The 72,089-nt window shown below is 39.7% G+C and overlaps 3 protein-coding genes across 4 annotated transcripts in view; all 3 read right to left on the reverse strand.

The window, feature by feature from the left end:
• The window catches only part of LOC307133935 (zinc-alpha-2-glycoprotein-like), a 15,459-nt gene extending 12,135 nt beyond the window's left edge, over window positions 1-3,324 (reverse strand). Inside the window, exon 1 of the mRNA XM_079829325.1 lies at window positions 3,206-3,324. Within this exon, the coding sequence (XP_079685451.1) occupies window positions 3,206-3,311 (106 nt within the window). The 5' untranslated portion in view covers window positions 3,312-3,324. The remainder of the gene's footprint in view (window positions 1-3,205) is intronic.
• Window positions 3,325-12,287: 8,963 nt separating this feature from the next.
• On the reverse strand, window positions 12,288-37,780 carry LOC307133939 (class I histocompatibility antigen, F10 alpha chain-like). Of its 2 annotated transcripts, XR_013817503.1 has the most exons (8): window positions 37,440-37,780; window positions 31,536-31,769; window positions 31,186-31,452; window positions 28,626-28,904; window positions 15,537-15,695; window positions 15,266-15,304; window positions 14,380-15,070; window positions 12,288-13,823 (listed from the first exon to the last, which is right to left on the reverse strand). XR_013817503.1 is itself a non-coding variant. In XM_079829328.1 (5 exons), exons 1-5 carry the CDS (start codon window positions 37,579-37,581, stop codon window positions 26,349-26,351), a joined length of 1,212 nt encoding a protein of 403 aa, XP_079685454.1. In that variant the 5' UTR covers window positions 37,582-37,591; the 3' UTR covers window positions 26,251-26,348. The 2 variants fall into 2 exon arrangements, 1 of the variants encoding a protein (XP_079685454.1); XM_079829328.1 differs by lacking the exons at window positions 12,288-13,823; window positions 14,380-15,070; window positions 15,266-15,304; window positions 15,537-15,695 and adding an exon at window positions 26,251-26,638 and having other exon boundaries at window positions 37,440-37,591.
• A 30,531-nt stretch (window positions 37,781-68,311) lies between these two features.
• The window catches only part of LOC307133687 (zinc-alpha-2-glycoprotein-like), a 22,888-nt gene continuing 19,110 nt past the window's right edge, over window positions 68,312-72,089 (reverse strand). Inside the window, exon 7 of the mRNA XM_079828896.1 lies at window positions 68,312-69,688. The gene's annotated coding sequence lies outside the window, so the exon portion shown is untranslated. The remainder of the gene's footprint in view (window positions 69,689-72,089) is intronic.

Below are 72,089 nucleotides of genomic sequence, written 5' to 3' on the forward strand. Positions count from 1 at the left end.
TGTGTGTGTGTGTGTGTGGACTGGTAATCCCTATGTTATGGGGACAAAATGTCCCCACAAAGATGGCAATATCCGAAATCCTCGTCCTTGTGGGGACATTTTTAGTGATGTTTTTTGAAAATGTAAAAATGCAGAATGTCTCCTGTGGTGGGTAGGTTTAGGGGCAGGGGCAGGGGCAGTGTGTGTGTGTGTGTGTGTGTGTGTGTGTGTGTGTGTGTTTGTGTGTTTGTGTGTGTGTGTGTGTGTGTGTGTGTGTGTGTGTGTGTGTGTGTGTGTGTGTGTGTGTGTGTGTGTGTGTGTGTGTGTGTGTGTGTGTGTGTGTGTGTGTGTGTGTGTGTGTGTGTGTGTGTGTGTGATGGGTAGGTTTAGGGGCAGGGGCAGTGTAGGGGGATAGAATATACGGTATGTACGGTATAAAAACCATTACGCCTATGGAAAGTCCCCATAAAACATGAAAACCCAACAACTTTTAATGAACAAACATGAATAACGCATAGACAATATTTGTAATGGAACCCAATCCTACATTAATACAAGCTTATAAACAAACACTGTTTCTCAGCTCAGCTTTTTAACATGACTCTGTATCTTAACTTCCTCATTCATGTCAGAAACTAAAAGCAGATCGAGCTTTTGTTCAGCTGCTCATGAGCTCTTCAACAGTTTGAGACTTTTCATGAAACCTGAACAGAAAATGCTCAAAATGCCTGAATGTCACAATATAGACCCACATGAAAAAATACTATAGTATATTATAGTAAAATTACTATAATAATAGTGTTTTTGAACCGTACTATAGTAAATATACTACAGTAAATTAACAAAGTGTAGAAAATACTATAATAGCCTATACTAACAATTTACTGTACACTCTAAAAAAAAAGGCTCGTAATCATAGGGGAACCTTTTTTAGTGCTATATAGCACCAATTTTGGTGCTTCAGTGGTTCTTCAGCGGTTCTTCAGAGGTGCTATATAGCACCTTAGTCAAAGAACCGGTGAAGAACCGGTGAAGAACCTCTGAAGAACCGCTGAAGAACCTCTGAAGAACCGCTGAAGAACCACTGAAGCACCAAAATTGGTGCTATATAGCACTAAAAAAGGTTCCCCTATGATTACGAGCCAAGAACCATTTTTGGTGCCATATAGAACCTTTTTTTTTTTAGAGTGTAGTATCTTTATGGTTCAAAAACACTATAGTATTTACTAAAGTAATTTTACTGTAATTTTACTATAATATAGGCTACTATAGTATTTTTTCATGTGGGGAAGGAAAAATCCGTCCCCTGTACAGGGCCGGCTCTAGCTCTTTGGTTGCCCTAGGCGAGATTGAGTTTTGCGCCCCCCCGCCCCCCCCCCCCCCCCCCCCCTCCTTAATTGTTAAGCCCACCGGCAACTATAGTTGCCAGTGTATAGTTGTCATTTTCCTTCTGTAAGTATTTTTCTAGATATTATCCATGTTTTATATCTTAATGACACACAAGCAGACAACCAAATAAAGGATTTCAAGAAAAAAAAAAAGTATTAATTTCCTTCCTGTCACATGAGACTGCCAACTTCCTACCCCTACTTCCAGGGAGCACAACGAAGGCAAACCCTCCCAAAGAAAGGATATTTTCATGTTACTAATAAGTATTTTTTGTTGACATATATCAACATAATCATGAAGGTCTCTAGAATCATCCAAACATAACAAATCTTACAACAGATCTATAGTTTTTTTGTATACTTAGTCAAACATAATAAATTTGATTATGAATACAGATTGATCTGTTGAAAGCAGTTATTTTGAGTTAGATGCTAAATGTTCTCCTCTTATACATATTTGACATTGAAGGGGTGCATAGGCTACAACATATTTGCCCACCGGCAACTATAGTTGCCACAGATTCAAATACGATTTTCAAGAAAAAATACAAAAACCTGGGGAAAATAAATGCAGGACATGCCATTCAGAAAAAAATTGGGCACAAATGGGTTAAGTATTTATAAAAACTATACAAACAAAAATGCTCCTATACTAGTTACTCCAAGACTTAAAAAGCTAATTATGACTTAAATGATACACTCTAATAAATTGCACATACAAAAATGTTACAAAGAACGTTGGAGGATATTTAACAAATTATGACTCAAACTATGGATGAACAAACAAAAAGGCTTTTATAGTCACTCCAACACTTAATCAAGAAAATTAAGACTTGAAGGATCAACTGCAATAAATTGGTCATACACAAATGCTAGAAAGAATGTTCAAGGATATTTACCAAATATTAACTCCATAAACTGTGCAAAAACTCTCTTAAGCACCTGTAAAGACACTTAAGCAAATTATGACCCATAAACTGGATTAACTATACCCTCTACAAACAAAAGTGCTATTATGGATACACTGTACTTACCACTACAAAATTAAAATATATAAGTTCTTGTAGCTCTATCCCTATCTTAAATAATAAAAGATGAACAGTTGTTTCTGGCATTTCTATTCACCTTCAAAATTGACGCAGCATTAAAATTGGGCTCGTCTGGATTTCCTTATTGTCAGTGAAATGCGTAGTAATATGTAGATAACTAGCTAGCTAGTGATAGCTTAGTGACAGCAATAAAACGTCCAATGCCGTCCAATATTAGTTGATAATATCGATAATACGAAGTAAATTTATTTCGTTTGACACATTTATGGCTGAGATGAGAAGACTTACCTCTATACTGGGCTTTCTTTTGATCATCTGCCTTTCTCTTTTTCCGTCCCTGTGCACTCGAGGGTTTAGACCGCGTCATTTTTGAAGAACGCGCCAGTGATGAGCACATGCCTGACCAACCGCCTGAACGCCTGTGCTCAACAATACTCACTATCAATTCAATCTAATAATCAGGTTAAGTAATTAAACGTGCGGCTGAGGGGGCGCCCAATGATGATCATGTTTAATAAACAGTATGTTTTATTTCGCTTGTTTTAATTCTATGCTTAATGGGAAGTAAGTTTAAGGGCGCCACTAGAGGGCGCCTGGCTGCGCCCCCAACACATTTGTCGCCCTAGGCAACCGCCTAGCTCGCCTATAGCAAACGCCGGCCCTGCCCCTGTATGTGGAACAATAGTCGAAGATATGATTACTGAAACTATTTAATATTAACCCTGAAAGCAAACTAAAAAGATTTAGTCTCGACATTTGTAGATGAATCAGAAACAAGTGAACTCTTACCTTTCAGCGCATCGCTTAGACGAGAGAGAAACAGACACAACATTATTCTCACTATAAAGAATTTTTTTTTAAACGAGAGCGTGTGAAACATGTTTGTCCTGAACATCCATATCAATACTGAGAGTGATGAGCTCGAGCTACTTCGACTTCATAACCACTCGCTACCTGTGGGCGGAAATATTCTGAGAGTTTCTGTTTTGTGTTAAAGCGCCACTGATGATATTAGTGCACACTCCTCTGCTTTCATAAAGGTAATTAGCCTGTTTCAGAGTTAAGCGATAGGCTATACATTTTAACTGTTATTTATGCACAACAGTTTATGTATATTGTGTTATGTCGTGTCGTGTGTTTGATATGATCAGCCAATGATTTGCCAGAGGTGTCATTACCTTGAGAGACTTTAAAAGCGAGTAGATTTATAATTTTGCCTAAATGTGTGGTGGCATAATAATATTAATCATAACTCATGTGGTAGCACTTGCTTCACTGCAGACTAATGTGAGAAAGGAAGAAGGCTCATCATCATTTGAACAATGTTTCTTCCTTCAGAAAAAAGTTTAATGAACAAAATGTGTTTCCTCCAGGATGGCTCATATGCAGGGGCGTCGGAACCACTGTGTGTGTGTGTGTGTGTGTGTGTGTGTGTGTGTGTGTGTGTGTGTGTGTGTGTGTGTGTGGGACAGACCCAATGGCAGTATAGGCATAATTATTAAAAAGCCAATTACAGCCACTAGTGAAACAAAAAACGTCCTTAGTGAAATTCATGCACACTCAAAACTGAAAATGCTTTTATTAGCCACCGTGAAATGGTTTCAAGCTTACACTGAACTGAGCAGAACCGTCACACGGTCTGTGAAGTGTGAAAGCTGATTTTATTCCTTTGTTTGTGCAATGTGCTGTGATGTGAATGCAAGTGTTCTGTAGCTATATTCATTGTTGTGTTTTAATATAACTATAGTTATAATATAACTATTATTATAAATATTTTAATAAATAACAATACGCTTATATACCATTTTACAACTAGCCTATTACAAAAAGTAATTGTTTTTGTTTGTTTTTTTGCGGAGGTGGATCGGTAGGCGGAGTTTCCTTTTCAGCTCTATACACACAGCACAGCGATTAGCCGCGCGAGTTTTCAATCTACACGATCAGCAGGTAAGCTAATACTGAAAATGTATATTTATCCTAACACCACGCTACTGTAAAGGTTGCGGGAGCGTGCAAGTTATGCTTAATTATAATAAAAGCATAACTCGAGTCTTGAGTTCAGCAGCAGCTTTCTGAGTCTGACAATGTCATTCAGTTTGTTTTTATCCAAGACCATCACGTCCTCATGTTATTAGCTCGGGGAAATAAATCTAGTGAAATGAAAAAGTCCATGTCAAACTCTTAATTGTATGGAATTTATATATTTGATATCATGGTAACACTTGCATCAAGGTCTCATTTGTAAAGTTAATGTATTAACCAACATTAACTAACCATGAGCAATATTTGTTATTGTATATGTTAAGAAGTTTCATCCAATCGGAGCGCTGTTTGCTAAGTGACGTCAGTTAAAGCTACACTGTGTAACTTTTTTAGTCTATTCTTAGCTAAAAACACTTAGTTCTTTCAAAAATATATGTGCTCATTAATGTATATTTACTTCTTTCAAGTAATAAAGTATTCTCGTAAGTTTATAATATGCCATTGAAAACACATAAGGTAATGGGATCTAACGGTGGTCGCCATGTTGCCCCTCCATCTTGAAAGTACATTAGCCAAAGAGGGACATACCCGTAAATTCAAGCTTCGCCTTTCGCGTTTTAACCGGTTTTAACACTGGATGGCACTGTACAAAATTTCCTGCCTCGCGCATGTGCGCGTCAACTTGTTCAGACTTGTCTGGTGCATGTGCAGAGAGTTTTCATCTCAGCAGCTCCAGTAACAGAGTTATACAGAGTTTTCCTGGCTTGTTTATTCCTCAAAAGTCTGTTTTTCCTTGTGTGGTATTTCTGTGCGTTAATAACTCCGTAAGTAATAATAGTTATTGTCATTGATGTGTTTCAGAGTGTGTCATCGCGTAATTCAGTTGATGTCACCTCAGAAGTATTTTTGTGTCAACATACAATAGCGTAATGCTCACCTATTTGAATAATCATTCAGTTATTTTGTTATCAACAATGTTTATTCGTTTATAGAAAATATTTGCTTGTAATGTATGTTGATAGAAATATTTATCAGGTCTGATCGGCATATTAACAATTGTTATACAGAGCGCACTGCAGTGCTAAAGCTGCACACACTTTGATAACCCAACACCACTTGTTAGCAGCGGCAGCTCCGCTCCTTTTAATGCAGCTGCATTTAGCGCCTATATATGGTACAATAAGCTCTGGTTTACGGTTACCAGGGGCGCTGCTAGCAATTTTGGGCCCTATGAAAGAAAATGATGTTGGGCCCTCTACCACACCAACCTAGCTATCCAAAATCTTTGTCTGCAATTTAATAATACTGACCAATTAAGCTCCGCTCGCTCAACCCAGAATGCCCCAATTGGCTGATGAAACATTGATTAAAATTAAGATACAATTTATCCAAAACACAACTTAATGAAGTGGTCAATGAATCATGTCTGATCAACTCCATTCATCTTATGATGTGTCCTATCTCATGCTGTTCACTTTTCATAATCGACATAGATAGACAGATCGACAACATAGACATAAAAAACCCACATTATAATATTTAAACATAAATATAAAAATAAATACCTTAATGGCTGCAACAATTATAGCACTTCATGTCGGAGTGGGATATGAGTGAACGTAGTTTTACGGGTGAGTGTGAGCGGTTCATGAGTGGAGCGGTTTGCTGGATTTTGCCGGAAATGCGCCATTATTTTTAAAGGCCTTTGCACACTGAGTCCGAAATTCGCATGCGAAATTTTTGCACGTCAAAAAATAAATTCGACCTCACGTTATGTCAATTACGCTTGCACACTGCCTCCGAAACTTTCGTTCGTCAAAAAAAAAATCAGAACAGGTTCGATTTTCTGCATTTTTCGCATCCGTTTTTCCCATCTACAGTGCTGATGCCCAACCTAAAACTGCTGGCAATGGTGGTGAATGAATCCGGCAGTGCTCAGATACCTACATATACAAATATTAGTGTATCAAAAATACTACAAATATTATTATATCACAGCTATAATTATAGCACACCAAGTCCCTGTAAACCGTGTGTGTGTGTGTGTGTGTGTGTGTGTGTGTGTGTGTGTGTGTGTGTGTGTGTGTGTGTGTGTGTGTGTGTGTGTGTGTGTGTGTGTGCGCGCGGATCCCTTTAGACATAGGCTGTCAGTCTCTGTTCAGGATAAATTGATTCAAGGAAATTTGTGGTCTTCTTTTTAATATGTGGCTCCAGTATCGCTAGCAAAGCATCAAACGGAGCCACTGACAGTCTAAAGTAAACTTTGAATCGGTCTGGATAATCCCGCAGCTCCTTGATAAGAGGAAACTCTCCTTCCTCTCTACGCGATCGCAGAAGTGGATGGACCCAATATTTCCTCTTTTTCATTTTTTAAGGGGAATTTCGGACTCTGTGTGCAAAGGCCTCAACTCTTTGGTAGATTATACATTTATAATACATTACTACTAGTACTGTTACTACTAATAAAACCGATCTCTGGGGGCCCCAAAAGTGTGTGGGCCCTTAGAATCGTCCTAACTTTCCCCCCCTTAGCTACGCCCCTGACGGTTACATTATACAAATGTAACTTATAAGTATAGTTATACAGTTCTTAACTGTGTATGTATATTTACCATCCTTATTTGTTCTCTCACAGAAACCACATTTATGTACATATCCACGCAAACCTGTTTATGCCTTGCAATTGGATGACTGAATAAACATTACTATCATCAAAGTTCACTCTGGATTAGCTGCAGTTCTTTCTAGCCGAATAATTAGGCCAGTTGAGTTCCAACCATCCCACTACGCATAAAATATCCCACAGGCACCGTGTCGAATGTGGACGAGGTCGAACTGGAAGCCATGTTAATCTTGGACTAAATCGGCCACCGTAGGAGTTGAAACGAAATCGGAATTGAGAGGAACAGAAACTAAAATTCACTGGATGGTCATATACAAGTTCACCACTAGATGGGGGGAAATATCACACAGTGTAGCTTTAATGCCTAGCAGTCAGAGGAAGCCGAACTGAATGCTCCAATGCAGGAGATTGATATCTCCATTTCCTTCTTTCATTAGTGGACTTATGTGAGCGAGTTAATGACCAGAATGTAAGTTGTTTGTTACCTGTTATCCAGTGATAATTCCAATGTGTGTGAAAGCATATTTGAGTACTTTATTGTGATACCACGAGCTTGTTTGTTTACAATCGCGGCAGTTCCCGCTGGCGCCTAAGCGCCAAAGTTCACTCGTGGCATATATTACTAATTCCTAAGTACTTTCATAGAGTAATTAATATATCTGGATGGTGATTTATATTGGTGTTTATATATATATATTACGTTATGTGCTGTTTATTATACTGGCCGTTACAGCCTGTAATGACACTATAATGGCGTCTCTCTTAGGGATGAAACGATTACCGGTGTCACGATAAACCACGATAAAATGTAGTGACGGTAATATCGTTAAAAATTTTATTATCATTAAAACCGCGTGTGATTATCACGGTTGTGAAAACTCGCGGTAAGTCTTGTCCAGTCAGCGTCAGTCTGGCGCAGACGCAGCGCTGTTTTCTGAATGAGAAGAAATGTCAGAAGGCAGTGACAGCACTCGGGGGATTGTTCAGCTTCTAAAAGGACCAAATCTGAGGTGTGGTCATATTTTGGCTTTTACAAAAGTCCTGAGGGAAACTTAATCTAAGATGGTCACCTTGGCTGCAGAACATGCCAGAAGAAAGTCGCTGTAATAGAGGGAAACACTTCAAAACTACGAACGCAAGGCAAGTGGACTTTGACCTCAATACCAAAACTATGTCTGGCAAATTATAATGTGAAGCGAACGAACAAATTCAATCAAGACTAGGGTGACATTTAAGGGATAATAATCAGGGCTTGACATTAACAACCACCATTTGCAGGTGTAACGTTATTTCGGCTGCACACTAGTTACTCTGGCTGTTGAACTTATAATAGTCTTCTCAAAAGCACTCTGTTATAATCGCGTTGCGTTGAGTTTATGAATGCAATGTCTCATAATCAGAGGCGTTCAGATTAGCGGAGTTATGTTCAGAGCGCGCGCCGCTCACACGCTGAAATCTAACATTACACTCAAAGCAGAGATAAATGTGCGATGTACGCAAGAGATTCTCTCATCATACAGAGGTTGACTGTTTTTGTTCTATTTCAGCAGCGAAAATGGTTTAAAAACACACAGCAGAACCACAGCGCATCTGATATGACTGGCATAACGCAGGCGAATTTAGGGACCGTCTCTAAAGTTACATACAACATTGGTAACGTTATACACGTTTCAAACTTCACTAGCATTTGAAGAGAATGAGCCATAAAACTGACTGTAAAGTGTTCATCTAGGTGTCAGGTATGATGCACACATTTTGATATTTAATCAAATAAACTGTCAAATCATATGGAAATATGGATATGCATTATTTCACTTGGATACTGTTTGGGCTCTAACACAAAATATGCTTGATTTAAATGCATCATAGCTGAACACTGATGGGAATATTTCTTGAGAATATATTTACAGAGATAATATTAGAGATTATATTTACGACAAATTATTATTATTTATGCGTTATGCGTTGCTATTGACGACGACCATTAAGGAAATAAATCCCACAGAATCTATCTTAAAAAAGTGCTTAGAGTTGCTTTAGTTATTTGTTGTTTGTTGAATTTCAAATATAAAACTTGTTGAAATGTTTTACGTGTGTGCATCTGTTCTTTTTGAACACTTTCATCTCGTTTGAACAAAACCGTGATAAAATTGATAACCGTGAAAATTTGGGTCACTATAATCGTGATGTTAAATTTCCATACCGTTTCATCCCTAGTCTCTCTTAATGACTCACTCCACATGTGGACTGTAGGCGCCTTCTTGTGGACTAACTAAGTACTGCAACAACTTGAATAATGTAACCAGTTTATTGCTTATGTGAATGTTAATAATTATTTATATTTAATCTTTATTGTTATTCTTTGATTATTTCAGACCACTCACTGTAACCACTCACTGTACCCATTTAACTGAATCATAAACTCCAACTTTGATTCAACTGAGTCTTGTGTTCTTGCCGACACACCAGTGTGGATACAAAGACACCTCTTCCAGTACAAATACAGTCCTCAATGAAATCTACAAAACAGTAATATTAAAACCCATAAGAACCCGGACCAATTTATCCTTTTAGGAAAATTATGGGGCACATAAGACAGGCTTAATGGACCACTTGTAACATGTTTCTGCAGTTGTTTTTGAAATACAACCCCTCCTTGTGAGAGATCTATAATGTTACACATATGTGACATTTGGCGTTTATGATACATTTTTTATGTTACATATATGTCACATTGGGCATTTATTTCTCAGTAAAAAAAAAAAAACATTTAATCATTTTTTGCTAAATAGCAGTTTTTTCAGTTTCTTTTCTTTTCCACAACATTTATCAAAATTATGCATATTATTAAAAAATTATTAACAAAACATATCAAGCCATAGACGGATCTTCCAACACTTATTTCCTGCTTGCTGATTTTAAGAATCATTGTTGTCAGTGAGATGTAGAGATGCTAGTAGAGTCTGAAACAGTTGCGTAACATTTTGTCAGCCACCATGGTGTCATTTTGTCATTTTCCCAAGTATGCATGATTTCCTGACATTTGGTGCAGATCATGCGCAGATCAATACCAATCAATATTTCAATTATATTAAACAGTGCTGTTAACATTTTTCTGAGTCCCAGATTTTATATAAAACATAGAGAAAATATATAACACTAAAAAAAATTTTGAATCTGCTAAATTAATTGAGCAGCTCATTAATATTTTTCTTAATATGACAAATACATAACATCAAAATTCCACCAACTGTTGTAAGGTTAACAGCCCGATGTGACATATATGTCACCACAATATTTTCGTAACTTGTTTTATATCAATTTGTTTAAGAAATGTATTAAAATCAGGTTAAGTGTAATCTATGATAAGTTATTAAAATGATAGAATTGTTGCATGGGTTGAAACATACCTTTAGTAACAAAAACAAGCATATTAAAAAATTGCTCACACTGCAACATGTGCTAACCAGACAGGCCACCATTTTGGAAATGTTGCCATGGCAACAAAAATGCACAAATTGTCACATGACTGAACCTGGGTGTTCCTTATATGTCACTTAGGGACTTCCTGAGTTGAAATTTTTATATATATATATATATATATATATATATATATATATATATATATATATATATATATATATATATATATATATATATATATATATATATATATAGTAATATTATCATAATTTCCCTGTTTTTGTTTGATGTGTTATGCATTCTATTTGTATCAATGTCTTTTCATAGAATGCCAAGGAAATATGGAATATTTTTAAGAATGGTTTTAACCATATATTGAAAGCCAGTGGAGAACAAAATTGACCCCCCCCCCCCCTTTTTTTTGTTAAAATATTTAAAAACACAACAGACAGACACGTACTGCTTTAAATACAGGTGATTTATGTCATAAATAAATGCATTTAAATTATGTAAAAAATACATTTGATTCTTGTTATTTTTTTAGTGCCCTTTTTGGTCCTTCTGCCCCTGAGGAGGTCTGAGCACGCCACTGTTATGAACCATTCTCTCAGCTCTGCTTTCTGTCCCCAGAGTCAAAACTAAACACAGAGAAGCAGAACTCAGTGTTTATGCACAATATGTTGTATTTATTGCCCTATGTTGCTGTTATGTTGGTAACACTTTACAATAAGGTTCATTAGTTAACATGAACTAATAATGACCTGCACTTATAAAGCATTTATTTATCTCTGTTCATGTTCATTTTAACATTTACTAATGTATTATTCAAATCTTGCTAACATTAGTTAATGCACTGTGAACTAACATGAACAAACCATGAACAGCTGGAATATTATGAACTAACATTAACAAAGATGAACTAATGCTGAGCAGAGCTGTTGTTCATGGTTCGTTCATGTTAACTAATGCATTAACTAATGTTACTAATACAACCTTATTGTAAAGCAGCATTACCGTTATGTTTTATGTAAAGCACTTTTGAATTGGCTTGTTGTTGAAATGTGCTTTACAAATAAACTTGCCTTGCCAAGTCAAAAACTCATATTTCATATCATAATGATCTAAAGAGTAAAATTATATTTTTGGCTTTCATAACAAATTATAACAGGTTGCACATGTTTCATGTTTATCCTCTTGAACTCAGATCATTAGAGTTTAAGGACACGCAGAACTTTCATTTGTCTGGCCCGTGTAAAGAGTGTTAATAAAGGATCAGGATAAAGGATTTCCTGATCATTTCCTCCCCCCATCTCATACAAGATGTTCACATCGTTCTTTCTTCAGTGGAAAAGAAATGAAGTTTTTTAGGAAATCATCCCAGGATTTTTCTGCACATAATGGACTTCAATGGGAACCAACGGTTGAAGGTCCAAATCACTGCAGTTTCAGAGGAAGAGCTTCAGAGACTCTGACCGATCCCAGAGGAATAGAGTCTGATCTACACAAACCATCTGACATTTACAACACAAATAAACATTTACTTTTAACCTCAAATGCTGGACTTCGGTGTTGAGCTTCTTCATTGTGTATGACGTCATCATGTTGGAAAATATTCTGGGGGCTGTGAAAGTTTTACAAAATGCTGGCACAGGCTGATAACTTAAAAAATAAAACCTAAAGGGGGCGGAGAGTGGAAAAAGCTAAACTTCCGCCTCTACAACTGCCAACACAACACCTGAACAACAAACTTTCATTCTTAGACAGGATGCAGATGTCTTTCAGGGTCCGTTGAGGCTTGCTGATTTATGTGTTAATGTGTGTAAGTAAGGTTTCCACAACTTTGGGTTTAATATCGTTCATTTCCAGTATGGGCGGGTGTGAACATTTTTGGGGCTCCAAGCAAATACAGGACGTGACACAAATTAACATTTTTACCAGTAGCAATTCGGTTGTTGATATCAAGAATTCACATTTTTACTAGAGCAAATGTAATTCCTGTTATCAAAAACTGGAATAATTGTAAAAGATCTAACCTTACATTTAATGTAATATATTACAGTAAAATACTGTTAAATGTACAGTTTTTAAAAGTGAAAAAGAAGAAGTCAATGTGTAATTTACAGTGAAAAACCGTACATTGACATTCCCAGAATTCCCTGCGACACTTCGCATTTGATGCATTTTCATTGAAATAGCTGTTTCTTCTTAGTTTTTCTTATTTTGTTCTGATCAGTTATGTACATTAGGGTTTTATGTTACATCTAATTTTGTTAAATTAATGTTTAATGCATTTGTCATTTTACCATGATGGTGTTTAGTGTTTGTGTGAATGACTTATGTGGTATAATATTCTTTGATATATGAATGTAATTATTAATATCCTTCATTGATTAAATTTTTCCGTCACAATTCCCCCTTTTTATCACTCATTGATAAATCATAATAAAGACAAATTTAATAATGTGTAAATATGAATAATAGTAATAGTAAAATTTTAAAATGGTAATCAAAATAATAATAATAAAAAGCAAATTCAAGCTATCATCGATCACTCTCTTGAATTTTTGAAAGAAAGAAAATATGCATAGGCTATTTTTGTGGGTAAAGTCCCCTTTCACTGCAAGCAAAAACATGATTATGATATTTAGATATCTGAGGCCTCTAGAGGCTGCCCAGATCGAAAGTAACGAAAACTTAGTCCCCTAATTTGTTTAATTTTTCTCCTCGCTGGTCACATCAACTGAAATCACTCATCCACTCGTCATACTCGTTCTAAATGTCCAGTTTAACCATCTGGTGTGATACGCTGGATTTCACTATTTTCTGAACTAGGCTGGAAATACACTGACAAATACATGTCAATAAAATAAATCCTAGCCAGTATCCCCATCCTTTAAGGTCTGTTATCCAACCAAACCATGAGTCATCTGCCTTTTCATCTGTCCATGGATCTTCATCACCTGGTAATAATACACAGATTGTCAAATTCAAGTTCTCTGCCGTTTGTTTCTCGTCTTTTCACAGAGGCCGCTGCTTGTGATCTCACGATAGGTTCTGACTTAAAGATTGGTTACTTCAGCACCACTCTTGGCAGATGTTCCTGCTCCTGCGTTGATAATGGCGGTTGATGTTTATATTTGATCTCTGCCAGCCCAGCACCGACATGTGCTTCCTGCTTCTCTGGTCTCGGCTCCTGGCTCCATCACTGATGGAAACTTTCTGCAGGGGCTTGTGTGAACCCACGCCGCCTCTCAGCTACCTTCACAATCGTGGTTCTAGCCCTCTTTTCGCCTTTCAGATTTTCCTTCTGTATCACCACGAAGTCACCTGGTTTGATGTCGTGTAAAGGAGTCCCAGCTGGTTTCCCCAAATTTTAGACTGTAGACCACAGGAAAGACATCTCTTTTCAATAATTCACAATTCTATTGATGTAAGCTATTGTTTACCCCCTTCCATTCCCATGAATGGTGGTCTTCCAAAAAACGGTCTCAGATTTACTCAAGGCCTTTTCTCATTTTCGTGTATATCAATATGCATCAAGATGCGAAGATTTTTAGCAAATATTGTTACCCCCTCATAAACTTTCATGTGAGTATCATTCACCCTTTGCCTGCAGGCTCGCCAGCCATTTATCATAATCATTGAAAATATTGTCGGGGTAAACAATGCTTGCCAATGCTCACTCACTCATCTTTATCTCGTGACATCATACTTAATCATATCTCAATACCCAATTTTCATTTTTATCAAAATCTTTTCAGTTTCTGTTATCAGTAAACCATTCAAAATCAATTCATCAGGGCTTTCCTTTAAAGTACCCTTTTCTCCATGCCCTGTCCATTAAAACTCTTTAGACGTATGCTCCAACTGGCCCAAAATCTTAAACCTCTTAATTCATGTCATTTGGCAGCGGTACTTATCATCAAATCCTCACCTTGCAGGTCTGGGTCATGTGACTGTGATGTGGAGATATCTGTGTAAGGAGATGATGGTTTATTCTCCTATAGTCTGTAATAATTGTGGTGGGAGGAGCAAACGACAGACACAGTGGGTGTGGCTTCAGGCCTCGAGGAGGGGTTTATTATTAACATTAACAAACATTTAAAAAATTTATTTAAAAAGGGGAATAAAGTGCCCAACAAAACAGGGGATCTGGTGTCCTCGGTGTGCCAGGGAATCGTGAAGGAAGGGCAGTGATCAGATAGGATGGGTCCAGGTAAGGGCTGGGGTCTGACGGCCACACACACTTCTCTCTTCGGTCTGAGGCGTGAGGGGCGGCGGCTTCAACACGGCGGCTCGTCCTCTTTAGGCCACGGTCACTGAGGGGAATAACGGCACGGCATCCTAGCCTGTCAACCCCTCATGGGCGACCGCCGCAAAAAAAAAACCCCATAATAAAACAGAACATTAATGACCCAGGCCTGTTCCTCTCCCATCCTTCACAGTCGTCGCTCCTCCGTGAGAAACTCGAGGCATTAGCACTCACTCCACCGCCCTCGCTCCGTTCCCCGCGGCTCTCGCCCTCGTCCTGCTCAGTCTCACACAGTCATAACTGCATATGTTTCCTCTCTCAGAGTGAAGTCTGATCTTCCCTCCATTTTCATCATCAGAGCTGCTCATCTGACCTAGAAAAAAACACAGCAGAGAATATAAAACTTAACATCAGATACCAATGTCATGCTCTTGAAATAATGCTTAAGCTGCAAAAAAAAAATCCCAGTTCAGTCTGTATTTATCACATGTGCTCCTGATTGAAACACACCACTAAACACTAGACGGCTGTCTGTACCTGTAGTATGGACTGAACTATGATTTGATACCTGCAAGGATGATGCTCGGTTCTCGTCATCACCTCTTACCTAGAGGAGAGATTATATAAAAACTTTGAGTACAAACAGATTTCACGTCGCAATTCTCATTTGTTATAGATCTTGTTTATGTCCTTCAATCTCATCATCATCAAACTCTTTACTAGTTTATATTTTTACTGTCATATACACTGTCAAAACATACATTTTGAAATTTCTTTTAAAGCTATGATGTTTAAAATCAAGACATTTAAAGCAACAGTGTTCAATATTTAGAACTCACCTGTTGAACTTATCAATAGGCAAATCCTCCAAAGACACACAATGAGAACTAGAGCTAGAACTAGAGCTAGAGCTAGAGCTAGCGCTAGAATTAAACCTACACCTAATACTATTAAAGAGACATCCCGAGATTCTGTTTCACAGTCGTCACAATTTCCAACTGCAAAAAAACCAAAATTAATTAATTAATTAATTAATCAATTAAATAAAAACACAACCATTGTAAATGACTGTATTCACAGCGCTTCACTTTTTCCAAATTTTTTTATTGACTTAAAATGGATTAAATTCAAAATTCTACAAACAATACCCCATAATGACAACGTGAAAGAAGTTTGTTTGAAATCTGAAAAAAAAATTGTCACATGCAAGTATTCACAGCCTTTGTCATGACGCTCAAAATTGAGCTCAGGTCCATCCTGTTACCGCTGATCAGAGAAGAACAGCCATCTCTGCAGCTCTCCACCAATCAGGCCTGTGTGGGGGCGTGGCCAGACGGAAGACACTCCTCAGGAAAAGGCAGATGACATCCCACCTGGAGTTTGCCAAAAGGAACCTGAAGGACTCTCATACCATGAGAACGTCTCGGTTACGTATGTAACCCTCGTTCCCTGAAGGAGGGAACGGAGACGTACGTCGGAACTGACCGACGAATTGGGATCTGATCTCAGAGACCAATCTACTTCGAGTGTGTTAAAAACGAGCCAATGGAGATTGGCATGCGATTCACGCATTCCACGCACCGGCCCGCAGCGCGGGTATGAATAAGGAAGTGGAATGCTTGATCATTGCTTTTTTCTGCTGAGGAGCCGAACTAGTGACTCGGCCCCCTAGCGGAAGCGCAGCACCTGGCGATGGGACGTACGTCTCCGTTCCCTCCTTCAGGGAACGAGGGTTACATACGTAACCGAGACGTTCCCTTTCAGTCGGTCACGTTCGACATACGTCGGAACTGACCAACGAATTGGGATCCCTACCAAAACGCCAGGGTGCTGGCCCTTCCAGCGTCCTGCTTGAGCGCACTGGACCGTCTTAGATGGTACGGAAGTCAGGGCTCCAAGCAGGGAGGTCAGTCACTGCTGTTTCTGCAAGACCCACCCAGTGTGACTATTGGATAACGCTGGGAAGCGTGCCCGTCTCAGGAGATGGTACGCTGCTGAGCCACGTCCTTCAGTGGAAGGATTGGTGGCGGAATACACATGGCCTGGTTCCAGGGGGGAAAGAACACGCCCAGAGATGACAGAGCGGGCTCTGTCAAGGGAAAGACACGGGGCTAGCCGAGTAGGGTAGCTGGTACCGTGGAAGAATACACATATGGGGTTGCCGTGAGGGAACTGCTACATATGGAACCCAGCCTACACACACGTTTCACAAGCATACGGGTGCAGGCCTGGCGTCAGACGGCTGCAACGTCTGGCACCGCAGGGGTGACGGAGGAGCTCGACAGGGTTAGCCGTTTCCGGGGAACACAACTGGAGACAAAAAGACGCACGTATCCGGCCCAGAGGGCGGGAGTGGCGTATGCAAGCCAACACTTAGAACGGGCACTTAGCGCTACTGGCCACTGGGGGCGAGGATGCGGGAAGATACCGGCTCTACACGGAGGCTATAGAATCTAGCGAACGTGTTAGGTGTCGCCCAGCCCGCAGCTCTACATATATCTGTCAGCGAGGCGCCTTGAGCCAGCGCCCAGGAAGAAGCAACACTCCTTGTTGAGTGTGCTCGCAACCCGAACGGGCAAGGCACGTCTTGGGACTGGTAAGCCAAGACGATAGCATCCACTATCCAGTGGGCTAACCTCTGTCTGGAGACAGACTTTCCCTTCTGCTGGCCTCCGTAACAGATGAAGAGTTGCTCTGAGGTCCGAAACCTTTGAGTCCGGTTGACGTAAGCGCGAAGAGCGCGGACGGGACATAAAGCCTGGGCTGGGTCTGCCTCCTCCGAAGGCAGCGCTTCCAGGTTCACTACCTGGTCCCGGAAGGGAGTGGTAGGAACCTTGGGCACGTATCCAGGCCAGGGTCTCAGGACAACGTGAGAGTTGGCCGGCCCGAATTCTAGGCACGATTCGTTGACCGAAAGTGCATGCAGGTCCCCCACCCTCTTGATGGAGGCAAAAGCCGTCAGAAGCACTGTCTTCATTGACAGGATTTTAAGCTCCACAGACTGCAAAGACTCAAAGGGAGGGCTCTGAAGTGCTCTGAGCACTAGAGCCAAGTCCCAAGAGGGTAACGAGTTTGGACGAGGAGGATTTAGCCTCCTCGCACCTCTGAGGAACCTGACGATTAGGTCGTGCTTTCCCAAGGACTTACCTTCGACTGCGTTGTGATACGCCGCTATTGCTGCGACGTACACTTTGAGGGTGGAGGGAGACAGCCTTCGCTCCAGCCCGTCTTGCAGGAAAGAAAGCACGACACTAACTGAACACCTTCGGGGGTCTTCCCGGTGGGAAGAGCACCACTCAACGAACAGGTTCCACTTCAAAGCGTAGAGGCGCCTCAGAGGGGGCTCTAGTAGAAGAGATGGTGTCCACCACTGACTGTGGTAGACCACCTAGAACCTCCGCGTCCCGTCCAGGGACCAAACATGGAGTTTCCAAAGGTCTGGACGCGGGTGCCATAGAGTGCCCCGTCCCTGAGAAAGAAGGTCCCTCCTCAGGGGAATCGGCCAAGGAGGGCTGTCACGAGGAGAGTTAGTTCTGGGAACCAGGTCCGGTTGGGCCAATAGGGCGCAACTAACAAGACCTGCTCCTCGTCCTCCCTGACCTTGCACAGGGTCTGTGCAAGAAGGCTCACTGGGGGAAACGCATATTTGCGCAGGTCCCGGGGCCAGCTGTGCGCCAGTGCATCCGTGCCGAGGGTGCCCCCGGTCAGGGAATAGTACCACTGGCAATGGGTCGAGTCCGGAGAGGCAAACAGGTCTACCTGTGCGGCTTCGAAGAGGTCCCATATCAGCTGGACCGCCTGGGGATGGAGTCGCCACTCCCCCGGAGGTGTCGACTGGCGAGAGAGCTTGTCGGCTGTCTGGTTCAGCGCACCTGGGATGTGAATGGCACGAAGCGACCTCAGATGCTTCTGACTCCACAGGAGGAGGTGGCGGGCGAGTTGGAACATGCAACGGGAGCGTAGACCACCCTGACGGTTGATTTACGCAACGGCCGCAGTGCTGTCCATACGGACCAGTACATGCTTGCCACGTAGCGGCCCCTTGAGGCGGCGCAGTGCCAAGTGTACCGCTAACAACTCGAGGCAATTGATATGCCAATGCAATTGAGGTCCCGTCCACAGACCTGAAACTGCATGCCCGTTGTACGTGGCCCCCCAGCCCGTGGAGGAGGCATCCGTGAAGAGCACAGCATGCCTGGACACTTGTTCTAAGGGCACCCCGGCCCGGAGAAACGAAGCGTCGGACCATGGGCTGAAATTTTGGTGGCAGTGAGGAGTCACTGGGACCCGGTACTGGCCGCTCTGCCACGCCCACCTCGGGACTCGGCCATGAAGCCAGTGTTGAAGCGGTCTCATATGAAGCAATCCGAGCGGTGTTACCGCGGCTGCAGATGCCATATGCCCCAGGAGCCTCTGAAAAAATTTCAGTGGAACCGCTGTCCTGCTCTTGAATGAATTCAAGCAGTTCAACACCGACCGGACCCGCTCTTCTGTGAGGCGCGCAGTCTGGCTGACCGAATCCAGCTCCATACCGAGATAAGAGATCCTCTGTGTGGGACAGAGTTTGCGCTTCTCTCGGTTGACCCGAAGGCCCAACAGGCTGAGGTGACGGAGCACCATGTCCCTGTGTTCGCACACCTGCTCCCGAGACTGGGCGAGTATGAGCCAGTCGTCGAGATAGTTGACGATGCGAACGCCGCGTTCTCTGAGCGGAAAAATGGCTGCCTCTTCGACTTTCGTGAAGACACGAGGCGACAGGGACAGGCCGAAGGGCAGGACTTTGTACTGATATGCCTACCCCTCGAACGCAAAGCATAGGAACGGTCTGTGTCGAGGAAGGATAGAGACATGAAAGTACGCATCCTTCAGGTCGATCGCTGCGAACCAATCTTGGGGACCGATATATTCGAAAAATGCGTTTCTGCGTTAGCATCCGGAACGGGAGCTTGTGCAGGGCTCGATTCAAGATACACAGGTCCAAGATTGGCCGTAACCCACAATGAAGTAGGGGCTGTAGAACCCCGCCTTCATATCGGCTGGAGGAACCGGCTCGACCGCGTCCTTCGCCAGTAGGACATCGATCTCTGACCGCAAGACCTGAGCATCGCTGCTTCGCACAGAGGTGAAGAGGATGCCCTTGTACTTGGGAGGCCGGTGAGCGAACTGAATCGCGTAGCCGAGTCTGATGGTACGGATGAGCCAGCGAGACGGCCTGGGGGCTGAAGCCAAGCCTCCGGGGTCCTCCTCCGGGGGGGGGGTGAGGGAGGGGTGCGGACACCAACTCCCTTGGAACAGCTCCTGTTCTCCCTGGGCTGCCCATCTCAGGGCCGCTTGCCCTTACGCTTGCTTGTAGACTAGCAAGCCCTGAGCGGGTTGGGCGACCTCCCTTACGTCCGGCACCCTGCTTCCCAGATGGAGGCTGCTGCCTGGGTTTCGCAGGGGCGGAGGCGGACGCAGGGGGGGCGCCCTCGGCGACAAGCAGGCAGAGGCGCTGCGAATTAGGATTTTTTTTTTGTTTATTAAACCACCTCTGTTTGCTTCTAGGCCATCGAGAACTGCTGGGCAAAGTACTCGACGGCGTCGCCGAATAGGCCAGCCTGACCGACAGGGGCGTTAAGGAACCGAACTTAGTCGGACTCACGCATATCTGCCAGGTTTAGCCCCAGGTTCCTGGACCACTAGTATGGACATCGCCTGACCCATATGGGGTTGCCGTGAGGGAACTGCTACATATGGAACCCAGCCTACACACACGTTTCACAAGCATACGGGTGCAGGCCTGGCGTCAGACGGCTGCAACGTCTGGCACCGCAGGGGTGACGGAGGAGCTCGACAGGGTTAGCCGTTTCCGGGGAACACAACTGGAGACAAAAAGACGCACGTATCCGGCCCAGAGGGCGGGAGTGGCGTATGCAAGCCAACACTTAGAACGGGCAATTAGCGCTACTGGCCACTGGGGGCGAGGATGCGGGAAGATACCGGCTCTACACGGAGGCTATAGAATCTAGCGAACGTGTTCAAGATTCAAGATTCAAGATTCAAGAGTTTTATTTGTCACATACACAGTTATATACACAATATACAACTGGCAGTGAAATGTAAACAGGTCCGCTCCATGGACAGTGCAAATAACAGTTACAAGAAATTAAATAGAAATAGAATAAAATTAGAATAAAAAGTATTAACATAAGTAGAATTATAAATAAATCAAGTAAAAGATAAAAATAGGAAATAAGATAAAAATAAAAATATAAAAAATATGTGGATATGATAAGTGAGATAAACTGTAGACTTAAAAATAAGTGGTTAACATAAAATATATAATATGTATATATAAAGAAGTATAATGTGCAAGGTTTATTACAGGTTGTTACGCAGTAACAATAGGGACGTAAAGTGCAGTGCAATTGCAGTATGTGGATGTTAATGTTAAAAGACTGTATGTTTATGTGTGTGCGGGGGTGAAGTGAGTCACGTGACTGAGTTCAGGAGTCTGATGGCCTGGGGGAAGAAACTCCTCCTGAGTCTTTCAGTCTTTGCCATCAGGCTACGGAAGCGCTTACCAGATGGCAGCAGGGTGAAGTGAGAGTTTGCAGGGTGATTAATGTCTCTGATGATTTTAGTAGCTCTACCTCTGCAGCGTTTGGTGTAGATGTCCTGCAGAGACGGGAGAGCTGAGCCTGAGATGCGCTCGGATAAGCGCACCACTCTTTGCAGGGCTTTGCAGTCGTGACTGGTGCTGTTCCCGTACCACGCTGTGATGCATGTTAGGTGTCGCCCAGCCCGCAGCTCTACATATATCTGTCAGCGAGGCGCCTTGAGCCAGCGCCCAGGAAGAAGCAACACTCCTTGTTGAGTGTGCTCGCAACCCGAACGGGCAAGGCACGTCTTGGGACTGGTAAGCCAAGACGATAGCATCCACTATCCAGTGGGCTAACCTCTGTCTGGAGACAGACTTTCCCTTCTGCTGGCCTCCGTAACAGATGAAGAGTTGCTCTGAGGTCCGAAACCTTTGAGTCCGGTTGACGTAAGCGCGAAGAGCGCGGACGGGACATAAAGCCTGGGCTGGGTCTGCCTCCTCCGAAGGCAGCGCTTCCAGGTTCACTACCTGGTCCCGGAAGGGAGTGGTAGGAACCTTGGGCACGTATCCAGGCCAGGGTCTCAGGACAACGTGAGAGTTGGCCGGCCCGAATTCTAGGCACGATTCGTTGACCGAAAGTGCATGCAGGTCCCCCACCCTCTTGATGGAGGCAAAAGCCGTCAGAAGCACTGTCTTCATTGACAGGATTTTAAGCTCCACAGACTGCAAAGACTCAAAGGGAGGGCTCTGAAGTGCTCTGAGCACTAGAGCCAAGTCCCAAGAGGGTAACGAGTTTGGACGAGGAGGATTTAGCCTCCTCGCACCTCTGAGGAACCTGACGATTAGGTCGTGCTTTCCCAAGGACTTACCTTCGACTGCGTTGTGATACGCCGCTATTGCTGCGACGTACACTTTGAGGGTGGAGGGAGACAGCCTTCGCTCCAGCCCGTCTTGCAGGAAAGAAAGCACGACACTAACTGAACACCTTCGGGGGTCTTCCCGGTGGGAAGAGCACCACTCAACGAACAGGTTCCACTTCAAAGCGTAGAGGCGCCTCAGAGGGGGCTCTAGTAGAAGAGATGGTGTCCACCACTGACTGTGGTAGACCACCTAGAACCTCCGCGTCCCGTCCAGGGACCAAACATGGAGTTTCCAAAGGTCTGGACGCGGGTGCCATAGAGTGCCCCGTCCCTGAGAAAGAAGGTCCCTCCTCAGGGGAATCGGCCAAGGAGGGCTGTCACGAGGAGAGTTAGTTCTGGGAACCAGGTCCGGTTGGGCCAATAGGGCGCAACTAACAAGACCTGCTCCTCGTCCTCCCTGACCTTGCACAGGGTCTGTGCAAGAAGGCTCACTGGGGGAAACGCATATTTGCGCAGGTCCCGGGGCCAGCTGTGCGCCAGTGCATCCGTGCCGAGGGTGCCCCCGGTCAGGGAATAGTACCACTGGCAATGGGTCGAGTCCGGAGAGGCAAACAGGTCTACCTGTGCGGCTTCGAAGAGGTCCCATATCAGCTGGACCGCCTGGGGATGGAGTCGCCACTCCCCCGGAGGTGTCGACTGGCGAGAGAGCTTGTCGGCTGTCTGGTTCAGCGCACCTGGGATGTGAATGGCACGAAGCGACCTCAGATGCTTCTGACTCCACAGGAGGAGGTGGCGGGCGAGTTGGAACATGCAACGGGAGCGTAGACCACCCTGACGGTTGATTTACGCAACGGCCGCAGTGCTGTCCATACGGACCAGTACATGCTTGCCACGTAGCGGCCCCTTGAGGCGGCGCAGTGCCAAGTGTACCGCTAACAACTCGAGGCAATTGATATGCCAATGCAATTGAGGTCCCGTCCACAGACCTGAAACTGCATGCCCGTTGTACGTGGCCCCCCAGCCCGTGGAGGAGGCATCCGTGAAGAGCACAGCATGCCTGGACACTTGTTCTAAGGGCACCCCGGCCCGGAGAAACGAAGCGTCGGACCATGGGCTGAAATTTTGGTGGCAGTAAGGAGTCACTGGGACCCGGTACTGGCCGCTCTGCCACGCCCACCTCGGGACTCGGCCATGAAGCCAGTGTTGAAGCGGTCTCATATGAAGCAATCCGAGCGGTGTTACCGCGGCTGCAGATGCCATATGCCCCAGGAGCCTCTGAAAAAATTTCAGTGGAACCGCTGTCCTGCTCTTGAATGAATTCAAGCAGTTCAACACCGACCGGACCCGCTCTTCTGTGAGGCGCGCAGTCTGGCTGACCGAATCCAGCTCCATACCGAGATAAGAGATCCTCTGTGTGGGACAGAGTTTGCGCTTCTCTCGGTTGACCCCAAGGCCCAACAGGCTGAGGTGACGGAGCACCATGTCCCTGTGTTCGCACACCTGCTCCCGAGACTGGGCGAGTATGAGCCAGTCGTCAAGATAGTTGACGATGCGAACGCCGCGTTCTCTGAGCGGAAAAATGGCTGCCTCTTCGACTTTCGTGAAGACACGAGGCGACAGGGACAGGCCGAAGGGCAGGACTTTGTACTGATATGCCTACCCCTCGAACGCAAAGCATAGGAACGGTCTGTGTCGAGGAAGGATAGAGACATGAAAGTACGCATCCTTCAGGTCGATCGCTGCGAACCAATCTTGGGGACCGATATATTCGAAAAATGCGTTTCTGCGTTAGCATCCGGAACGGGAGCTTGTGGGGCCCGATTCAAGATACACAGGTCCAAGATTGGCCGTAACCCACAATGAAGTAGGGGCTGTAGAACCCCGCCTTCATATCGGCTGGAGGAACCGGCTCGACCGCGTCCTTCGCCAGTAGGACATCGATCTCTGACCGCAAGACCTGAGCATCGCTGCTTCGCACAGAGGTGAAGAGGATGCCCTTGTACTTGGGAGGCCGGTGAGCGAACTGAATCGCGTAGCCGAGTCTGATGGTACGGATGAGCCAGCGAGACGGCCTGGGGGCTGAAGCCAAGCCTCCGGGGTCCTCCTCCGGGGGGGGGGGGGTGAGGGAGGGGTGCGGACACCAACTCCCTTGGAACAGCTCCTGTTCTCCCTGGGCTGCCCATCTCAGGGCCGCTTGCCCTTACGCTTGCTTGTAGACTAGCAAGCCCTGAGCGGGTTGGGCGACCTCCCTTACGTCCGGCACCCTGCTTCCCAGATGGAGGCTGCTGCCTGGGTTTCGCAGGGGCGGAGGCGGACGCAGGGGGGGCGCCCTCGGCGACAAGCAGGCAGAGGCGCTGCGAATTAGGATTTTTTTTTTGTTTATTAAACCACCTCTGTTTGCTTCTAGGCCATCGAGAACTGCTGGGCAAAGTACTCGACGGCGTCGCCGAATAGGCCAGCCTGACCGACAGGGGCGTTAAGGAACCGAACTTAGTCGGACTCACGCATATCTGCCAGGTTTAGCCCCAGGTTCCTGGACCACTAGTATGGACATCGCCTGACCCAGGGAGCGTGCAGTCGCTTCCGTCGCCCAGAGAGCGAGGTCCACCGCCGCACGCAGTTCCTGCATAACCCCTGGGTCGGGACTACCCTCGTACATGCAGGACAGAGGGTAGTGAGAGAGGGAAAAATGTATACAGATTTCGGCCCTTTTGGTGTTCCATATTTTGACACCAAATAGTTCCATACTGCTAATTTTTCCAATGCCCATCCGGGAAAAAAGGCACGGGGGTAGGCAAGGCGATTTAAGCGTTGCACTACGCCTCAGCCACCTGGGAAAGCATGGCTGTCAACTCTGAATCTGATTCAGCAAGAGCACACACAATTATAGTGGGAAACTCAGCATCATCATTTCCAATGCATAATAGCCCTCTCTCCGATGCAGCAATTGACATCTGTCCTCTTCCAGAGCCCCAAATTAAACACTAGGTCTCCTTGTTTTAAAAGGACCAGCAATCCCATCTGTAAGCTACCAGCAGGCATGTGAAACAGTGAACGTGGCCGTCAAACTCGACGGCACACGGTGCGCTGAACGCTCAAGCCCTATGAAAAGGCAAGACGAACACCGCACCGACGTGGTCATGTTCTCATGAGAGAACATGAACCACCCACAAACACAGTCTCAGCATGCTCATGATGCGATAGAGGAGTGGGGGCCCGAAGAGATGTACCCGGCGGGGATGCCCCACTGTAATCCTCAGGTCACCAAGGCTTATTAGCTAAAGTAGTCATTTTCTGGCGCACCAGAAAAGAAACTAGATCAGGGAATGAGGAAAGGGACTCAACCCCATTTGAGGTTTCATAGTCTGGACCGCGCATCGAGAGGGCCGAGTGACACGCTGGGTTGCCGTGAAAACCCCCGCTATCAGCCGGTGCTCGACGGCACACGGCGCGCTGAATGCTCAAGCCCTTACGAGAAAGGTGAGATGAACAACGCGCCGACGTGACCATGCTCTCCTGAGAACCCACGAACGCGATCTCACATGTTTATATGTGAGAGAGATCGTGGCCGTCAAATGAGGACAGGAAACAACCGCATCCAGAAACACACGTTTTGAATGACATCTTGAAAAAGACGCAAGGTCAAACCGTGTTGCTCTTTTAGAAAAGGAAAACTGCTCTTTCAGTGCTGAAGCACTCAGGGAGATGACCGCGGCTCACGCAGTTCAGATAGTGCAAGCCTGCGTGAGCACTCAGAAATGGAAACGCCCAGCCAACCAACAAAACCAGCTCTTTATCTCCTCTGAAGCGGCCACCCGCTGAAACGCGCCGTCACACCCGCACTGGAACAGCAATCCTTCTCACGAGACTCGAATAACACTCTTCGTAGACACAGCAATGACACTGTTCGGCTCCGAAAAAAAAGGCAATGATCAAGCATTCCACTTCCTTATTTATACCCGCGCTGCGGGGCGGTGAATCGCATGCCAATCTCCATTGGCTCGTTTTTAACACACTCGAAGTAGATTGGTCTCTGAGATCAGATCCCAATTCGTCTGTCAGTTCCGACGTACGTCGAACGTGACCGACTGAAAGGGAAACAAAATTCTCTGGTCTGATGAAACAAAGATTGAACTTCATGTCTGGAGGAAACCAGGCGCCGCTCATCTCCTTGCCAATCATATCCCTACAGTGAAGCGGTGGTGGCAGCATCATGATGTGGGGATGTGTTTCAGCCGCAGGAACTGGGAGACTAGACAGGATCGAGGGAAAGATGAATCCTTGATGACCTGCTCCAGAGCGCTCTGGACCTCAGACTGGACCTCAGGCTCATCTTCCAACAGGACAGCGACCCTAAGCACAGCCAAGATAACAAAGGAGTGGCTACGGGACGTCCTTGAGTGGCCCAGCCAGACTTGAACCCGATTTAACATCTCTGGAGAGGTCTGAACATGGCTGTGCACTGACGCTCCCCATCCAACATGATGGAGCTTGAGCGGTCCTGTGAAGAAGAATGAGAGAAACTGCCCAATAGGTGTGCCAAGCTTTAGCATCAAAGTCACAAAAAAAACTTGAGGCTGTAATTGGTGCCAAAGGTGCTTCAACAAAGTATTGGCCAAAGGCTGTGAATACTTATAATTTTTTTTACAACCCCAAATCAGAAAAAGTTGGGACAGTATGGAAAACGCAAATAAAAAAAAAAGTGATTTCTAAATTTACTTTGACTTGTATTTCATTGCAGACAATATGAAAAAAAAATATTTCATGTTTTGTCTGGTCAACTTCATGTCATTTGTAAATATGCATCCTTTCCTCTCATTCACACCTGCAACACATTTAAAAAAAAGTTGGGACAGTAAAGCATTTACCACTTTGTAATGTTGCCACTCCTTTTGACAACACTTAAAAGACGTTTAGGGACTGAAGATACCAAGTGATGAAGTGTTTCATGGGTAATTTTGTCCCATTCTTCCTGCAAACAAGTCTTAAGGTGGGCAACAGTACGGGGTCTTCGTTGTCGCATTTTGCGCTTCAAAATGCGCCACACATTCTCTATTGGAGACAGGTCGGGACTGCAGGCAGGCCAGTCAAGTACCCGTACCCTCTTCCTCCGCAGCCAGGACTTTGTAATGTGTGCAGAATGTGGTTTTGCATTGTCTTGTTGAAATATGCATGGACGTCCCTGGAAAAGATGTCTTCTTGAAGGCAGCATATTATGCTCCAAAATCTCTATGTACTTTTCAGCATTAATGGTGCCTTCAAAGAAGTGCAAGTTACCTTTGCCAAGGGCACTGACACAACCCCAAACCATGACAGACCCTGGCTTTTGGACTTGTTGCTGGTAACAGTCTGGATGATCCTTTTCTTCTTTGGTCCGGAGCACACGGCGTCCATTCCTCCCAAAAAATACCTGAAATACTGATTCATCTGACCACAGTACACGTTTCCACTGTGTGATGGTCCATCCCAGATGCCTCAGAGCCCAGAGAAGTCGACGGCGCTTCTGGACACTGTTAACATAGGGCTTCCTTTTGGCACAGTACAGTTTTAACTGGCATTTGTGGATGTAACTACGTATTGTGGTACTTGACAAAGGTTTGCCAAAGTAGTCCTGAGCCCATGTGGTGATATCGCTTATAGATGAATGACGATTCTTGATGCAGTGCCGCCTGAGGGATCGGAGATCACGGTTGTTCAGCTTAGGCTTGCGCCCTTGTCCTTTACGCACTGAAATTCCTCCAGATTCCTTAAATCTTTTAATTATGTTATGCACTGTTTAATGTGAAATATCCAAATCTCTTCCTATCTTTCTTTGAGGAACATTGTTTTTAAACATTTCAATAATTTTCTCACGTATTTGTTGGCAAACTGGCGATCCTCGGCCCATCTTTGCTCCTAAAGGATTAGACCTTTCTTGGATGCTGCTTTTGTACCAAATCATAATTACAATCACCTGTTGACATCACCTGTTTCAAATCACATCATTATTTAACCATTTTACCTCATTACTAGCCCTAAATTGCTCCTGTCCCAACTTTTTTTGAAATGTGTTGCAGGTCTGAATGACAGGAAAGGATGCATATTTACAAATTACATGAAGTTGACCAGACAAAACATGAAATATTTTGTGTTCATATTGTCTGCAATGAAATACAAGTCAAAGTAAATTTAGAAATCACTTCTTTTTTTTTTATTTGCGTTTTCCATACTGTCCCAACGTTTTCTGATTTGGGGTTGTATTTGTAATACATTTACAAAGATTTCAAACAAACTTCTTTCACATTGTCATTATGGGGTATTGTTTGTAGAATTTTGCATAAAATAATGAATTTAATCCATTTTGGAATAAGGCTGGAACATAATAAAATGTGGAAAAAGCAAAGCGCTGTTTATACTTTCCAGATGCACTGTATGTTAATAATGCAGAAGCAGTGTTACTGTATAAAGTCAGATCTTCACATATTCACTCAATTTATGATCATATTTACCCCATTTAGCTAAAGCTGGTTCTGTCAGACTGATGTGAATGACTCGACAGTCATAAGATCCTCTATGGTTTCTGTCGATCTTCACACTGGTTCTCATCTGAAAGGATCCGTCAGCATTTGGTCTGATTCCAGAAGATGTTTGATCCTCTAGTTTAGTTCTATGTAATCTGATGTCCATCTGAACATCTCTGGGGTAGAAACCAGTGGCCAGACACGTCAGAACCAGCTTATTCTGATCATCACGAGCTTTACTCGCAAACATGTGAACATCTGGAGAACCTGGAGTTGAAAATAATAATGCAATTAACAAACAAACATTTACAAATGATTTGATTTGTGTAAAAAAAAAATCTTCATATTCATTAACAATTTGCACACATGAACACAACCTTCAAATATACACTCTATTGCCAAAAGTATTGGTACAGTGATAGGTTGTCTCCTGTGCAATAAGTCCATTCATGAAATATTCCACGTAATATTCCTGTTAGTGGTATTATAATAAAGTGGAAGCAATTGGGAACAGCAGGAACTCAGCCACGAAGTGTTAGGCCACGTAAAATCACAGAGCGGGGTCAGCGCATGCTGAGGGTCACAGTGCGCAGAAGTCACCAGCTTTCTGCAGAGTCAAGAGCTCCAGACTGAATTAGAGCGGAGACTGAGAGCCAGGCCTTCTCGTCCAACATCAGTGCCTGACCTCACAAATGCGCTTCTAGAAGAATCCCCATAAACGCACTCCTAAACCTTGAGGAAAGCCTTCCTAGAAGAGCTGAAGCTGTTACAGCAGTAAAGGGTGGGCCGACCATCGCTCATCCATGTCTTTATGGAGCGACACTTTGTGCACTGGTCAGTCATGCTGGGACAGGAAGGGGCCGTCCCCAAACTGTTCCCACAAAGTTGGGAGCATGAAATTGTCCAAAATGTCTTGGTGACGCATTAAGAGTTCCTTTCACTGGAACTAAGGGGCCAACCCCTGAAAAAAATAGAAAGTTGCCAACTTCTGTGACCCTCAGCATGCGCTGACCCCGCTCTGTGATTTCACTTCGTGGCTGAGTAGTGAGGAAATGTCCCGAATGGACTTATTGCACAGATGTCCACCGATCACGGCCCCACGCTTGAGTTCTCTGAGCTCCTGAGAGCGGCCCATTCTCTCACTGATGTGTGTTGAAGCGTCTGCAGGCCTAGTGCTTGATTTATACACCTGTGGCCATGAAGTGATTGAACACCTGAACTCAGTGATTTGGAGGGGCGGCCCAATACTTTTGGCAATTTATGTAGCTGTAAAGGGTTGGCCAACTCCATATTAAACCCTACGGATTAAGAACGGGATGTCAATTAAGTTAATGTGCATGTAAAGGCAGGCGTCACAAAACGTTTGGCAATATAGTGAGTTTATATTTTCATAACTGCAATCATTTCATAAAAGTGTTTCATAATGTGAAGGGCCGCTGATGTGTTACTACAAACACAGAAAGTTAAATAAAACATTTAAATAAAGATATTTCAACATTTCTGAATGTGTCCTCAACAGTTTTATATTTTCAACTCATCAGTATTTATTTTTCAGTGAATGATGACCTGCTGAATTTATGTCACACACACACACACTCACACACATGTTGGGTTTTCATGTTTTATGGGGACTTTCCATAGGCGTAACGGTTTTTATACCGTACATACCGTATATTCTATCCCCCTACACTGCCCCTAAACCTACCCATCACACACACACTCACACACACACACACACACACACACACACACACACACACACACACACACACACACACACACACACACACACACACACACACACACACTGCCCCTGCCCCTAAACCTACCCATCACAGGAGACATTCTGCATTTTTACATTTTCAAAAAACATCACTTAGTCTGATTTATAAGATGTTTTCCTCATGGGGACCTAAAAATCTCAAGGATGAGGATTTCGGATATTGCCATCTTTGTGGGGACATTTTCCCCATAACGTAGGGATTACCAGTCCCCACACACACACACACACACACACACACACACACACACACACACACACACACACACACACACACACACACACACACACACACACACACACACATGTTTGTTTTTGTGAAATGTGAGGACATTCCATAGGCGTAATGGTTTTTATACCGTACAAACCGTATTTTCTATCCCCTTACACTGCCCCTAAACCTAGCCCTCACAGGAGACTGTGCAGTTCACTTTCTGTGAAAAAAAACTTGTTCTGTATGATTTATTAGCATTTTGAAAAGTGAGGACATGGGGAACGTCCTCATATTTCACCCTCTTTTTGTAATACCTATGTCATACCCATGTCATTATACACATTTGTGTCCTGATATTTCACAAAAACATGCCCACACACACACACACACACACACACACACACACACACACACACACACACACACACACACACACACACACACACACACACACACACACACACACACACACACACACACACACACACACAGAGAGAGAGAGAGAGAGAGAGAGAGAGACTGGAGATAATTAAAGTGATTTGATCTGAACTTACTCTTTTTAGTGTTGATAAATGTGGAGATCCTCTTCCTGCAGGTCTTGAGGAAATATTCAATGACGTGGTTTCGTCCAGTTTGACTGTCCCATTTCTCTTTGGTTCTTTTGGCTTTGGGGCTTTTCTCAATCCACTGCATAGTGTCAGAATTAAAGGATATAAGATCCTCTCCATCAAATCCATATTCATCAAAGACAGTCAGATCCACTGATCCATCAGGAAGTTTCTCCAGTTCACAGCCAATTATTCTCTGAAGAACATGAAGCTCTACAATCACAGAAGAACACTCATGAGAAACTTACAGTAAATATAATGTGTGATCATTAATAAGAGGAAAGCATGAATCTCACCAGAACACTGTGAGTCTGTGCAGTTTGACAGAGTCCTGATCTGACGAGTGAACCACTTTCTAGAATCAGGAGGATCTGCAGGAGCTTCAGTCCAGTCTTCAGTCACAATCCAGACTCTTTCTTCATTACTGTAGTGTGAGATCCGTCTGTCATCATAAACAACCTCAGCACTGAACTCTGGGAATGTGTCTGCTCTGGTCAGGACTGTAAACTTGTAGTGGAGGAAGTGTTTCTCTGTAAGAGATATAAAATATAAACAACAATAAAAACACTTCATGTTATTCGGTCAAGGAATCCATTACACCAGTGATCAGATGTTTGAAAGCCACCATGAGATCAACATGGACGCAACTATCTGAAATGTTCATTATTCACCTTACAATAGTAGCCTATCATGAGTTTAACAAGCTTGAAAAAAGCTTTCTTTTTTTCACTACATTGCAAAGCATAATATCAGACTTTCCACTCCACTTCATTAAAGGAAAAATGGAAGCGGGACCTAAAGAGAAAGGTCAAAGAAATGCAAAAACGTGCAAAAGCTGAATCCCGGTCGGACGCATGTGGGAGAGCAGGGCTCAAAGTAACACTTTTTTTTATTTCAGTTTGTGTAAATCCATTTGGGGTTCAGAGTATTTATTGTTTCCCACATTAATTGCACACATGTCTAGTACAATTATGTGGTTTTGTTTCATTAATACAGTGTATACTTTTTTATTGATTTACCCCGAAAGAATGGAAGTGAAATGTAACTTTACATTATAACATGAGCATATGACAGATTAAAATATTATCTGATATAATAGAAAAAATATACAAGACAAACTAAAATATTTTGTCAATAAAATACAATTATTAACTTTTTCATATAAAAAAAATGTAATTTTTTAATAATTAAAAAAAAATATATTTTTTAGTTTGACAACAAACACCTCAAAACACTATACGGCATAGTTCAAAACATAATAATTAATCATTTCTGAATATTGACTCTCAGTTTTTATTCAACTTTTTCTCATTGTTTCTAGAATTCATAAAAGTATCATATTTCTAATAGGGGCTCATTGTGACAACACCCCCGCCTGCTCCACTGGGATTAATCGCGGCTCGTGTCTTCTGCTGTTAGATCAGCACTAAAGTACATCTCAACTGTTAATAACAGATATAAGATTACAATATCAGATGTGTCTTATTTGTACTTTTGCTATTAAATAAATGTGATATCTCCTGAAGATTTTTGAATTTTGGCATCCGTTTTTTCTCTATAGTGTTGATATGGCAACTATACACTAAGTTTTGTAATCCTGGCATTTGTGGAAAGTTTTAAACTATGTTTGTTACAACTAACCCCGCATTAGGTTGTGCCCCGCACTCCCACAGTATAAACATGCATGTGCAGGGGAAATTGCGTTCCAAGAGGGGGGTTTACTTTCACGATTACAGGGGCAGAGGCTCAAGCCCCTCAACGCTCAACTGTTAGAGGTGTTATAACAAAGTGGAAGCAATTGGGAACAACAGCAACTCAGCCACGAAGTGAAATCACAGAGCGGGGTCAGCGCATGCTGAGGGTCACAGAAGTCGGCAACTTTCTGCAGAGTCAAGAGCTCCAGACCTCCAAACTTCTGTTGAGCTCAAGATCAGTGTGTAGAGCTTCATGGAATGGGTTTCCATGGCCGAGCAGCTCATCCAAGCCTTACATCACCAAGTGCAATGCAAAGCGTGGGATGCAGTGGGGTAAAGCGTGCCACCACTGGACTCTAGAGCAGTGAGACGTGTTCTCTGAGTGACCAATCACGCTTCTCTGTCTGACAATCCCATGGACGAGTCTGGGTTTGGCGGTTGCCAGGAGAACGGGACTTGCCTGACTGCATTGTGCCAAGTGTAAAGTTTGGTGGAGGGGGGATTATGGGGTGGGGTTGTTTTTCAGGGGTTGCCCCCTTAGTTCCAGTGAAAGGAACTCTTAATGCTTCACCAAGACATTTTGGACAATTTCATGCTCCCAACTTTGTGGGAACAGTTTGGGGACGGCCCCTTCCTGTCCCAACATGACTGACCAGTGCACAAAGCGTCTCCATAAAGACATGATGAGCCAGTTTGGTGTGGAGGAACTCGAGTCCTGACCTCAACCCGATAGAACACCTTTGGGATGAATTAGAGCAGAGACTGAGAGCCAGGCCTTCTCGTCCAACATCAGTGCCTGACCTCACGAATGCGCTTCTAGAAGAATCCCCATAAACACACTCCTAAACCTTGAGGAAAGCCTTCCCAGAAGAGCTGAAGCTGTTAGAGCTGTGAAGTGTGGGTGACTCCATATTAAACTCTACGGATTATTTCTACATTTAACATTTCTACATACATGTCTACATTTACATTTATGCATTTGGCAGACTCTTTTATTCAAAGTGACTTACATTGCATTCAAGGTACACAACCTTGAATGCAATGTAATGAGGATTAAGAATGGGATGTCAAACTGAGATGCTCTGTGTATTCTGACACCTTTCTATCAAAACTAGCATTAACTTCTTGAGCAGTTTGAGCTCAGCTCGTCTGTTTGATCGGAACACACGTGCATCAATGAGCCTCGGCCGCCCATGACCCTGTGGCCGGTTCTCCACTGGTCCTTCATGACCCTGTGGCCGGTTCTCCACTGGTCCTTCATGACCCTGTGGCCGGTTCTCCACTTGTCCTTCATGACCCTGTGGCCGGTTCTCCACTGGTCCTTCATGAGCCTGTGGCCGGTTCTCCACTGGTCCTTCATGACCCTGTGGCTGGTTCTCCACTGGTCCTCCATGACCCTGTGGCCGGTTCTCCACTGGTCCTTCATGACCCTGTGGCCGGTTCTCCACTGGTCCTTCATGACCCTGTGGCCGGTTCTCCACTGGTCCTCCATGACCCTGTGGCCGGTTCTCCACTGGTCCTCCATGACCCTGTGGCCGGTTCTCCACTGGTCCTCCATGACCCTGTGGCCGGTTCTCCACTGGTCCTCCATGACCCTGTGGCCGGTTCTCCACTGGTCCTTCATGACCCTGTGGCTGGTTCTCCACTGGTCCTCCATGACCCTGTGGCCGGTTCTCCACTGGTCCTCCATGACCCTGTGGCCGGTTCTCCACTGGTCCTCCATGACCCTGTGGCCGGTTCTCCACTGGTCCTCCATGACCCTGTGGCCGGTTCTCCACTGGTCCTTCATGACCCTGTGGCCGGTTCTCCACTGGTCCTTCATGACCCTGTGGCCGGTTCTCCACTGGTCCTCCATGACCCTGTGGCCGGTTCTCCACTGGTCCTCCATGACCCTGTGGCCGGTTCTCCACTGGTCCTCCATGACCCTGTGGCCGGTTCTCCACTGGTCCTCCATGACCCTGTGGCCGGTTCTCCACTGGTCCTCCATGACCCTGTGGCCGGTTCTCCACTGGTCCTTCATGACCCTGTGGCCGGTTCTCCACTGGTCCTTCATGACCCTGTGGCCGGTTCTCCACTGGTCCTCCATGACCCTGTGGCCGGTTCTCCACTGGTCCTCCATGACCCTGTGGCCGGTTCTCCACTGGTCCTTCATGACCCTGTGGCCGGTTCTCCACTGGTCCTTCATGACCCTGTGGCCGGTTCTCCACTGGTCCTCCATGACCCTGTGGCCGGTTCTCCACTGGTCCTCCATGACCCTGTGGCCGGTTCTCCACTGGTCCTTCATGACCCTGTGGCCGTTTCTCCACTGGTCCTTCATGACCCTGTGGCCGGTTCTCCACTGGTCCTCCATGACCCTGTCGCTGGTTCTCCACTGGTCCTTCATGACCCTGTGGCCGGTTCTCCACTGTCCCACACTTGCCCATTTATCCTGCTTCTAACACATAAACTCTCAGGACAAAATGTTCACTTGCTGCCTAATATATCCCACACACTAACAGGAGATGAAGAGATCATCAGTGTTATCCACTTCACCTGTATGTATGTATGTACTGTATGTATCTCTATACTTTTACTTTTTGTTAAATCAATAAAAGTCTCATTATTTTTGTGTATATAAAAATGTATATAAAATGAAAATATGTACATATATGGAGGCATACTTGTGAAATATACTATAAAGGAACATCAATTAAATTATTGAATGATTAAAAATAGATGTACATATACATAAACTAATATATTAACAAATATTAAAAATGAATATATGCACTATTGTAAATTAATGTATTTACATATACGTAGATGGCTATCTAAATTTAAATATAAAGGAAATAAATATATGTAAGAATTTCCAATACAAATACATTTACATATGTTTAATAAATGTGAAAATATTAAAATAATATATATTTCAAATATATTTCAAAATATATTTATATATAAAATATATTTCAATCTATTTATTATTAATATATTGCAATCTATGTGACCCCGTGTCATTCCAGACATTCTCCTCTGTGAAACACAAAAGATGATATTTTGAAGAATGTTCGTAACCAAACATTTGGGTTAACAATATATTTGTTTCTGTCCAATTTTATTTATTTTCTACTCAAATGTAAGGCCCTAACTCCAGAAAAACACTCGTTTTTTAATTACGCGAGTGCGCGTCCTGGCCCTATCCCATTATCTGGTATTCTGTAACCTTTCATATGCAAACAAAAAGTGTTTAAAGTCGTTGTCAATAGTATTATTTTATTTTTGTATATAATAAACCGTCTAAATATTAATATTTTACAATTAACTGTAGAAAATAAAAACGGACAATATAGCCAGGTAATTTTCTGCCAGGACATATCCAGTAATTTTACAGAAATTCCCGTTAACCTTAAAACACAAACTAATGCAATGTGGAATTCAAAATACAGGAAAACACCTGTAAAATACCAATACGGAAAATACCTTCATTTTCACGCATATTCTTTTTACAGTGTATGGTCTTAGAATAGAGTTGATCATTTTAGCCTAATCCATGAAGCGCGTTTTAACGCGCGGGGAAGAAATGTGGGATATAAACTATACATTCCAAGAAAAAAAATTGCAATTCTGACCTTTTTGCTCATAATTGTGACCCTCTGCATGCGCACATCTTGGCAATAATCGACATGTGCCATGACGACAGTAAATATTTTAATCATAATTGTGTAGCCTAATTTAATAATATTATAATAATTTAGGCTATAATTCCTTTTTCTTTAAAAAGAATGTTAAATGTGAGGCTTAGGCCTATATCCTTTATAAAACGTTTTGATTTTGTCACAACCTGTAGGCTATTTCAACTGTATACAGTTATTATTTATGGTTTGGATGCCATCATAGACCTTACTCTACTCTGCGCAAATTGTAGGCCTATTCATTTTTTTTAATTTTTTTATTTGCGCGTGTGTGTGTGTGTGTGTGTGTGTGTGTGTGTGTGTGTGTGTGTGTGTGTGTGTGTGTGTGTGTGTGTGTGTGTGTGTGTGTGTGTGTGTGTGTGTGTGTGTGTGTGTGTGTGTGTGTGTGTGTGTGTGTGTGTGTGTGTGTGTGTGTGTGTGTCTGAAAAAGTCTTCCATTTGATTTTAAAATCCCTGAAGTTACTCTGAAACATTTTAAATTAACGGTAACGAAGAGCAACTTTTAATGAACAAACATGAACGCACAATATTTGTAATGTAACCCAATCCCACATTAATACAAGCTTATAAACAAACACTGTTTCTTAGCTCAGCTTTTTAACATGACTCTGTATTTGACCTTCCTCATTAATGTCGGAAACTATAAGCAGATCAAGCTTTTCTTTTGTTAAGCTCTTCAACAGTTTGAGACTTTTCGAAATGTCTGAATGTCACAATATTGAGGGAAATATTCGTCCCCTGTATGTGGAACAATAGTCGAATATATAAATGCTGAAACTATTTAAAATAAACCCTGAAAGCAAACTAAGATCAGAAACAAGTGAACTCTTACCTTTCAGCGCATCGCTGAGATGACAGAGAAAAATAAGCCAAAACATTATTTTCTCTATAAAGAAAATGTTTTGAAACAAGAGTGTGTGAAACATGATTGCCGTTATATTTCCGACGCAATTAAGCCCAAGCTTTAGATCCATAGCGACAATACCGAAAGTATATTTGTGCAGTCAAGACGGAAAGAAAGAAGCGGAACAGAAACTAAAAACAAAAAAAAACATCTGCTACAGGATTTCTGAATAATTCGGTGTGAGTGAGATTTTCCGTGACACTGGGAATATTAGTTTACATGAATCTCCTTACATGATTAGGCTATTCACGAGTTTCCTGTTTTGTGTTAAAGCGCCACTGAAAATATTAGTGCACACTCCTCGGCTTGAATGAAGCCTAATTAGCCTGTGTTTCAGCTGTAAAATTAGGTTAAGCTTATATGATATAACTGTTATTTATGCACAACAGTTTAATATGGGCGTTTCTTCAACTGGGGCACTTTTAGCCATGTGAAGTTGAATAAAAAAAACGTATTCAAAAGTCACGTATAACACTGTACAGTCTCATAGGTTTAAATCATTTGTCTAGTTTTAAGGTCTGTGTGTGTCACGGTTCATGGATTGACACGCCCTCGTGTGTGTATGAGGGGGCGTGGTCTTGTTGAGCGCTATATTTAGTGCGTGTGTTTGCGTGTCCTGTTGGTCAGTTCGTTGCAGGCACTATCAGGGCCGGTCTCTCTTCCTCTGCCGATCTTCTGTGACTCTTTTACAGTGTGTCGTGACAAAGAGAACAAACTTAGAGAAACTTACAAGAGAAAATATTATTTTACATTTTTCCGACCTGCAATGAACAAATGTAATTTCCACATCTCAGCTACAGCTGTTATTTAAAAATATGCCCCTCACGAATTATCTAAGATAATTTTTGTAACTAGTTTTAGTTTGTCCACAATGTACAATAATTATACATTTGTCAATGAGATAGGCCTAATTTAACTGCCCTAAGGACCAAATGCTAAACTGTACACCGGTCACTGTCTGAAATGTGATATTGGTTTGGGTAAGAGCTTATTAGAAAATAAACTACTTGAATTGTTATATTAATGATCTCATAAATTGTGGATACATTTTGAATGTGTAATGAGAACTTTTAAAGTAGGCTATTTTTTAAAAATGTATGATGGAAATGACAGTTCATTAACGTGAATGTAGAGAAACAATTGATAAATATAAAAAAGTATTGTAATATATTATAATATAAAAAGTATTACACAAATCTAGTCTGGCAATCCATATCAATTGTACTTTGTAATCATAAATGTCATTTCCACCATGACATTTCTGTAGTTTTTTGTGAAAAATAAAAATGGAAGATAGCTTCACTGATTAGCTTTGGATTACTTAGCATTTCATGTTTGCAAAATACTCCTACTCGAATTTAACTTAAAATGTTTAGCTTTTTAAAAACACCCTTGGCTACAGCATGTTTGGAAATTACGTATACATATTAACTGTTCAAGCAATATTTAGCTTGCTTTTTCTTTTCTTTCTTACTAGTGCTTAATTCAGGTGGATTAATAGTTACCCGATAAGTTATATTTTTACACTGTATTTTCATTGTTGAAGTTTAAAAGTCTGGGTGTGCGACAAGGAGAAAACACTGATTTTGACACCTATAAGGAGGTTAAAAAGTATGAAAAAAAATCATAATAGAAAGGTAGTAAAAAAAAATTAAGGTTTGTTAGCTTTGACAAAGAAAGAGGAATTTGTCCAAAACTATGCATTTTTTAAAATATGACAAAAGAACATAAAAGTGCCCATAATCACCCTTATATCGTGTTATGTCGTGTCGTGTGTTAGTTTGATATGATCAGCAGTCATTTGCCAGAGGTGCAATCATTTTGTTATTTGTTTATATTTTACCTTGAGAGAATTTGAAAGCGTATAGATTCATAATTTTGCCGTAATATATGGTGGCATAATAACATGAATCATACCTCATGTGGTACCTCGCTTCACTGCAGGCTAATGTGAGAAAGGAAGAACTCTCATCATCATTTGAACAATGTTTCTTCCTTCAGTAAGTTTTCCAGGGTGGCTCATATGCATGAGAGTCGGAATTGTGTGCACCGACAGTGGGACAAAATAGCGGATATCCAGTGGCGTGCATAAGCCCCTGCCCCTTTTGTCTCAAAATGTAATGTGCCCCTCCCTGGTAATAGTAAATAATATTTATTACTATTATTATAAATATTTTAATCAATAACAATACGCTTATATACCATTTTACCACTAACAATATTACAAAAAGTATATATATTAGCGATTAGCCGCGCGAGTTTTCAATCTACACGATCAGCAGGTAAGCTAATACAGAAAATGTATATTTATCCTAACACCACGCTACTGTAAGGGTCGCGGGAGCGTGCAAGTTATGCTTAATTATAATAAAAGCATAACTCGAGTCTTGAGTTCAGCAGCAGCTTTCTGAGTCTGACAATGTCATTCAATTTGTTTTTATCCAAGACCATACGTGTTATTAGCTCGGGGAAATAAATCTAGTGAAATGAAATGAAAAAGTCCATGTCAAACTCTAAATTGTATGGAATTTATATATTTGATATCATGGTAACACTTGCATGAAGGTCTCATTTTTAAAGTTAATGTATTAACCAACCATGAGCAATACCTTTGTTATTGTAGGCCTATATTAATATTTGTCAATGTAAGTTAATAAAAATACAGCTGTTCGTTGTTTGTTCATGTTATTTGGCACAGTGCATTAACTAATATAACATATACAACTTTTGATGATATGATGTATTAGTAAATGCTGAAATTAATATTAACAAAGATTAATAAATGCTGTAGAAGGGCAGTTTATTATTAGTTCATGTTAACAAATGTAGTTCACTAATGAAATATTATTGTAAAATGTTACCCATTTCATGATCGCAAATACTTTCAAACTTATAATACAGGTTTACAACATCAACAAAACTGAACATGAATTCCTCATAATTACCTTGATTCTCACTGTTTTGTTTAGCAAAGTAAAAGTAAATAATTATATATTTAATATTATCATAATTTCCCTGTTTTTGTTTGATGTGTTAAAAACACAACAGACAGACACGTACTGCTTTAAATACAGGTGATTTATGTCATAAATAAATGCATTTAAATTATGTATAAAATACATTTGATTTTTGTTATTTTTTAGTGCCCTTTTTGGTCCTTCTGCCCCTGAGGAGGTCTGAGCACGCCACTGGCGGATACAGATGAGGTGGGGATCTATGGGAGTTAGGAGCATAGATAAACATAATAAAGGCTAGATGTCTTACAGCGGAGTCTCTGACGTCATCACTGGCGGCCATCTTGTCACAGGCAAGCTTTCTGGCGGCCATCTTGTCACAGGCAAGCTTTCTGGCGGGCTCTGTAAGGTGAGTGATATGCACGAACACAAATACTCTTATCTCGCTGAAATCTTGACGGATTTACAAATGGTTTGGTTTCTTACAAACGTTATTAACGTGGATTCTTGAATTCTGGATGCTTGAACAAATTATGAATAATTATTCAAGTATGTAGTGTCATAACTACATCCCTGACGTTTATAACAGTTTGACAATTGGTAGAAAATTGAGCAAGTTATGGTTATTTAAAAAGTATGTGCACCATTTGAACAGATTGTTATGAGTGTTAAATGTCATTATGTATATCTATGGTTAGGAGGATGGGGTTTTAACCCATATCACACAAGCAGTGTTTAAATATGCACAAGAGTTGCCGGTGAAGAAGTCTTTAAAGGGGTGATGAATTGAGAAATCAACTTTTGTGAAATGGAAAGATTCCATGGATGTTTAGGCTCTTCGATGACGCTTTCCGTTCCTCTTTTAAATGGACGCCGCGCTTTAACCAACCACCGCTCGCTCTGACGGCACGTCAGATTTGGGCAGAACGCACAGATTTTTAAAAAATCTGCTTGATTTACTTTAAAAATGGGATGCATGTGATTATTTTTTAATTTTTTTGCATCATTTTATTATGTAGATCAAACAATACTAGTCTTTGTACAAACAACTTATTTTTTCTAAGTAAACTTAAGTTTAGCATTTCTATAGACATTTTTTTGTGATCTACATAACTTTAAGAGTTCTACATGTGTATTTTTGATTGAATCCAACTTAATTTTTACATTTCCACATTAGAAATTTCAAGTGGGATCTACTTAGTTTTTCCAAATTTGTTTGTGTATTTTAAAGTTACATGTACTCAAATTTTCTAATCAGCAACTGATTATTTCTACTGAAAGTGCAAATAGTTTACTATTTCACCACTTGATACTTGTCAACAGAATGCCAGTAGAATGTACTGAAATTAAAGCCCTTTGAAGCTGTACTGAACCTCTCATTTGGACCTTGAACCGTTTGAAGGCCATTGAAAAATCCTGAAATGTTTTCATCAAAAATCTTAATTTCTTTTCGACATGGACATGGATATCTTGGATGACAAGGGGGTGAGTAAATTATAAGCAAAAGTTTATTTGAAAGTGAACTAATCTTTTAATTCTATCTGTGATCTGAGGAAGTGTACTCACAGAGTGCATTGCGACATGAATAAATTCAAATTAATTGATTTGTTTGACTATTTTTGGCTTTATTTTACCATTTGTCTTTTGTCAATATAACCCCAATAACGACAGCAAATAAAATTGTAAAGGTATTATTAATAATAATAAGAAAAATAAATAATAAGAAAAAACCTTGTTACCATTGTTGTGTTTTGCATGCTGAATGTTGAAGTCTCTGTGACTCAAGCATGGTCATTGGTCAATTGCAAGTATTGTCACAAATATAGAGAGATTACATCAACCTAAATAGAGGTTTATGCTGTAAGTGTTAGCAAAAAAATGTGAAAAGATCATTATTTGACTTGAAATAGTAATTATATATTTTATATATCATTCAGTCACAATTTTTTCATATATATATATATATATACTATTTAATACTTCCCTTCCTTTGAAAACAGGTAACTGTGATTTCTTGTTGCATCGCTACATCAATAGGAAGATAATTATAATATGAATGAAGTGACCAAATGGAACACCGATCTCCATAATGGTGAGTGGAGGAAATGAGTGAAAAGTCTATTAAAAATTGCCCGCCTCAAAAACCTTTTTTTTTTTCAAAATGGTACTCAAACTAGTCAAGTAATGTTTACTTGGGTTTTCTAAGTAATGAAGGCACAGCATGCAAATAGTTCAGATTACTAAATGTTTTTTTTCACGAGTTTGTGTGCCCATATAATCTTAGTGAAAGTGGTAAACAGATTTGGCTTGCTGTCTGCTATAGAGGGGCTTAGAGAGGATATTCTACCCGAGCTCCGATTGCCCGAACAGGCAAAATTGTACAAAAGGAGGAGCAGGGGAGGAGGAGGGATGCTGCAGGAACAAAAAATGGGAAGAGGTAAACTGCTGGTTTTATACCTTGGTATTAATTGGAATATTGGATGGGCGTACTCCTCCCGAAAGGTTGAATAACTTCACTAAGTTCAACAAATTATTGGACATTAAGTAAAGTTTACTAAAAAAGTCTTAGTAAGAACAACTGTTAGATTTTACAGTGCAATTTCTCTTCAGAACACAATGCTGTTGTCCTAGAAATATTAAATATGAGATTATTTTAAGTACATCAGAATGCTACAACATTCATTCTCACAGCTTCATCAAGCATCATTTTCTTCATTTCATTTATTCTGACAGTCTCATCAGGTAAACATGATACAGGTATATTTTTTCCAATCAGTCAGTTTTTATTCCCACAGCTAACTAGTTAATATAACTTTACCCTCACTTTCCTCACTACAATTATTGAAAGTTTCATACCTTTATCCAGTGTACTTGTCAAGGACACAGTGTAATGATTAGTAACAGACCAATGTCAAACCAAAACCATAGTAAATAATTTAACTTAACTATAATTACAAAAATAATGAATTACATTATTTAATCCTAGGGCAAATGTGCATCGTCTATTATCGTCCACTAAAATTGCTGTTTTCGCCACAGACAGGCTCAGATTGTTATTAGTGTCTGACAACATTGTGCAAAGGATCCCTCAGAGATAACAGTTATACTTTAATAAAGATAAACCTTTTTGATGAAGAGTAAAATCCTTTTTGCTTAACCAGAAACAGCTGCATTAAGGCTACAACAATTAATATAATAAGATGATTGACAGCTGTAGAGATGAAAGTATATGAAATTGATGAAAGAATATATGGAATTGAATGTCTGAATCATATCGGGGAGCCATATAAAATTCACTTTGAGATGACTTAATTGGCTCACTTAAAATGTATTCAGTCCATGATGTTGAAGTTACATGAACAAATGATGTTTGTTTAACTTCATTGATTCATGTGAGACCGATGTACACAATTAAATAATCTAAATGAACCATCAATACCAATAAAGAACCTTCATTTTGTGTCAGCAACGTGTTTGTGATGCTTGAACATTTTGTACTAAAATAAAGAATTGGCTTAGTAAAACATTACTACATCTTCCACTTAACATTAATCTTTTTTGAAAAGATATGAAGGTATTATATATTATATAACACATTTTATATTCTAATTTTTCTCTCCCTTTCGAGTGTCATAGCATGCTGGGAAATAGAAATCGCAGCCCAGTTTCAGTTACATTTAAGTTAGTCTAAATTTAAAGAAAGAAAGTTAATTAAAGTCAAAACAATGAGGCATTTCGGATTCATTAAAATGCGTCTGTTCCATGAACTCAAAAGTAAGTTCTAAACGGTCGTAAAAGTTAGTTTAAACTCATTTGAGTCAAGTCATTATTTTAAGTGTTGGGTTCACAGATATAAGGGCCATGAAAAGTTTAAAAATAAATGCTGTAACAGGCTGGAAACTAGACAAAAAAAAATTACGTGGGGCAGGGAGTGGAAAGAGAAACTTCTGTTCCTTTCTACAACTGTCATCAACACACCTGAACACCATCTTTTCATCTTCTTGCAAACGGAAACAGGATGCAGACTGGCGGTTTTTAGTCAGATTTTTGCCGAAACATTGCATTTTACTTTGAACCGCGCAACTGTAATCTTGAACAGAAGGAAGCGAGACCTGTATGCACAATTCATGTGATTTTCAACTAAAGAGCAAGATGCAGCACTCTATGGCAAGCCGTTTTGACTTTGTTTTAATCGATTTTCACTGTGAAATGCTATTTTTGACATCAGAAATTAGATTTCTACTAGATTTCTTGATATCAACAATGTCATCTATGGCAAGCCATTTGACTTTTATTCATTCACAGGATATTAATTCTTGATATCAACAACTGAATTTCAACTTGTAAAAACTCTAATTCTTGATATCAGTAATTGTATTTTCACTTGTAAAACGTCCCCATAGGCTGCCATTCAAATTCAATTCTTGATATCAGGAATTAAATTGCTACTAGTAAAAATGTTCATTCTTGATATCAACAATTCAATTGTCACTAGAGGCAATGTTAATTTTTGATATGATGAACGTATTGCCATTCAAATTCAATTGTTGATATCAAGAATTAATTTCTGAAATTCCCATTTCACACATCAGAAATACATTTCTCTCTAGTAAAAATCATCATTTTTGTTATCAACAATTATTTTGTTACTAGTAAAAATATAAATTCCTGATATAAAGAATTCAATTGTCACTAGTTAAAAAAAGTTAATTATTGATAAATGTGTTTCAACATGTTTCATTTGTTATTTCTGATATCTGAAAATGTATTTCTGATATCGATATAATTTCTTTCTTACCAGTCTTTCTTACAGTAACAATCACATTCATGATATCAGAAATTAACATGGTCTCTCTCTATAGTGACAATAAATTATTGATTTCAAAAATGAACATTTTTACTAGTAGCAATTTAATTGTTGATATCAAGAATAGACATTTAGTAAACACATTATTATTGATATCAAAAATAACATGGCTAGAGGAAATGTAATTGCCATTGTTACTATCAATTCCTGATATCAAGAATTAGCATTTTAACTAGTGAAAATGTAATTCTTGATTTCACAAATTAATATCCTGGGAATGAATAAAACTCAGAACAGCTTGCCATAAGTCTCTCTCATAAAGTGTGTGAATACAGAATTCAATTGAGTTATCATGCGCTTGAACTGATAAATCACTGAAAGAAACAAGAGAAGAGACGCGCAGAAACACGACTACAGCTGACCTCAGGCACACTGAATGTGAAACCAGTTTACAAACCAGTCTGACATTATTTCTTTCATACATGTACAAAAGTAGTTGTTGAGAATTAACTGTTTTATGAAATATTTAGGTTTAAAGTCACCATTATGGTGATCAGTGTTTGCTTTGATTGGGCTCTGGACCCTGGATATTTTAACATTACTGGCTGCTGTGAGTTCATAAAACATGTTTGTGGAGGCAAGAAAAAGGCAACACAATGTTTTTGTTGTGACTTTTTTGTATGACAGAAATAAAGTCAAACTGGTTGTAATAAGTGAAGCTTTTGTGGAGATGTTTACTCCTATCCTAATGCTGAGATCTTGAGAGATTTTATGTCATTACAAGAAAGTATTGAGTAAATCAAAAAGTCTTGTTTTCTGCTAAATGTATCAAAATTGAGTGAGTTTATGTTTTAAACAAGAACAAATATCTGCCAATGGTGTTTCCCTTTGAATTGAGCCAATTTTTATTCTGACTCCATTGGCAGATATTTGTTCTCTTTATAACCTGTGGTACTTTTTTCAGGATTCATTGATGAATAAAAAGTTAAAGAACAGCATTTATTGAAAATAGAAATCTTATGTAACAATATACACTACCGTTCAAAAGTTTGGAGTCAGTCATTTTTTCTTTCTTTTTTGAAATAAATGAATACTTTTATTCAGCAAGGATGAGTTCAATTGATAAAAAATGATAGTAAAGACTTATATTGTTTGAAAACATTTCTATTTTGAATAAATGCTGTTCTTTTGGGAAAAAAATCAATCAATGAATCCTAAAAAATTATCACAGGTTCCAAAAAATATGAATCAGCACAACTGTTTCCAACATTGATAATAAATCAGTGATGATTTCTGAAGGATCACGTGACACTGAAAATAAATAACATGCACAACAATTGCTGCTATGATTTATTTATTTGACATATTTACTAAATTAGAAGTAATTAATTGGAAAATAAATCAATATGCAAAACAAAAAACTTTTTTATTTTTATAGTTTATATTTGTATATGATACAGTTTATATACATTTCCAATTAAAGTTTTCAAATTGGAATATTTCCAAAAGTTCCTGTGGAAAGTTTTTACCGTAAAATCTCCACCCCTTTGCAACCATACACACGCATTATATATATTTATTTATGAATGAGTGAAAAAAACACTATAAATCTGAGTAAGTTTTAAACAGTAAGCATAATCACTGATTTTAAGTGGTGTTTTGTTTACGTTTTATGTGTGTGTGCGGCAGTCGTCCGTGACGGGACTCATTTTTTTCATAAAGTTGTTGAATGTTTGCCGGTTCCCACCTCCTTCTTCCCATACGAACTAACCCTGTGTCACCATAGACAGTAAAAGAAATGGACAGAGCGACTCCATAGACTTCAACAGGGAGAACTGAAGTCAGGTAGAAGCATCACTTCCTGATGGCTGATGTCTTTTTTTTTATTCTTTTTTTTTATTAAACATTCACTTACAATATGCAAAGGTGAAGCCATAAACCAGAAAACATAGCCAGAGGTTCAGGGACGGAGAAACATTACATAATTTGAGTTTGGAGAAAAATAAATAAATAAAAATGAAAATAAATTAACAGATGAGGAAGCATCAATTAAACACAAGTCTTCCCACAAAATATAAAAGAATAATAATGAAATGAGAAAGAAAAAAAACCCTGAAAGAAACAACAACATTATATTAATTACCAATACATTAATTAAACAAAAACGCCAAAATTTGAGCATACATTCAGAGTTTTAGTAGCCTTTTTGTTAAAAGAGGTAGATATGGATTTAATATAGATCTTAACATCTTCTTGAAAGTGAGAAAAATTGGGGGTAACTTTAATAGTTTTACATTTGTGGATAAAATATTTAGCAAGAAAAATTATTAGGTTGCAAAGAAAAAAAATATTTTCATCTTGCTTCTCATAAATGAAAAACCCAAACAAAACATCCTTGAAATAAAGCTCAAAATCTTTATATATATTGTTTACAATGAACTGGCAAATATCTTGCCAAAGTTTTCTTGTATGACCACAATGCCAAAAAAGATGCAAGATAGTTTCTGGTTGTGAATCACAAAAAGTACAATTTGCATCTATACTTAATTTAAACTTTGACACCATGAAAGTTTTGACTGGGTAATATCGATGAATAAGTTTAAAGGAAATCTCTTTTACCTTATTTACCAAAAGGTACTTGTTAGAGAGAGTCCAAACCTTCTTCCATGAGATATTTTCCACTAATGTATTCCATTTTGTAACAACACTGATGGCTGATGTCCTGCAGCCTCAGACTGAGCTTGAGGACGTAGATGTGACGTGATCAGCCTGTCCGACAGTGGCAAGTCTTCAAGTAGTTGTGCAACGTAAAATCTGAATCACCGAATCTTGCAGAGACAGAGAGTGAGCAGGAGCAACTTTTGATGAATGAAGCAGGATCTGCAACATCTCTATCTGCGTTTATGCCTCCACGTCCCCCCGGTTGCCTCATAGACAGAAAAAGATTGCCAGAGCTTCTCCTCGGGTCTCTACGGTAATTTGCTCAACAGCCTAATCGTTAGCCTATATTGACAAAAACAGCTTCAACGGGGCGATAGTGTAAGATACAAGGTAATAGAGCCTTTTATTCATTGTCGTGTTTGTTTAGAAATAAACAATGGACGAATCACTGTTAGACATTTCTGTAATTTGTACAGTTATTTACTATATATCACCCAGTATAATACTGTAAATTCTCTTTACAGTAAATAACTGTAATTCCCGTTGCATCATGGGTATTTTCTATGACGTCAAACACCAAATACAGTGATTTCCTGTATTTTTTAAAAATAAAGTATAATACTGTATTTACCACAACGGCCTATTTGGCACAATTGGGATCGACAGGATGTGCTTTAGATTTATATTAGGAACCATCAGTGCAGCGTTGAAAGTTTCACCCGAGGAGAGAGCTCACGGTTCCAGAGAACATATGAGCTGTGTCCGGACACCCTGCGAAGATTTTTTCATCCCCCGTGAGAACAGCAAACAAGCAAGGTAAGTGTGATTTGTACTATCCGCGGTTGTCTGCACCCCAATTTTAGCTTGTCAGCATTGGTGCTAAAAACTGAGGTAAATCTAACGTTTTATGAATTTATTGAATTAGATTAGGAACCGGTGCAGCGTTGTAAGTTTTGCCCGAGGAGAGAGCTCACAGTCCGGACAACATACTTTACATAACGTTAGGTTATCATTTGCTTAAACTTTGCTGCTAAAAACTGAGGCAAACCTAACGTTTTATTAAAAAAAAAGAAGAGTTTATTGAATTAGATTAGGAACCAGTGCAGCCAGCGTTGTGTGTAACGTTACTGCCCGAGGAGAGAGCTCACGGCCCGGACAACATACTTTACATAACGTTAGGTTATCATTTGCTTAAACTTTGCTGTTAAAAACTGAGGCAAACCTAACGTTTTATTTAAAAAAAATGAGTTTATTGAATTAGATTAGGCACCAGTGCAGCCAGCGTCGTGTGTAACGTTACTGCCCGAGGAGAGAGCTCACGGCCCGGACAACATACTTTACATAACGTTAGGTTATCATTTGCTTCAGCTTTGGTACTAAAACTGAGGTAACATAAACCTAACGTTTTATTTTTTAAAAGACTTAACGTTAGTGAGTTTATTGAATTAACTTTACCAATACAATTAAGATTTTGTTTATCGAGCATATTAAGCGTACATTTAGGACGACGTTAGTTAGTAAATTAACGTTGGCCACTAGTTGCAAAAATAATGTCGTTAACAAACAAAGTTTACATTTGGATTGACATTATTTATTTTACATTTTAGATAAGAATACCAGGAGCCTGCCTGTGCTGTGCGACACTGGAACTCATTCAACGGTAAGTAACGTTACTCCTCTTTGTTTCTCCACATATTACTGATAATTCAAAGTTTTTCTTGTATGTTTTAGTCGGGTCTGTTTAACAGAATCACAAAATTATTTAGTTTTTCCACCTCTTTTTAGCTGTAACTAGCCATGTACCATGTTTTTTTTTTCATAAATTATATTATACTAAAATAATCCAAAACTGTGTTTGTCCAGGACTGACAGATTATAATTTTATTTTCTGGAATTGAAGCAGTCCTGGACAATTTTTGGATGATTTTGGCAGATGAAATATAATTTATGAAAAAAAAACATGGCAAAACTTTAGAATAATGTTGCTCAAGTGCAAACCTGAATACATTTCTGAACACAAAAGAAGATGAAGAATGTTTGTAACCTAACAGATTGAGGCACCATTCACTTCTATAGTAATTTTTTCCTACCATGGAAGTGAATGGTGCCTCAAAATTGTCTGTTTACAAACATTCTTTAAAAGGTTTAGAACAACAGGGCGAGTAAATGACAGAATTTACTTTTTTTTTTTTTTTGGTGAACTATCCGTTTAATGACGGACCATTATTCTAAAGTGTTACCAAAAACATTTAAAGCAAAGGCACTAAGGGTGATGAAATTTAAAATATCTTTATTCTCTTAATTTTCTCTTGCTTTAAGTTTTTTTCGTGAGGAAAAACCCAGAGGAGGGAACAAGATGCACCACCAAAACCGGAGTGAGTTGGAAGACCGGGGAAGTTGTGAACAGGAAGACAACTGTAATCAACAACAGAGTGTCATCCTTCCTTCGCCACCTAATGGAGTTTGAATGGAAAAACTTGGACTAGGTGAGACACTTTTTTAATAGGATATGTAATGTACACAGACACTTACGCTGCATTCACACAGGGCGTCATGCCGGTTAGAAATTTTGTCTGACCTGAGACAGTGCCGACGCCACGTGACAGTGACGTATGGCATCAAAGCACCTCGAGAGCAATTCGAGAGCAGCCGCTAATACAGCCGGTGCAGTTTCTCCAGAGCGACTGCACGGACTTTGATGATGACACAGCTGTTCCACGATTGGCCAGATTCTCCGCATGACAGCGATCACGTGTTTCGTGTTTATTCTAAAACCTTCAGTTCCTCTAATGCGCACAAATCTCTTTTTTATAACAGTTAAACCTCTTTTCATGTAGTTGCGTTGTTATATTGTCATGTTTATCAAAATAAAACAGATGAAAAACGTAGACCCCACTTCATTGATAGTTTAGGCTTGTATGTTAACTTTATTCTTGTACAAACACACGCTGTATTAAGTAGTGCATAAAGTATTACATGACAAAAAATGTCTCTGAAACATCTGTGCATTGACAAATATTGCATTTATTTCACTTCAGCTGATAAAGTGTGCAAACACAACGAGAGCATCACTGCGGGAAGCAGAAAGTGTCAGACTTCACGTCTCCGTTTGCAGCTCCTCCTCGCCTGCACGCGGCTACTCTCGCCGATTGGTTGCATCCGGCCACAGCTGATGTCGAACACACCTTTCAACTTCTGCCGCTTGCAACGTGAGTGAAGCGACGCGACGGAACCCACAATTCAGTTCAGCAACGCATGACGTCAACCATTCAAAGTAAATGAGAAGCGTTAACGCCGGTGCCCCGTGTGAATGCAGCATTAAGTTTGAGGATACCTTACTAAAGCTAATGCAGTATACATGTAATCCATCCTGCAATAAAAGGTTACATTGTTGTTTTTGATTAAATAGTTTGTGAAATCATGTTGAGGTGATTCAGTAATATTACTTTTTTGGAGCATGTAGTTTGTGCTGCTGCTACTATTATGTACTAACAGTTTTCTTTAGTTTTTTTACTCAATATCAATTTTGTTAAGCTAATAACAGAGACACCTCTCTAATATGCAATCAGGTTCAGCATTACTACAAAGTACATTCTTCAAAATATTCATAACATTGAATCACCAGCTAAAACAAAAACTGAACATTTCATTTCACATCTTCATGAAGGCATTGCAGGACTGGATTAGACTAGACAGCATACGTTGAGCTAGGTGTACCTCAAAGTGTTAACTGTCTATAAAATAGTATTTTACCATTATAATGAATTGTAATGGGATTATTATTTTTTATTAAATTCCAACAGTGTAAAATGTTTGTGTATACTCAAATTGTATGACTAACTTCATATCATTCTTATCTAGAGGGACTTCTTGCCATAATGGAGCAGAATCCTGGTTCCTGTTTGAAATCATCCAATGTGGAAGATGACACAGATCGGTACAGACATGAAACTTGTGTTTGTGTTGTGTTGTGATAACTTGTTTCAGAATTAATTTGCTCTTTGTTTATATTTTATTCATGTATATGTGTATTTTGCACCAAAGTTACAGTATTCTTCAACCAACTATTTACAGTATTCTACCAACTATTTTCTGCAGAGTTTTTAAAATTGTAGCTCAAACAATAGTGTGTGGCGCTAGCAAGGTCATGGGTTCAATTCCCAGGGAAAGCAAGAACTGACAAAATGTAAAATGTGTATCTTGAATGCAATGCAAGTCGTCTGCCAAATGCATAAATGTAAATGTAAATAAAATGTAAAATAAGTGATATTGAATGCACTCTGATTACTTTTATACATGATTTTCTGAAAATAAGATTTGATTCGAGGATGTTTTAAAGTGAACTTTTTCCACACATTTACATGTTTAAGTTAAAGCACTTAAAATGTTTTAAATAAAGAATTTTATATTTCATAATAATTGTCTGTTTGGATTACTTCTGTAGGATAGATTAATGTAAGAATTAATGTAATTCAGTAAGTATTAATTATTGAATAGGATTAGGATTAATGCACTGTTAACCAAGGTTTACAGTAACAGTACTGTATTACAAAATTACAGTAACATGTAGTTACTGTAAACTGAAATGCGGTTATTGTACTGTAAATCTCAAATACAGTAACTTACTGGCAACAGTGTTGCCAGTAAGTTACTGTAAAATCTCTTATAAATGTCTAACAGTGATGAATAGTCTTTAAACACCTCAGATGTAAAGATATTCACTGTCAAAGTGAATCCAACGCTCTCCATTGACTTTGCATTGCGTGAGGCTGCCTCATTGTCATTTCGGACTTATAACAAAAAACAGAACAATGTCTAAAAGCTGATATGTGACAAGGTGTACAGCAAACAAGCTAAAAAAACACAGAAATTCGTTTTTATAAGCTGTCGACCCCAAAAAACGAGCGTTTAAGAAGATAAAAGTGGATACAGGCAATACGAAGTGAAGCTTCAGCAGGAAGAATGGGTCAATTTTGGGATCCTGACACTCAGTATGCCTCAATATGTCTGTGTGCAGTAAACATGTTGTCACTGTTAAGTCAAATATCAAAATGTCCGTTTTATATATTATATTTACTGTCGCTGATTACGTTCCCCTCTAGTCGTCGTGGTTCTCGGTGTAATATGACCCGCGCGCTCTGTCTCAATGGCCTGAATCCACTTTTTTGTACTTAAACGCTCGTTTTTTGGGTCAACAGCTTACAAAAACGTCTGGGTTTTTGCTTCTGGGTTTTGTTTAGCTTGTTTGCTGTACACCTTGTCACATATCAGCTTTTATACATTGTTCAGTTTTTTGTTATAAGTCCGAAATGAAAAAAAGGCCGCTTCACGCAATGAAAAGTCAATGGAGACGGTTTGCTTGTTTCCCCCCCCCCCCCCGGTGGGCGTGGCCTTCAGATTATGACGCGTGTCGCTCTGTCTCTATAGTACAGCGATGACTCATAGATGTCTCATAATTATTCACTAATTCTGCGTGTCCTTATCCTATGAGAAGAGGCCTCACTTATATATATTCATGAGACTGCGTGTCCTTATCCTATGAGAAGACGTCTTGCTTAATTATTCACGAGCCTGCGTGTCCTTATCCTATGAGAAGTGGACGCATTGATTGACAGGCGCTTCAAACAGTGAGATCGCATTCAGTGAGTGAGAGACGCATTATTGGATCCGAAACGAGTGATTATTTTTGCTTTGTAAGAGTTTCTGCGTCCCATAAGTTCTCTTCAGTAGATCCTGAGTCTTCGAAACAAACGCGATTCATCCACACTGTGAGTGTCACCGCTCTTTAAGCCCATTAACCGATCAAACGGCTCATAAGTTATCAATGATGCAACAGCGTGTTCATATATATTTTCTATGCAGAGAACATGCGGATGGCTGTGCATTTATTTGTGCAATAAATGATAGCTGTCGATATGTACTTTATGTATTTGTGTCATTTAAGGTGAGCTTACACAACCATGTGCATGTTGTGTGCTTTGATGCTTTTAACTCTGAATCAGAAGCCGTTGCTGTGTTGTTGTTGTCAGTCAGTCTCCCTCCACTCCGCTGCTTAACCACGCCCACTTTTAGAGCATTTTTCAAAATTGTGGTGAGAACTGACGGCTGCTAAAACCAACATTATCCGGCTGCAATACCGGAGGCTGCACTTGCAGGACTGCATTTCTAGGACCGCATTTCTAGGACCCTATTTGTTTGTGACAGCGCCACCTACCGAATCGGAGAACCGCAATCCCAGGAACGCATTTCCAGGACCCTAGTTTTGGATATCTGAAACAAGTGCCACCAAGGCAGTATTTTAACCCTTTTTTTGTTGAGGTTTTTAAAGGTTTATTACACCCAAATACTGCTTTCTTTATTGCAATTAAATCTGGTTTCAATGTTGAGTAATTATTTGGTACAAGTTGCATAATTGAATAACTCATCAAGTAAAATAAACAAGGAATGGTATAGCCTTTTCAGTCAATCACATTTTCAAGAACAGCGGGAATACACAAGGATGACTCTGGGGTAGATTTAAGATTGTGTATATTTTATAAAATAATATATTGCAACAGTTGAATTTGAACACACACAAAAACAAATGTGTTCATGACGTGAACCACATAGGAAGAACTTCATTGACAACGTCTTCGCTGACTCCTAAGAGAGAGAAGGATAGAGAAGTTAATGAAATAAGGAACATTGAGTTGAACTTGTTCAACTCTCTAATTTTTTATTTCAAATTTAAATTTTTCAAATCTTAGTCACCACAGAGCACACACATTATATACAATACAAAATTACATCAATCTTCATACTAAATAATGTTCATATTACTGTTATTGCATACTGTTCAAAGATTTGGGTGAACAGGTTCTTGAAACATGTCAATAAAGCGCATCTGAACCGAGAAAAAAAAATGTATAGAAACATGTATAACATGTTATTTCTATAATAATATGACTTTTCCTGTCCTTTAAATATTTAAAGCACACATTGTGATGAATGCAGCAGCACTACCTACCAACTGCTCTCCCCTCTTTTCAACAAGTTCATTTTATATAAATAAATAGACATAAATTAGGGCTAAGTCTAGGGCTTGACCAATTAATTCATCTTTTGTCATACTTCTGCCTGCCCTGAGCTGTGTCCTTGAAAACACTTCATATAGAGTACAGTACACAATACATGACACAATCTAACACAATCTAAGTGGTATAGAGTACAGTACACAATACATGACACAATCTAACACAATCTAAGTGGTATTTTAACAGTTAATTATTATGATGCCCTCTGTTATACCTGACTTTAAAAACGTCATAGGTCTCAATCAACATTATAAAACAATGCCAAAATGAAGAGACGTCCTCTTAACATGTCATGTATTGTGTGGTAAGTAACGTTAATCACACTGACTGTGAGCACGTGACAGCTAAAACATTACTTTTATTTTAACTTACTCTTAAAATGAAGAAAAAAAAACAACGAGTAACTAACAAGCTTTCACAACGAACGTAATACAGTTGTCTTAAGACACAATTGTGCTGTCACTAAGTCAACACAAGCTTTCATGCAAGTTTAGTTAAACGAATGTGCTAACAATTCATTTACAGCACTAATATACGTATGATATGCATTCAAGTCTATTTAGCAAATCACGATCACTTTGGCTACGTTAACTTTCCAATGAAATGCATCACGACTGTTTTAATGTTAAAATAAAGACTGATTGACATGTGATACTCACTCTGATCGTCATCCATCTTTGCTTATTACGGAGCCCGGCACGTCACCTATTGAGAATGAGGAGATGTCGTCACGACACAGCGCCCCGCCCCCCTTCCGCCATTTTGGGGGTCTGCCCGCCAGGTAATGAATTCGGACAGAGACTGGAGAAGAGATATTCTGATGATTACTATGTACATAGTTTTCCAAACTCAACTGAACATTAAGTTTTAATCCACCCAAGCCGATCTGAGAAAGCAGCGGCTGGTAAACGTACGCCATTATTTCACCACAGGGTGTCAGTCATGGTCTTAACTAGTGAGCGCGATGCTGAAGTGTGAGACACTTGATCAATACGAACCTTTATTTATTTGTATTAAACATGTTGATCACTATTCTGTCATTTTTCATTGTCGGTCATTTTACTGTATGCTATAAACATGTTTATGCCCAAAACGCTTAATTAATATTCAAGGTAGGCCTAGTTGACTGTCATTTTCCTCTACTGTGCATCACTGTTTAAGATTAATTCAATATTTAACATGGTTAACATTACATCCATTTAAAGCACGTACCGAGCATTCATTCTACTTAAGAAGGCTGGAATAAAAGCACCAGCGCACACAAACGATCATTTAAATTTTTAGTCAAATTAATTTAAAAATATAAACTCAACAGGTACAAAATATGATCAGTAAGAGAAAAACACTGCTAAGGATGACGAGCACTGGACTGCTGCAGGATAGTGGGGAGATATATTTATTATTCAGAATGCACAGGAAATATATTTATAGAAACATTTCAGTGCAAGGTGGTAAAGAGTTCTGCCGTGGCAGCTCGTATGGGTCAACGTTTTTGATATCAGCTTCTCTAAATACCTCAGCTTGGCGCTGGTAGTAAGTTTCTCCCTGTAAGAGACCTCTTCTTCTCCATTTCAAGTTTTCTCGTAATTTCTCCGCTTAAACGCCGCGATGATAATTCCTCGAGCCGTCTTTCCTGCTCTGATCTCTGTTTCGCTCTTACAATGTTACCCCTGGCAACCGATAGCGTCGGATCCCGGAATGGTGTACGGGCCAGACTCCGCCCACGACCATGACGTATCTCCTCATTCTCAATAGGAGAAAAAAAAACAATCCGTGCCGGCGGTTTTGCAATCCGTTCCCTCAGTTTATAAACCGTGATCACGAATTCTTAAACTGTTCCCTCGGTTTAACAAATCGTGGCCACGGATTAATAAACCGTACCCACGAATTTCCAATCCGTGCGCTCAGATTTTGCAAACCGTACCCTCGGTTTTTAAATCCGTTCCCACAAATTCATAATCCGTGCGCACGCTTTAACAATCCGTGCGCACGGGTTTGTAAAAACTTTACTCACAGATTAATTTTAGAAGAAGAACAGCAAACTCCCAGGTAGCCTACGTGTTAACGAATCTTATTGTTTTATTGTGTATTATTCATCAAATTATATTAACTGCAGTGATTCTCTATAAACGGGTGGCGGAATACAACGATTTAATAAGAATTATGTGCGTCAAAATCTTGTTTAACTGTAATAACCTTAGCACTTATTATTATTGCCTAATACATTGTGTATGACTGACTTTTAATTTCGTTGTTCCTATTTTCTTCTTCTAAATGCATGTAGCCTAAATGCAACAATAGGCAAATAATAATTATAATAACAAACAAAATTATTATTATTTATTGTATTGATTTTTTAAAATGTATTTATTTATCACTTATTTTTAATGAATATTATAAATGAGTGCAATTAAAACAGTATGTTTATCATAAAATAATTAATGAATGCTTTATTTAAAAAAATATTTTGACAGTTTTAGAAATGTTTGTGTAATATATTGAATGTTGTACTGTAATACATATATTCTAGAAATGTATTAAAAAGAAAGATGCTTTCAGTCTTACTCAAAGGCCACGGAAACAGGCCAGTGGGTTCATTATGCACGTTAATCCGAATTCCCGGTGTTCTTATTTAGCTTCTTATTTATTAAATATAGGCTACAGGCAATTAGTTTATGAAACCTTGATCAAAATACATTTTAATACCAATTAAAATATACATTTATAGAAAACGAAATTCACTTTAAAGAAATTATTTCTGCAAAACAACACTCAATAAAAATCATGTCTGACCCCACTCATGTCTCCAGACATATTGCGTGTCTTATAGCCTATCATGTTGACGAAAGCGCCCGCGAATTCTTTAATATTTATCATTTTTGCAGTTTTTTGTACCACTTCGTTATTTTGGCTTGGAATTTCGTTTGTTGGAAATATGAACTGAATTTAGAAATTAAATTTGAAATTAAAAACTTTGCGTTTAATAAACAAAATACATTTTTGAAGCGTTTGGAGTGGAGTAGGCTACATGCAAAACGTAGCCTATTTAGATTCATAGTTAGGCTATATGTTTAAATATTAGCCTATTATATTATTGTTTTAATTTCATATGTTGATGATGAAAAGTGAGCTGCATGAGTAAGATAGGCTATAAGACTGGCAATATGTCCGGAGACATGGGGTCAGGCATGATTTTTATTGAGTGTTGTTTTGCAGAAATAAGTTCTTTAAAGTGAATTTCGTTTTCTTTAAATTGTATTTTAATTTTGATCAAGGTTTCATCCACTAAATGGCTGTATATTTAATAAATAAGAAGCAAACCAAGATCGTTGGGAATGTATTGACGTAGCCTATACGAACCCACTGGCCTGTTTATGCGGCCTTTGAGTAGTCTAAGCCCGTCTTTCTGTTTTTGATACATTCTTTGAATATATGTCTTAATTACAGTAGGCCTAGGCTAGTTATGATATTTGTGGCTGCACCAGGGTCCGCCATAAGTCACGGCTCTGCAAGGCACAGCGACGTTCATGGGGCGGCAGTGATTCTTATGTTTATATTTTTTATATGTCGAATAAATTATTAATTATTATTGTTCTGCATAGTTTGAAGAGAAACATTTTTATATATTTATCCCGGATATATATTTTTTAATCAGGAAGAGGGTGTGTGGTGCATATTTTTGCATTTAGGCTACATGCATTTAGAAGAAGAAAACAGGAACAAATAAATTAAAAGTCAGTCATACACAATGCAAGGTTTATTAGGCAATAATAATAAGTGCTAAGGTTATTACAGTTAAACAAGATTTTGACGCACATAATTCTTATTAAATCGTTGTATTCCGCCACCCGTTTATAGAGAATCACTGCAGTTAATATAATTTGATGAATAATACACAATAAAACAATAAGATTCGTTAACACGTAGGCTACCTGGGAGTTTGCTGTTCTTCTTCTAAAATTAATCTGTGAGTAAAGTTTTTACAAACCCGTGCGCACGGATTGTTAAAGCGTGCGCACGGATTATGAATTTGTGGGAACGGATTTAAAAACCGAGGGTACGGTTTGCAAAATCTGAGCGCACGGATTGGAAATTCGTGGGTACGGTTTATTAATCCGTGGCCACGATTTGTTAAACCGAGGGAACAGTTTAAGAATTCGTGATCACGGTTTATAAACTGAGGGAACGGATTGCAAAACCGCCGGCACGGATTGTTTTTTTTTCTCCTATAGGTGACGTGCCGGGCTCCGTAGCTGGTCCTCTAATTCGCTAGGTCAATAAAAACCTAGGGTCCTAGAAATGCGGTCCTGAAAATGCAGCCTCCGGTTGTGCAGGCAGATGCTACTCGCTAAAACAGGGGTTTCATGGCCCTTAAAAGACTTGCATTTGCTTGTGCCTTTGCTCAGTCTTGACGTTTTCTTGCCTAGCCTATGCTTTTGTGTATGGGCAGAAGGCTCCCTAAAAAGGGTCTAGAACCGCCCCTGCGTATACTCATTTGGTCCACCCTAAAAGACTTTTGCTCAGACCTTTTTGATAGTGACGGGCAGACCGAGGCATCGTCAAGCACTGAAGCAGTTGAAGCAAATGTGCCATATTGTTTCGAAGCTTCGAATCAATGTCTCTACGGCGACATCTAGTGGTCACTTGCATGTGTTGATCTGAAGTACTTTGACAATCTAGCCTGGATGCCACAATAATAGCCCCGCCCACAACATTTTTACTCGGGCAGTTCGGTCTGGACTTGACCCATAGAGAAGTAATTATGCCCGAACAGAAACTGTTCGGACCAATGAAATTGTCAGGGCGGGCTTTAGACGATGATGGACAGATGATAAACAGTAACGTAACCATCCACGTCATCAAAAGCCGCTTGGGTTGAGTTTGTTCTAATCCTAAACGGAGAACTTGTTCGTATATGCATTCACCTTTACTATTTCTCTCAGAAATGATGATCGTGTTGGTAAGTACTCTGTGTATCCTTAAATTATTTTTTTACATCACCGGCAAAGATCGTTTACACTAATCTTGTTCTTCTAACGTTAGGCTACTTATTCCAGCGTGCGTGCAGGTACAGGGTTGCCAAGTTTTACATCAAAACCCGCCCAATTGCTAACGTTCCTCAAAACTAGCCAAAAACAAGCCCAATATCTTTCCAGGGGGGGTTCTCCGGGAAAAAAAGGCATTTGGGGGGTAAAATATGTGTTATTTTGGCAGGACTGGCAGCTAAAAATTGCATTCCTGGGTTTGTATATCACATAATTGGGGTCGCTTCAACCCGCGGACTTGGCAACACAGTGCAGTTGAGTTCTGTTGACATTTGACAACTAACGTTATGCGTCGCTCCGTTGCTCTGATTGGTTGTAGGTCTATCCAATTGAGATCTTTCCTGGTTCGGTTGAAACACGCCCCATAATCACAGCCCAACGGAGAGGTCTCAGACTCATATTCTGACTAGAATTGAGTATGACTACGTCAGGCTATTGACAATCATCCATGTAAAAAAAAAAAAAAAAACGTTTTTAACATCTGTCTGACAACTACATGATCTTGGTTTTGTAACCTGTAGCCTCCTCATTGTGAATAACGTTAGTTTTTTTGTGGTCATGAAAAATTAACATTAATAAATTAATAAAGCCACAATGTGTCACAACATAACATTTTTATTCAAAAATATGATTTGCTCTGCTGTTGAAGGAGTTAGCTGACTTCTTTTTTTTACATATAATTTCTCCAGCCTTTGAAAAATCCTCTCACATGGGACACTTGTCCTCTGCACCTCCAGAATGCCAGGATGAGCTCCTCAAATGGTGCATGAAGGCTATCACAATACACACATCTCACTTTATTTGGTGTTTCCACATGGAAATGCTCCCACACCACAGATGTCCGGCATATCTTGTAATGGACAATAACAAAGATAACTTCCTGATTAACAACATCCTCATGCTGGATATACATTTTATATACACAAATGCAAGTTCTTAAAGGTGAAACAAAGATTTTATTAATTTCATGATGAGTTGAACTCTTATACAAAAGCCCTCAAAATTATGAAAATGCAATCAGTCTTTTTTCCATTATAGAAGAATATGATCTTCAAACAAAACCCTAGCCCCTTTAATGTTTTTTGTTTCTTTTATTATGATTTGCCATTCATATTTTTCTACTGTACTTTCAAGCACCTGATCTGTATTTTGTAATACAAAAATGTTCTGTTATTGCCATGCTGTCTGTATATGATTATTTGTTCAGCAATAAAAAAATGTACGGCATCTCTTAGGTGGAGCCTCCATTTTTATTTATTCTATTAATATATCTATCTATATATCACCTATGAATCTATATACTTCTATATCTCTCACTTATGCTGTGCTATCTGTCACTATCTAACATATGAATGTGTCACTATATCTATCCTATCTGTCACTGTCTATACCTATCAGTCAATATATCTCATTTAAATATAGCCTAACTAACCAAAGCGCACTATAAATCTCACTTATATCACAAAATCTCTCTCCTCTCACAAAAACCGACGAGGTGAAGATGGATTTACTTCACTTTTAAACTGTGGTGAATTATGTTTACACAGATGTGTGCCTGTGTGGTTTGTTCCGCCCCCTTTAATTAACAGTTTCGACAGCGCCACCTGATGAAACACTTCAAAGCTTCATTTAGCCATTGTCACGACATGGGCTTTGCTTTATGTTTTTGGACTCTTTTGCCTGCATCATCCAGTGTGGATTTGAATCTTGCCCTACCTAGCTCTGATGCGAGATCCTTTGTGTTAGCTCAAGAATAATAAGTAAAGACTTTCAGTTTTTTCCTTCTAAACCTGCCTCTTGTGATTATCTGCCAATTGAGTCCACACTGCCCCAATAGAACAGTGGTTGTTCGAACCTTGGGTTTTTCAGCAACACACTCTGGGTTTGAATCCAGACCTGACACCCGTTACAGATGGATACACTTTTATTAGATTAGATTAGATTAGATTCAACTTTATTGTCATTACACAAGTACAAGGCAAGGAAATGCAGTTTAGGTCTAACCAGAAGTGCAATAGCAGCAAGTGCAGGATATACAATGGTTGAATAAAATTATAATGGATGGATGCACTTTTATGATGATAGAGGCACATTTATGATGGATGGATGCACTTTTATGATGATAGAGGCACATTTATGATGATGGATGCACATTTATGATGGATGGATGCACATTTATGATGGATGGATGCACTTTTATGATGGATGGATGCACATTTATGATGGATGGATGCACTTTTATGATGATAGAGGCACATTTATGATGATGGATGCACATTTATGATGGACAGATGCACATTTATGATGATGGATGCACATTTATGATGATGGATGCACATTTATGATGGATGGATGCACATTTATGATGGATGGATGCACATTTATGATGGATGGATGCACATTTATGATGGACAGATGCACATTTATGATGGATGGATGCACATTTATGATGGATGGATGCACATTTATGATGGACAGATGCACATTTATGATGGATGGATGCACATTTATGATGGATGGATGCACATTTATGATGGACAGATGCACATTTATGATGATGGATGCACATTTATGATGGATGGATGCACATTTATGATGGACAGATGCACATTTATGATGATGGATGCACTTTTATGATGATGGATGCACATTTATGATGGATGGATGCACATTTATGATGGATGGATGCACATTTATGATGGATGGATGCACATTTATGATGGACAGATGCACATTTATGATGGATGGATGCACATTTATGATGGATGGATGCACATTTATGATGGACAGATGCACATTTATGATGGATGGATGCACATTTATGATGGATGGATGCACATTTATGATGGACAGATGCACATTTATGATGATGGATGCACATTTATGATGGACAGATGCACATTTATGATGATGGATGCACATTTATGATGATGGATGCACATTTATGATGGATGGATGCACATTTATGATGATGGATGCACATTTATGATGGATGGATGCACATTTTTGATGGATGGATGCACATTTTTGATGGATGGATGCACTTTTATGATGGACAGATGCACTTTTATGATGGACAGATGCACTTTTATGATGGACAGATGCACTTTTATGATGGACAGATGCACTTTTATGATGATGGATGCACATTTATGATGGATGGATGCACTTTTATGATGGATGGATGCACTTTTATGATGATGGATGCACATTTATGATGGATGGATGCACATTTATGATGGATGGATGCACTTTTATGATGATGGATGCACATTTATGATGATGGATGCACATTTATGATGGATGGATGCACATTTATGATGGATGGATGCACATTTATGATGATGGATGCACATTTATGATGGATGGATGCACATTTATGATGGATGGATGCACATTTATGATGGATGGATGCACATTTATGATGATGGATGCACATTTATGATGGATGGATGCACATTTTTGATGGATGGATGCACTTTTATGATGGACAGATGCACTTTTATGATGGACAGATGCACTTTTATGATGGACAGATGCACTTTTATGATGGACAGATGCACTTTTATGATGATGGATGCACATTTATGATGGATGGATGCACTTTTATGATGGATGGATGCACTTTTATGATGATGGATGCACATTTATGATGGATGGATGCACATTTATGATGGATGGATGCACTTTTATGATGATGGATGCACATTTATGATGATGGATGCACATTTATGATGGATGGATGCACATTTATGATGGATGGATGCACATTTATGATGATGGATGCACATTTATGATGGATGGATGCACATTTATGATGGATGGATGCACTTTTATGATGATGGATGCACATTTATGATGGATGGATGCACATTTATGATGGATGGATGCACTTTTATGATGATGGATGCACATTTATGATGATAGATGCACATTTATGATGGATGGATGCACATTTATGATGGATGGATGCACATTTATGATGGACAGATGCACATTTATGATGGATGGATGCACATTTATGATGGATGGATGCACATTTATGATGGACAGATGCACATTTATGATGGATGGATGCACATTTATGATGGATGGATGCACATTTATGATGGACAGATGCACATTTATGATGATGGATGCACATTTATGATGGACAGATGCACATTTATGATGATGGATGCACATTTATGATGATGGATGCACATTTATGATGGATGGATGCACATTTATGATGATGGATGCACATTTATGATGGATGGATGCACATTTTTGATGGATGGATGCACATTTTTGATGGATGGATGCACTTTTATGATGGACAGATGCACTTTTATGATGGACAGATGCACTTTTATGATGGACAGATGCACTTTTATGATGGACAGATGCACTTTTATGATGATGGATGCACATTTATGATGGATGGATGCACTTTTATGATGGATGGATGCACTTTTATGATGATGGATGCACATTTATGATGGATGGATGCACATTTATGATGGATGGATGCACTTTTATGATGATGGATGCACATTTATGATGATGGATGCACATTTATGATGGATGGATGCACATTTATGATGGATGGATGCACATTTATGATGATGGATGCACATTTATGATGGATGGATGCACATTTATGATGGATGGATGCACATTTATGATGGATGGATGCACATTTATGATGATGGATGCACATTTATGATGGATGGATGCACATTTTTGATGGATGGATGCACTTTTATGATGGACAGATGCACTTTTATGATGGACAGATGCACTTTTATGATGGACAGATGCACTTTTATGATGGACAGATGCACTTTTATGATGATGGATGCACATTTATGATGGATGGATGCACTTTTATGATGGATGGATGCACTTTTATGATGATGGATGCACATTTATGATGGATGGATGCACATTTATGATGGATGGATGCACTTTTATGATGATGGATGCACATTTATGATGATGGATGCACATTTATGATGGATGGATGCACATTTATGATGGATGGATGCACATTTATGATGATGGATGCACATTTATGATGGATGGATGCACATTTATGATGGATGGATGCACTTTTATGATGATGGATGCACATTTATGATGGATGGATGCACATTTATGATGGATGGATGCACTTTTATGATGATGGATGCACATTTATGATGATAGATGCACTTTTATGATGATAGAGGCACTTTTATGATGGATGGATGCACATTTATGATGGATGGATGCACATTTATGATGGACAGATGCACATTTATGATGATGGATGCACATTTATGATGGACAGATGCACATTTATGATGATGGATGCACATTTATGATGGATGGATGCACATTTATGATGGACAGATGCACATTTATGATGATGGATGCATATTTATGATGATGGATGCACATTTATGATGGATGGATGCACATTTATGATGGACGGATGCACTTTTATGATGATGGATGCACATTTATGATGGATGGATGCACATTTTTGATGGATGGATGCACTTTTATGATGATGGATGCACATTTATGATGGATGGATGCACTTTTATGATGGATGGATGCACTTTTATGATGATGGATGCACATTTATGATGGATGGATGCACATTTATGATGGATGGATGCACTTTTATGATGGATGGATGCACTTTTATGATGGATGGATGCACATTTATGATGGATGGATGCACTTTTATGATGGATGGATGCACTTTTATGATGATGGATGCACATTTATGATGGATGGATGCACATTTATGATGGATGGATGCACTTTTATGATGATGGATGCACATTTTTGATGGATGGATGCACTTTTATGATGATGGATGCACATTTATGATGGATGGATGCACTTTTATGATGGATGGATGCACTTTTATGATGGATGGATGCACATTTATGATGGATGGATGCACTTTTATGATGGATAGATGCACTTTTATGATGATGGATGCACATTTATGATGGATGGATGCACATTTATGATGGATGGATGCACATTTATGATGGATGGATGCACTTTTATGATGATGGATGCACATTTATGATGGATAGATGCACTTTTATGATGGATGGATGCTCTTTTATGATGGATGGATGGATGCACATTTATGATGGATGGATGCACTTTTATGATGATGGATGCACTTTTATGATGGATGGATGCTCTTTTATGATGGATGGATGCACATTTATGATGGATGGATGCACATTTATGATGGATGGATGCACTTTTATGATGATGGATGCACATTTATGATGGATGGATGCACATTTATGATGGATGGATGCACTTTTATGATGATGGATGCACATTTATGACGGATGGATGCACATTTATGATGGATGGATGCACTTTTATGATGGATGGATGCACTTTTATGATGGATGGATGCTCTTTTATGATGGATGGATGCACTTTTATGATGGATGGATGCACTTTTATGATGATGGATGCACATTTATGATGGATGGATGCACATTTATGATGGATGGATGCTCTTTTATGATGGATGGATGCACATTTATGATGGATGGATGCACATTTATGATGGATGGATGCTCTTTTATGATGGATGGATGCAAATTTATGATGGATGGATGCAAATTTATGATGGATGGATGCTCTTTTATGATGGATGGATGCACATTTATGATGGACAGATGCACATTTATGATGATGGATGCACATTTATGATGGATGGATGCACATTTATGATGGACAGATGCACATTTATGATGATGGATGCACATTTATGATGATGGATGCACATTTATGATGGATGGATGCACATTTATGATGGACGGATGCACTTTTATGATGATGGATGCACATTTATGATGGATGGATGCACATTTTTGATGGATGGATGCACTTTTATGATGATGGATGCACATTTATGATGGATGGATGCACTTTTATGATGGATGGATGCACTTTTATGATGATGGATGCACATTTATGATGGATGGATGCACATTTATGATGGATGGATGCACTTTTATGATGGATGGATGCACTTTTATGATGGATGGATGCACTTTTATGATGATGGATGCACATTTATGATGGATGGATGCACTTTTATGATGGATGGATGCACATTTATGATGGATGGATGCACTTTTATGATGATGGATGCACATTTATGATGGATGGATGCACTTTTATGATGGATGGATGCACTTTTATGATGGATGGATGCACTTTTATGATGGATGGATGCACTTTTATGATGGATGGATGCACATTTATGATGGATGGATGCACTTTTATGATGGATAGATGCACTTTTATGATGATGGATGCACATTTATGATGGATGGATGCACATTTATGATGGATGGATGCACTTTTATGATGATGGATGCACATTTATGATGGATGGATGCACATTTGTGATGGATGGATGCACTTTTATGATGATGGATGCACATTTATGATGGATGGATGCACATTTATGATGGATGGATGCACATTTATGATGGATGGATGCACTTTTATGATGATGGATGCACATTTATGATGGATAGATGCACTTTTATGATGGATGGATGCTCTTTTATGATGGATGGATGCACATTTATGATGGATGGATGCACTTTTATGATGGATAGATGCACTTTTATGATGGATGGATGCTCTTTTATGATGGATGGATGCACATTTATGATGGATGGATGCACATTTATGATGGATGGATGCACTTTTATGATGATGGATGCACATTTATGATGGATGGATGCACATTTATGATGGATGGATGCACTTTTATGATGATGGATGCACATTTATGATGGATGGATGCACATTTATGATGGATGGATGCACTTTTATGATGGATGGATGCACTTTTATGATGGATGGATGCTCTTTTATGATGGATGGATGCACTTTTATGATGGATGGATGCACTTTTATGATGATGGATGCACATTTATGATGGATGGATGCACATTTATGATGGATGGATGCTCTTTTATGATGGATGGATGCACATTTATGATGGATGGATGCACATTTATGATGGATGGATGCTCTTTTATGATGGATGGATGCAAATTTATGATGGATGGATGCTCTTTTATGATGGATGGATGCTCTTTTATGATGGATGGATGCACTTTTATGATAGATGGATGCACATTTATGATGGATAGATGCACATTTATGATGGATAGATGCACTTTTATGATGATAGATGCACATTTATGATGGATAGATGCACATTTATGATGGATAGATGCACTTTTATGATAGATGTATGCACATTTATGATGGATAGATGCACATTTATGATGGATAGATGCACTTTTATGATAGATGGATGCACATTTATGATGGATAGATGCACATTTATGATGGATAGATGCACTTTTATGATGATAGATGCACATTTATGATGGATGGATGCACATTTATGATGGATGGATGCAAATTTATGATGGATGGATGCACTTTTATGATGATGGATGCACATTTATGATGGATGGATGCACATTTATGATGGATGGATGCACTTTTATGATGATGGATGCACATTTATGATGGATGGATGCACATTTATGATGGATGGATGCTCTTTTATGATGGATGGATGCACTTTTATGATGGATGGATGCACTTTTATGATGATGGATGCACATTTATGATGGATGGATGCACATTTATGATGGATGGATGCTCTTTTATGATGGATGGATGCACATTTATGATGGATGGATGCACATTTATGATGGATGGATGCTCTTTTATGATGGATGGATGCAAATTTATGATGGATGGATGCTCTTTTATGATGGATGGATGCTCTTTTATGATGGATGGATGCACTTTTATGATAGATGGATGCACATTTATGATGGATGGATGCTCTTTTATGATGATGGATGCACATTTATGATGGATGGATGCACTTTTATGATGATGGATGCACATTTATGATGGATGGATGCACTTTTATGATGGATGGATGCATATTTATGACGTATGGATGCACTTTTATATTGATAGATGCACTTTTATGATGATGGATGCACATTTATGATGGATGGATGCACTTTTATGATGGATAGATGCACTTTTATGATGATAGATGCACATTTATGATGGATGGATGCACTTTTATGATGGATGGATCCACTTTTATGATGGATAGATGCACTTTTATGATGATAGATGCACATTTATGATGGATGGATGCACTTTTATGATGGATGGATGCACATTTATGATGGATGGATGCACTTTTATGATGGATGGATGCACATTTATGATGGATGGATGCACTTTTATGATGGATGGATGCACTTTTATGATGGATGGATGCACATTTATGATGGATGGATGCACTTTTATGATGATGGATGCACTTTTATGATGGATATATCAACTACTGGAGCAAATGGGAAGGCAAAAATCATATTTGCTGTAGTCTCTCATTCACCACTACAGAAATTATCTTTTTTTTTTTTTTTTTGCTTATATATCCTGGAAATGTAAAAACAGTCCAATGGTTTCAGTGTAGAACACTTCAGTGTGAGTTAGTGTCCAGGATCATTTAAGAGCCCTGATGTTTCACTGCATTCCCCGATTCATCACCTCCATTTGCCTGAAACAATAACAGAACAGAACAATATTGTTACACACATAACAAATATTAAGTGTTCTTGATCCTGTAAATGTTTCAAGAAACTGTCAAATGTGAAATGTTTTAAGCATCATATTTCAGCTGATCATAAGAAACATAATAAAAAAGGGACTGTGATGATTAATTATTGTTATTAAATAAGAGGTGATCCATAAACAGACATCAGTAACAGCTGAAAACTGAGTTATAATAACCCTGGAACTGTTTCTCTTCAGAATTAATGAAAATAAAAATAATTTTGTTTCTAATCAGAGCCCATAAACCAGCGGTTCTCGACCTTTTTGAGCTCGTAGGCAATAATTGAAACACTTTATTTACAGAAACTATATTAAAATACAGATCAAATACAATAATTACATCCCATAATTAATCCAGGTTCAATAACTGAATGTTCTTTGAGGTTTACACTGTTATGACTTTTCTAGTAATTGGAATAAAATATTTTAGACCTCAACCTAACTAGAAAAATTCAGATTCATTATATAAAAAAGTTAAGATTGAATTCATTTCCATGGTTTTTTCCAGGTCTATAAATCACAAAATGTCCTCTATTGACGGTATAATTAATCCAGGTTCAATAACCTATAAATCTATAAACTATAAATCACAAAAAAACTGCTTTCAATGCAAAATGCTGAACAGTTGATGCGTTCATGAGCTCAAGGCTAGATTATTGTAATGCTCTGGTTGCCCAGCTCGCTTCATAAACAAACTCCAGAAGCAGCTCGAGTTCTTCCTAGAACCAGGAACTAAAACGGTCGCATTTGCGACCAAAAATATCAATTTGCGAGTGATATTTTTGCTGAGATCGCCATTGACGACCAGTCTTGTTGTGTGTTGACGTATCAAATGAGACGATGCGCAGCAAAGTTACAGAGGAAAAAACCTCGCTGAGTCGGAGCGCCAAAATAGTCAGAAACGGATGTCAAAACGGAAAATATCATGCTTTTTCAAAGCCCTCATCTCTATCGAGCAACAACACTGACGGCTGTGCCAGCCGGAGAGAGAGAGAGAAAGCGACAGAGACGTGTCAATGAATGAATATCCAAGTACCCTACTCTACTCTACTTGTAAAAGTGCAGGAAGGCTGTGTGGACGCCAACTAATCAGTAACAATTCTCGTTTTTAATTGATACTGATACTTATTCTCAATATATTTTACTCTTATTAAACTTTTCTGTTACTGCCTTAACTTCACAGGAATACGCAAAACGTATCACCGCCCTGCCCGACGGGCTATCTTAAATAGTGAATACAATTCCTTTCTTGCTTTGCATTGTTGACTCTCTTAACTTGTTGTCTGAAGGAAAAATAAGATCACGGATGTTTTTGAGCATGCTTATTTGTCCGCAGTGAAGTTATCGGATGTAGGCTATGTGTGTGCGTGGATATTTTTGAGTGTGTTTGTGATGAGCGGATCATAACACTGTAAATAATTACGGGTGGATGAGAGATAAATAATTAATGTGTTGATATTATTAAAGACACGGAACTCTCATTTCATTTCATGTCACTCTTTCACTTTCAAAACCAGCGTCTATTCAGGGAAAACAAATCAAGGATAAGATATGCTTAGAGCACCTCCTAGTGGACAGCCTATATAACGCAAAGGAAAAATCCTACTTGAGATATTGCTTAAAAATTTAACAGTTTTACCTAAAAAAATATACACTAACTTAATAGAAATGATTCTGATAAGAATTGTCCAACATAGTGATTGGAAATATCAACATGTTTAAAACTTTTTTCTTCAGGTTCTAATTTGCCAAATTTAACAAAAGGAAGGAAATAAAGTAAAGTAAAATGTGGGAGCGTTTTAGTGAAGTAGTTTAACAAGACAAATAAAGTGTTGGGTAGCCTATGTGATGTGTAACAGCTGTGAAGCGCTCTATGTAGGCTATATGACAATAATATAATAAAGCCTATAGTGGAGAAAACTGCGGAAATCGCTCTGTGTGTGTGTGGTGTTGTTAAAATGTTAAGAGGCGCATAGATTTAAGTTGTTTCAGTTTTACACAGGCAAAAAAGAGAGAAAAAATATATGTTTTACTTAACCTGTTGTCTTAATGAGAAAGAATGGAAGAAGCCAAAAATGAAATTCAGCACCGGCCATATAATTGCACATGAAAATTAAATAATGAAAATCATCATTTACTCACCCTCAAGAATGTTTGTAACCAAGCAGAGAGAGCAACCATTGACTGCCATAGTATTTTTTCCCCTACTATGGTAGTCAATGGTTGCTCTATCTGCTTGGTTACAAACATTCTTCTAAATATCTTCTTTTGTGTTCAGCAGAACAAAGAAACTCATACAGGTTTGGAACAACTTGAGGGTGAGTAAATGATGACAGAATTTTCAT

The sequence above is a fragment of the Gobio gobio genome (genome assembly GCF_949357685.1).
Source record: "Gobio gobio genome assembly, chromosome: 11".
NCBI classification, from domain to species: Eukaryota; Metazoa; Chordata; class Actinopteri; order Cypriniformes; family Gobionidae; genus Gobio; species Gobio gobio.

What these genes read in the sequence shown, in the direction of transcription:
- LOC307133939 (XM_079829328.1), bottom strand. Translation starts at nt 37,581, where the DNA reads ATGGATCTAAAGCTTGGGCTTAATTGCGTCGGAAATATAACGGCAATC. An exon ending in CACAGACTCACAGTGTTCTG is followed by an intron (nt 31,453 to 31,535) that starts GTGAGATTCATG and finishes CTGTGATTGTAG; the next exon opens with AGCTTCATGTTCTTCAGAGA. An exon ending in ATTTATCAACACTAAAAAGA is followed by an intron (nt 28,905 to 31,185) that starts GTAAGTTCAGAT and finishes TTTCAACTCCAG; the next exon opens with GTTCTCCAGATGTTCACATG.